Source organism: Patagioenas fasciata, chromosome Z (genome assembly GCF_037038585.1).
Source record: "Patagioenas fasciata isolate bPatFas1 chromosome Z, bPatFas1.hap1, whole genome shotgun sequence".
NCBI classification, from domain to species: Eukaryota; Metazoa; Chordata; class Aves; order Columbiformes; family Columbidae; genus Patagioenas; species Patagioenas fasciata.
This window is the reverse complement of record NC_092560.1, coordinates 56,315,737-56,387,825: the sequence shown is the minus strand read 5'-3', so window position 1 is coordinate 56,387,825 and position 72,089 is coordinate 56,315,737. Positions and strand designations below refer to the sequence as shown.

The window sequence follows — 72,089 nt, the reverse complement described above, 5'->3', positions numbered from 1 at the left end:
ATAGTTCACTGGGGACCACATTGCCCATGCTTGTGAATTACAAGCCACAGGTCAGGGACTGCGAAGCATCCACAAGGACTTCCAAGAATATTGTCTCTACAAGGAAAGTAAGCAAATAATCTTGTCTCAATGGAGAGCAGTGTGTTACTATGCCAACTACATTCTATAGGCACAGCCAGTCATGAACCAAAACCAGCCCATGGTCACATCTGTGTATCATAAAAAGCTAATACTGTGACAACTTAATGAAATAATTGGCACAAAATATGTAAGCTGCGGAGTGTCAGAAAGAAAGTTACTTTCAAAAAAGAGTAGTAAGAACTGAAAGTGTTATAGTACCACTTTATTTTCTCTTCTCTTCAGTTATAGTCACTTGGTAATGGGAAAGGACTACCAAAATGTTCAGAGGTGCTGAGAACCCGACACTCAAAAAGTTATGAAGAAAAATTATGACATAAGCTCTTTTTAGAAAAAGTAAACATTTTTGTCTCAAAAAATGATGGAGCCAGTGGACATGTACTGAAGTTAAAAGGCAACAAACTGACAAAAAGTTGTTTTGTGATTTGCTATTACATACTCATATTAAGTACTTAAAAATGCATAAATATCAATGAAGTTATCCTGTGTCTGAAGTTAAAGTTTGTATGGTTTTACATTTTTTGTATTAAAGAAAATGACCCTTCAAACTGTACCCAGATAAGGAAGATATTGCCTTTTCAGATACACCACGGTGTAATGAATAGGATTGTGAGTCTCCCTGGAAAAATCTTTAGTTTCTGTTACGTAGTACTAGTTTTGTTCACTGCCGTTACCTGTTTTCTCAAAAAAAAAAAAAAAAAAAAAAAGGCGAGATCAGCAGTGTTGAATATGCTTCTGAGTATTCCCATGAGATTAATACTGTAACCTTTTTAGGTCTCAAAATGGAACAGCATTAATTCTTTTCCTCATTTAAAAAAAACATTGTTCAAGTCACTTGACAACAAAAACGTTAGACAGTGTATTTCAACCAACTGACCTTTCAAATGTATTTGCTTGACTATCAAGCACTTTTTAATAAGTATGGATTTGGCACTAACCACATTCTTGCATAATTCCTGTTCTCATAATACGTTTGATGGAGTTCAGAAGCTATTAAAGGAAAAAACATCCCTTACAAAGTAGCCTTTGTCAATAGCTGAACCTTAGCTTTTCAGTTACTGAGTTTCATGTTTCCCACCTTGATGCCAGCAAATATCAGCACAAAGAAGTCCTTCATTCTCCCAAGCTAACAATGAACTGGAGAAGAGACCTCTTTTTTTGACCCTACTACCTTTTCCCTCAAAATTACTTAACAGCTCAAACTTGTCTTGCCCTGTTAAGCTAGTGTGAGCATGCATTGGCAACAGAGTTTGGGAGATCAATAACATCTAAGTCATTAATAGTATAGGTGTTTAAATCAATAAATAGGTAATAATTTATACTTATTTTTATCTATGAATTTAAAAATTAGAATTATCTAAAAACTTTGTAGACATTCAACTGCTTCTATCAAGTATATTTGTCAATATGTTGACTGCTGAAAAATCTATAAAGGTCCAATGTGAGAGACGTTTGATATTGAGTCCCACTAATGAGACGTGCAAGAGAAGGTAGGGAAACACTTATGTTTCATTAGAGTAAGGAGCCTAGGTAGTCCAACATAGAAAGCAACACCTAACCAGAGTAAAACAATTCTTGTTTTAATTAAGTAGCATGGCTGACTGCCTTCTGGACAGGAAAAAGTAAGATGACTTTCAGGAAGACTAAAACTTTACTGACTTTTCAAGTACTGCTCCATACTGTTATTAAGATTCTGATTGAAAATTCACTTCAATCCCTTTGTAAGCATTTACCATAGTTACTTTTTTCTACTAGTATAATAAATAAATGGCTCCTAATTTCTAATCCAAATTTGTCTGAATTCAGTTTCTAGTCATTTTAGTCTGTTATGTTTCATCTCACAGACAATGAGGCTTCTATTACTAAAATGTCTCTCTTCATAACAATGAAGTAATCTCTTAAAATACCCTGAATGTTATGCAGATCTTTTTGTTAGGGACGTCATTGCAAACTATAGCAGTAAATTAAAATGATGTGTCCTGTAGGAAGCCATGAAGGCATAGTTGATGAAAATTCTCAACTCTTACATAATACGGAAGACAAACTCTTTTTGAAACTCCAAAGAAAACACACTTAAACCTTTTGGATAAGCTATCCAGGTTGAAACCAAAGAATCTGTAACTGTGTAAACATGACAGCCTTTGCCTATGACAGTTTGTTGGGATTCCTAAGTCTGCTTGCCTAGAAAGGAGTTAAACAAGGCAGCAATTAGGAAACAGTTACAAAGTAATGCAGTCACTAAAGACAACAGTGTTCACAGGAAAACAAAAAGGGTGAAATAATTCAAGAGATTGCAGTCAAAGAAGCAGAGATGGTTTGGGCTTTTATGATGGGGGAGGCAAAGAATTTGTGAGGTGCCAGGGGAACAATAAACTTGTTGCAAGGAGAGAGCTGTGGCACACTAAGGTGGATGCCAAATAGCTGTTGCTGATACAAGTTTTGATGCCTGGATATTAGCCTGGAAGAAGTATGAATCTCACTGGTGTAAGGCTCTAGGGAAAAGCTTATCTATTAACTGAAAGAAATGCAGTTGGAAACAGAACCTGGGAACATGGTTTTGTGCATTTTGAGAGGTGTGGCACAAGCTTGGCATATACTGGCGGGTTGGCAGCCCTGCAAAGGCAATCGCAGCACGCTGCACAGTGCCAACTCAGTGAGATTTATGGGCAACCAGTCCAAGGAAAGGAAAACCAATGTCTCAGTGAAAACCCAAAGGACGATTAATTTTGAACATTACTAGCAGTGTGTGTGTGTAAGATGAAAGAAACCTTCATGCCTCTTTACCAATGCCTCCGGAGATCTTCCTGCAGCATCAGTACAACTGCAGTGCAGAAAAATTGTTTTCCAAGGCCTATATCCAAGTGCCAGGTCCCAAAAATACAGTGATCCTCTAGAAGGGGAACAGTATCTTCAAAGCTGCCTTAAAGAAAGAAGATACAGCAAAACAGAATTCCAAACATAACGTGTTTCAGCAGTATCAAACAGACTAGAACTGCACCAAATATCAGAAGCTTTCTAAGGCCCTCTAAAAGCACAGGCAATGAAATAAGCTCACTGACAGAAGCATCATCAAGTCTGAGGGGGGAAAGAAAGTGCAATAGGGTGTGTAAAAACAGAAAAAAAAAAAATCTAACAATGCTAACAGATGGCACTAACTTTAGTAATAATCAGTTATAAGTCTCCAAACTTTTAGAGCTTTTTAAACAAAGAAAAAAATGTCCTGGTCAAGATTCTAGGAACATGCCTTGGATTTTATACAATATAACATACTTATTGTCCTTACTATTTTTGAGACAACTGTGGAGTAACAGTAAAACATGCCCACATGCTCCCCACAGACAACAATAGACAACTATGAAAAATACAGAATCACAGAATGGTTGGGATTGGAAGGAACCTCTGAAGATCACCTAGTCCAACCCACCTGCTAGAGCAGGTTCACCTAAAGCAGATTGCATAGGAATATGTCCACTTTCAGCCTTCTCTTCTACAGGCTGAACAGATCCAGCTCTCTCAGTCTCTTCTCATCAGAAAGATGCTCCAGATCCCTAATCATCTTCATAGCTCTCTGCTGGACTTCTTAAACTGGGGACCCCAGAACTGGATGCAGTACTTCAGATGCAGCCATACCAGGGCAGAGTAGAGGGCAAGGATAACCTCCCTCAACCTGCTGGTCACACTTTTCCTAATGCACCCCAGGATACCATTGGCCTTCTTGGCCACAGGGGCACATTTCTGACTCATGGACAAGCTATTGTTGACCAGAATTCTGAAGTCCATCTCTGCAGTGCTGCTTTCCAGCGGGTCAATGCCGAACTTGCACTGGTGCCCAGGGTTGTACCTCCCCAGGTGCAGGACCCTACACTTGCTCTTGTTGAAGTTCATCAGATTCTTCTCTGCCCAGTCATCCAGCCTGTCCAGCTCTTGCTGAACAGCAGCACAGCCTTCTGGTGTCAGCCCTTCAGTTTAGTATCATCAGCAAACTTTCTGAGGGTGCATTCTGTCTCTTCATCCAGATCACTGATGAACAGTTTGAACAAGACTGGACCCAGTACTGAACCCTGAGGAACCCCACTAACTACATGCCTCCAACCAGACTCTGCACCATTGATCACAAACCTCTGAGTTCTGCCATCCACCCAGTTCTCCATCCGTCTCACCATGCATTCATCCAGTCTGCACTTTCTGAACTTATCTACGAGGATGTTGTAAGAGACACTGTCCAAAGCCTTGCTGAAGGTAGAAAATATCCACTGCTCTCCCCTCATCTATCCAGCCAGTGATACCATCATAGAAGGCTATCAGATTTGTCAAGCATGATCTCCCCTTGGTGAATCCATGCTGACTACTGATAATCTTCTTTTCCTCCACATGCTTCGAGATGACGTGCAGAATGAGTTGCTCCATCATCCTTCCAGGGATGGAGGTGGGGCTCACTGGCCTGTAGTTTCCTGGATCATCTTCATTGTCCTTTCTGGAGACTAGAGTGATGTTGGCTTTCTTCCAGTTCTCAGGCACATCTCCTGTTCTCCACAACTTTTCAAAGATGATGGAGAGTGGCTTAGCAATAATATCTGCCAGTTTCCTCAGCGCTCGCAGGTGCATCACGTTGGGGCCCATGGATTCGTGGGTGTCCAGTTTGCCTAAACAATCTCTAGTCTGATTGTCTTCAACCAAGGGAAAGTCTTCTTTTCTCCAGACTTTCTTTCCTACTTCCAGGGTCTGGGATTCCTGAGGGCTGGTCTCAGCAGCAATGACAAAAGCAAAGAAGGCGTCCAGTAATTCCAGCTTCTCTGTATCCTCCCTCACCAGGGAACCCACCTTATTCAGCGGAGGACCTACGTTTTCCCTAATCTTCCTTTTGCTGCTGACGTACTTGAAGAAGCTCTTCTTGTTGCCCTTGACATCCCTGGCCAGGCTTGGTTCCAAGTGGAGCTTGACCTTCCTCATCGCATCCGTGTGCACTCTAACAGCATTCTTGTGTTCCTCCCAGGTGGTCTGTCCCTTTTTCCACATTACATAAACAACCTTCTTCCACCTGAGTTTTGACAGGAGCTTCTTACTCACCCACACTGACCTCTTACTCCCTTGACTTGATCTCTTGCTCATAGCGATGCCTCGGTCTTGAGCTCGGAGTAAGTGATGCTTAAATATTAACCAGCTCTCTTGGACCCCTCAACCTTCTAGAGCCTTAGCCCATAGGATTCTTCCAAGCAGGACCCTGAAGAGGCCAAAGTTCTTCCTGCTAAAGCCCATGGTTTTAGCCCTACTTATTGCCCTGCTTCCTCCACACAGGATCCTGAACTCCATCATTTCATGGTTGGTCTAGCCAAAGCTGTTCCTAAACCTGGCATCTCCAACCAGTTCTCTTTGATTTGTTAGGACAAGGTCCAACGGCATACCTCTCCACATTGGCTACTCCACTATGTGTGTTAAATGGTGATGAAGTTCCTAATTAAACTTACCACTTTGTACTGCCCAAGAATATAAAAAAAAAAAAAAAAATCACACCCTACTTCCCAAAACCAAGATTGCAGTTAACACCTGTTAAGCTTTTAAGGCAATCTGAGGAAATATCAGTCCTACTACTCTGAAAAGTTCTAAAACAGGGTCCAAAAAAGAAGCGTATCTCTGCTCATGGAGACATTACAGATGCAGAAGCTTACCCATCAGTCTCTTTCTTGAAACCCGAGGGGGTTAACTGCAATTTAAGCTACAGCACAGTATTGCAAAGCAGGCCCCCTAACAGAAAATTTTGTCTGCAATTTAGAGGGAAATAATAAAAAGACTGTAAGCATTCTTGATGACATCTTTTTTATTTCTCTTGTGTTCTTTGGGTAAGGCAATGCATGTGATACTGGCAAGACCATAGCAAGGTTGCAAGAGTGGAGATGTACCTCTCATCCTAAAAGGTAATGCACAGCCATTCATAGTTTCAGCTTTGTTCCTGAAGATGCTTAGTGGTTTTTTTATTCCACTTTTCAAATAAACTTGCAAGAGGATTTCTGAAGACAGAGAACTGCGTAGTTCTCTGCGTATTGCAAATAACAGTCCTTCGAAAAGTTGCCTGAAGATGCTTTCCAGCTTCCTGAGCACATGTTAGCTTTCAGCATTTCTTCACAGAGAACTGTTGGACATCTTTTCCCTCCCACAGCACTATATTTCATTTTGGTAAAGATAGAAGCATGCCATAAGCAGAAAGAAACTCAGTCAACTGCAAGCCTTCAAAGTAACCTGTGGAAAGAACCTGTCCTGCTCCCTGGTAAACCCCTAGGTACCCACAGGTAGCCATCTCTACTTTCCAAGTCTTCTCCTAGTTTAGCTTTCATTAAGTAAACAGAATATAAGACTGAGCTAGTCTATTTATGGAATCTTTTTTATTACCTTCTTGTGCATTACTTTAATTTCTGTTGTTCATACAATCATGTATAAAGCTGAATGAAACTGTAGTAACTACTGGCAGGGCCGGATAATTGTCACATGGCTGTAACAGGGATCTTGACAGCCAGAAAAGGTTACATCTCCTTCCAGTAACATTATTCCATTGATTTTGTCCAAACAACATCTAATCTCATGGCTCACCTCTCTCTGCACACCCCTTTACTGCCCCATCCTCCTTTTGTATGACGTTCAACAATTTTTATTTAATCTGTGAAACTTGCGTAATGGTCTTGTGTGGTGTTTCAAGATAGCACTATGAAGGACTTGCTACTCTTGAGGTGGTCAAGTGCAATTATGACCACACTTGGAGAACAGGTTTCACAAGATTCAAGTTAGAAGCTGAACTTACAGAGGTCATAGAAAGAACCTGGTCCTTACTCTGGTAACAGAGAACACCTAAGTAGTCGACACCTCAGCATCAAAAAAGGTTGTGAGAGAAGATGAGTTTCAACATGTACTACATTTAGGCAACTTTCAACAAGGTAATAACTGTGTTAGGGCAAGGACTAAAGACACAGGAAACTGAAGACAGTAACATCATCTTACTTAATGCTTTCAATGGCATATGAAGTTTTTGACAGAAGTTTGTGTTAATAGTGGCTGTTCTTCCCTGAGCAAAGATAGTTACATGTATTGAAAAACCTTTTGTATCAGAAGCAAACACCTCAGAGGATAAGTGTATTAAAACACAAACACAAAAACAGAAACAAACAAACAAAAAAAAAAAAACAAACAAAACACAAACAAACAAAAAAGAAAATGAAAAAAGTGGGGTGATTCAGAGCTTGTGTATTTCTCAATCTGAAGCTTGTTGATAGCATTAGACCTTGCTTATTCAATGCCTGTCAAGACAGCTTCGACTCCATGCTAAGCCTTCAGCATGGTATCAGTAGTGTTACTTTTATCCAGTCATTGAGACAACCTACCTGTACCAATAGTGGTGACCGGTCTTCTCTGCTACACTCATTACACACTGAAGCATCATTATCAAGATACCTTACACCCACAAGCATTAGGGCAATTCCTTTATCCAGGCTGGATGACAGGAGACAGTACACTACTTTGTAAACAAAAATAAAAATTTAGCAAAAAATCAAGGAACTGTTTTGCTCAGCGTGTTAGTCTTGCCATTCAAAAATCTTGAGGCAAATATCCCTCCTGCCTCCTTGACTGCTTAATATCACCTATTTAAACTGGGCAAAAACAATTGACCTAAGGATAACAGTCTCTCATTCAAAAGTGTGTGTTAAGACAGCAGAGTCAAGTACTCAAAAGCTAGGAAACACCATAAAATGATAGTTACTCATGCAACATTAATTCACAATATTTTTTATTTTGCACATCCATCAGGTTATGACCTAATTACATAAGCACATACTGTTAAGTTCACAGGATGCTCAAAGCATTCAACACTATTTTCATTTCAGCAGAGTGAGTGGACAGGAGCAAGACCAATACACAGTGTTACTAATTAACATTAAATATGGTTCTCCATCTTAATATCTTGGCTTTCCTGTTCTCCAGCAAATAATAAACATTGTGTCTTCCATAACATATTCAAAAAGAACATGTTACAGCATTTTTGTCACTGCTCACTAATGAACACTTCAGTTTCAGGAAAGGTTTCCTTTTGACAAAGTTCTTATTTTCTCCTTCTAATTGGAGAACATTCTTATAAGATCATGCTCTCTGGCAGATTTTGTGTGGTTTGTAATTGTTTTTTTGCAAAAGATAAAAAAAAAATAACAACCTGTAGTAGCTGCTGTTGCTCCAACCTGATATTGCCTCATTGAAGGCAAATTTTAGAAAGAAAAAAGAAAAAAGAAAAAAAAGGGATTTAAAAGCAAAGCGTTAAAAAAACCCAGTCTCTATTCCTGAGGCTGATTCTGACTTGCAGCCTTGCTGCTGTGAGTGACACAATGTTTTTATTAGCTACTCCAAAACCTCAGAATATTGTTCTCATCACAGTGGGTTTTTAATTTCTGAAGAACAGCTTCAGAGTACACGAAAAATGCAGTAACAATAAAGGAGTAACCAGCTTTGCAAAGTTCAGAAAATAAATTGGCTGAATGAAAAAGGCAACATGTTTTCCCATTTCTCAGTGTTGTGCTCAAGCCATTTAAACAGGTTCTGTTGCAGAAGATTCAACTGAAGCCTTGGCAATGCTGCTATTACATACTCAGTTCTACTGTCTAACTGGATAAAACTGCTTCAGAGGTAGCTTAATGTACACCTAAGTTCATGTTTAAGCAGAGCAGAGTAATTATGTCAGCTGCTGTTGAGTTTGCCAATTGAAACTGACCTTACAGACCTGGTAGCCAGCCAATTTGTGACAGGACTGCCACTATTCTTAATGAGGATTATAATCTGCATCATCAACTTCATATACAACCCGAGTGCTACCCTTATTAGCATCAAAGTAACCACCACTGATCATGTTAGCATGGTGATACAACATAGGAATAGCGGTTTATGTTGTGAACAAATCATTCGTGCTTCTGAGCTGGTGCAGGAGACAAATATTTATTTCCCTCCATTCTCTATCTTTAATTTTTTTAAGCATCACAAAACAAAAAAATGCTCTTTTATGGAAAGATAGGAACAATTTTAATTATCATAGACTCTTAGAAAATAGTTATTAAATACTAGCCTACTCTTCCCACCTTCCTCCCCACTTTTTCTTGCCCTGCCCCAGTCATTAGTGTTACACAGGCACACCATACTACTTAAGGATTTCACCGTGAACTTGAAGGATGTAGCATTCAAATGACAGTTCTGTGTGTTCCCTCTGGATGTTTCACTGAACTACATAACAGTGTTGCACTTCCAGAGTTGGTTATCCAGTTGAATCAATAAGTAGGTATTTTAGTGCACCAATGAGGCTAACATTTGAGACAATTTGTAACAATTATATGAAACAATTTCTATAACACAAAGTTACACTGAGATATTTAAGCCGCACATCTAACTACAGCACAGTAATATCACACTGACTTGAATTTGCAGGAATATATTTTATAAAAGATATTCCAAAGGCTTTTATAAAAATAGCTTTGTCTCTACTTCTTTTGAGTATATTTTGAAAAATGTCACAAGGCTGACCTCTGCTGGGTCATAAATTACCAAGCATCTGGACTGTTACACAAAACATTAATTATCAAGGAGAAGAAAATGAAGCAATTTTTCATAGGATCCCAAAACATTTTGCATAGATTCCAACAGAAAATGTATGTATTATTATTATTATTTACACAGTCTCTCACAACAAGAAAGTTAATATACTCCAAGTCATTATAACGAACAAGGAACTAACAACCCCACCTCCCATCCTCTCACCAGTATTCAAATACGAAATCAGCTATAGGTTTCAGAACTACTGCTTTTTATAAAATTAAATTTAAAAGCTAGCACTGCATATAAGCTTTAAAAACACATAGCAAATCTTAGTCATGCACAAGGCCAGATCCTCTCATGAATAAGTACTGAGGTTAACCAGTGAAACAAAATATTTGCAAACATGTAAATACATTACATGCTGCCTTTTATTCACCTTTGGAGTCTGTCAAGTGCCAAGGTCAGTCAATCCTCTCTGTAGCAGGCAAGCTCAGGAATTGTGGCCAGAAGCTTCTCTCTCAGTCACCGCTACAGTTTCAGAGAGCCTTGGAGTGATTTCAAACCACAATTATAGAGAAAGTGTAAAAATTCCACAGGAAGAAGTAGCTATAGACAACCTTAAGTTAGTACTAAGAAAAGAGATACTTCAGGCTGCTTTCATGGCTAAAGAGTTGTCTTTCCTAGAGATTATTATTATTATTATCATTATTTCACTACCACAGTTAAAACAAACAAACAAAAAATCCCACAAGATTAAGGCACACATTTTAAAATAATTGCTTAGGTCCTAAAGCAGCAATTACTGTATTACTATAATTCATACCAGCCACCAGATCACATTTCTATGTATCTTATTCTCTCTCAATTCCAGGCAAAGTATCTACAGCACACCAGAGACATATCGCACTCTCCTTAACCATAGCACTGGGCAGAACAGAGCTGCACTGTCCCTAGAAGCAGCTGTGCCCTGGCAACTCAAAAGGTGACCTCTCTTTGCTTATATTCACCGGGGTTTGGCTGAAGAAGTAGCAAATGTTGTTTTCTTCAGTTGCCTCAAACATCAAGAGAGGAGTGACAAATCAACTGTTTCACATCATCTCCTGAATATCAAGTCACTGAGTGAAGATAATGAATTTGAACCGATTTGACTTACATGTGAAAATCCATAGCATGCAAAGACTGAGGAGTCCTGAGATTTTGTCCAGTCTTCCACACATCACAAGTTATTATTCTTCCCCTCTGCTCACCCTGCCCTGAGCTCAATGACTTGGGTTTCATCAAATATCCACCAGAGAGATCTTACTCTGAAGACAAAAGTTAAAATTCCTCACATTCCCATCATTCAGTACCTCCAACACAGAAAAAAAAAAAAAATCCAGCTCTATCTTCTATCCACTGAGCATTACTCTCTTCTCAAGTATTTTCTGCTCACTATTATACATACTTCTTTAAGTGAATATACTCCACAAGATAATCAAGTGATCTCCTGTTCATAAATGGGAAAGACTGAAGTAATGCAAGCTTAAAGGAAATAATTCCAAATACTCACCTTGCATCACCTACAGTTTCACAAAAGCTGCAAAATCTGCAATGTTTCAGTGTCAGTCAGTCAGTACTGAGTGTAGAGGTCACACAAGATGAGTCAGCTGATTTTATGTAATAACATCCAATTTAGACCTTCAAGAACTACACCAGCCGTTTGCCTCAGCTTAATGTTGGGAAGTGTTTTTCATCGTGGGAGTAATATTTTACAGAGCTATAGTTTTCCAGAACAGAGCCTTTCCTACTTTTTTTTTTTTTTTCCCCTCCTTTTTAAAGTTACCTACATATCTTGTTTTCATACATATAACTTTGAAGTAAACACCTTTGAATTCATTTTCAACCTGCACTGTTCCATATTGATGCCTCTGTTATTAACTGGACAATTTGAAAACATGGATGGGATTAGTTAATGATGCTATGTCATGGAGGCACCCCGAGGTTAGTTTAAGGGACAACAACTTTTATTAAACCAGTGATAAACGGGTTTTAGCACTCCAAAAGTGACTTAAATACAGGTTCGGATATCAGTTGAGGAAAATTTTTAAGGGGCAGCAACTAATACAACAGGCGGTCCACAGAGTGCATGCACATGGCTTCACCCAAAATAATGTCGGAGCCGTCTCTGAGTCTGGGAGGAGTACACACTTGCCTGAACACGGGGTGGGATTATATAAAGAGATACACATACTCGTAGTGAGTACGGAAAGTGTACACTCACAATTCTGCGAGTGTAAATTTATAATACACTCACAATCCTGCGAGGGTTAATACATGTGCAATTGTGCACGGAATATTACACGTGCTTATGTGGAAGCACGGGAGGAAAATACACTCGCGATTCTGCGAGGAAAGAATTTATACACGTGCTCATATTGAGCATGGAAAGTTACATGTGCAAATGTGGACGGAAAGTACACGTGCTTGTATTAAGCATGGAAAGTAAGCATGCAAATGTGCATGGAAAGTTACACGTGCTTATGTGGAAGCACAGGAGGAAAATACACCCGCGATTGTGTGAGGATTAATTTTACACGTGCTCATAATGAGTATGAAAAGTTACACGTGCATATGTGCACGGAAAGTATAAATACACTCGCAATCCTGCAAGGGTTAATTTTACTCACACCCGTGGTGGCGAGGCAAGCGGAGCCTCCATCTCGGGGGAGCTCTCGGCGGTAGCATCTCGCTCGTGCTCCGAGAGACCCACAACAATGGGCGGAGTCTTGATGAGAATCCCATTTTTTATTGGCTGATCAGGCCTGACTGTAGGCATTCCAGAAGCTTCTCTGCACCCCCACACTGGCTGTGGGGCGCCCCTGAAGCTTCCAAACATCCCCCACACTGGCCGTGGGTGCCCAGCGGCTCCCTGACGCTCCCTTCTCCTAATGGCCCTGGCCAGGGTGCTCTGGGGCCAAAAAAAAGAAGCTGTTAGCCTCAAGTAGCAGAGAGAGAGGGAGATGTGCCTACTTCCATGATGAAGGAAGGAGGGGGAGAAAGGCGGGGTTTGCATCCTGCCACATGCTAGCAGTGATCTTTGTATTTATTTTTCACATCTTCAAGGAAAACACTGATAGGAAAATCTAGTATTGATTTCCTGTAAAAACCCGTAAAGAGTATCTCCATCATGATTCACTTGTGGCTATAATTAGGCAGTTCCTGATCATTTAAACGCTCATTGACATTATCTGTGAGTAAAATTATCAGATGCTACTAAATGAAGTAATGAAATGTCATTAAAAGCCTGTTATATCCACAATTTTCATGGCTTCATCAGTACTTGCAATAAATCTGTAGGGAAAAAGAAAAAAAAAAAAAACAAGAAAAAGGAAAAAAAAAGAAAAAAAAAGAAAAAAATTAAAGCATCTGAATCTGTCATCAGTTTACTTACATTTGCTGTATAAATATCTCACCTTCATGGAAAAATTTTCAGGAGCCAAAAACTGACACACATTATAAAATAAACTCGTAATCTTCATCATTAACAAAAGCAAGTTTGCCATGCAAGATAGTGTACTATCTAAAGAAATAAAACAACGTATTGACTAAGCTTTAGCTGTATTACTGTGGTCTAGGTTTTTCCCACTAAAATTCTGTATCAGTTTTTCCACTGTTTTGCTCAGGTTTGCCATCAGACCCATTTGCTATTGGCTATTTGGATTATTCTCAATTATCCTCTTGAGTACAGGTGTATTCTGTTATTTTTCTTATTTTGCTAGGAAAAGCACGAGGTTTTTTTCAGGCAGCTTCTTTCAATTACCTTCCAAAAGGACTTCACAAACGTGTATCAGCTTCCTTCTTTTTAAACACAGACTTGAGCATCTCCTTTTGGTTATTCAATTATCTTGGTAAAATTAAATGTGAGCTAGGCACCCAAATAGAAACTCATGACGAGGGACTGACTTAGCCTAATTTTATACTTCATAAAGTTGTCAACTCCTTTCACAGACAATAGAATGCTACTCTCACTTCTCAAATATAATTCATATAGAAATAGGAGATAAATACTGTCCTGGAAGAATAACTATTCTATAATCCGGCCTTCTGGAAAAACAAAACAAACACAACAGTACTGACATTTAACACAGGAAAACACAGAAAGAGATGTTGATGAACAAATACCATACAGCAGATACTTGAAAACAAAGCTAAAAACTTGTAAAAATTCTAATCCCATTTTACAGGCTTTGTTTTCCTGAAAAGCTAGTCACCTCACACTTCTGCTTCAAGTCTAATGAACTTATGAAAACAGTAATGTCAATATGTTATAGCTAGTATAAAGTATACCAGCTGTGCCAAACTAATAAAATTAATTCCAGTGCACTTGAACACCTACAAAATGGTATCTATGAGAAATTAGTTTGTGGACTTAAAATCTAAAAAGTAGGAGCTTACTTAGAGCCAAAATAGATCAAAAGTTCTGATGCAGTAGGAGGCTTAAAAAAATGTGATCAAGAGATATAGCAACTAATTTGAGTTAGAATAGTCTCTGTGAAAGAAAGATCCTCTTATAATGTAAAACATCTTTTTAGAAAAGACGGGGGAAAAGTTCTAGCATATCACATCAATAACATAAAAAGCACGGTATGTTAACATATTTCTTTTTTCACTTTAGTTCTTGTTTCCACTTAGTAAAATGAGATGACATCACATCACCCAGACAATTGCCTAAGCTCCTCTGATATGAAGTGAAGCAACAATCTGAAAACAGTTTCAGAAAGTAACTTCGACTATTGTCTGTAGTCAAAAGTATAAAGAGTTGATATCACAAGCCTGGTAAATTAGGTGAGTTAAATGTAGTTCATACAAAATATGAAGAATTAAATAAACTTTATGTATTAGCAGCAATGGAAGTTGTTAGTCAAAAAACATCAGGAGTAGAGCGGAAACAGAGACATGTGAACCAAGATGGCTGACTGTGAATTTAGGAGCTGGAGGAAGCTGTGTTTGTTTATGGAAAGCAGGCAATGCAACTATCAGCAACAAAGAGTAATATTAAGCAAAGAGACAGATCCCTTCCCATGAAAGGAAGTTAAATACTTTTCTTCCCTCTTTCAGGAAATGCTGAAGCAAAGCCATCACAGATGTGTGAGTAAGTATCAATAGACAGGTTATGCTCAAGGCAGGGCAAGAGGTGAGGGAAAAGAGATTTCTTTGCTGGGGGCAAAAAAAAAAAACTTAGCAAAGGAAAAAATAAACAACAAAAACCTGCCACAAAGCCAAACAAAATACTCAGCAACATGGGTAGAAGTTCATACTCAAAGATTTTGTCCAAAACCCCTAGCAGTTCTATGACAGCTAATGGCATTACACTAGAAGTTTCAATACTAAGGAGTTAAAGAGCATTGTCCAAATTTAGCAACGTGGGTATTTCTGATGATTCTCTTAGATGACAAACATTGGTCTAAGTAGAAAAAGCAGAAGAAACGACATCTTATACCTTTATTGAGTTTTCCACCTAATGTGCTTTAAAAGAATGTCAACTAGTACTCCATTGAGTCAGTCTCTTCAGAAAACAGCCACTAGGCTAAACAAAAGTATGATTTATGGTCTTTGGGGCTCAGTGGAAACAAACCCAAAAGAACTCAGGTTATCCAGTTTTAGCCAGGTTTTAACACAGAAGTAAAGGTTAATTTCCTGAGAAAGTTAATATAAAAACTGAGGTTTCTATTGGCTATAGCTTGGGGATACAGAAACTGACACTTAGTCACCTATTTACAGTTTAAAGCTCAGGAAGTCTACAAAGTTTTAAAAAGTTACAATGCAGGAAAATCATCAACATGACAGTAGAATGCTTATTGGCAGGCAGTGAGATTCTTTGCCATTGGAAATAGATTGGTTTCTATTCCCCTCTGCAAGTTAGGAATTGATGTCAGAGACCAGGAAATAGTTGGTGACTTACTGAGCCATCTGGATCCTCACAAGTCTATGGGACCAGACGGGATCCATCCTAGGGTGATGAGGGAGCTACCAGAAGAGCTCGCCAAGCCACTCTCCATCATCTTCCAACAGTCCTGGCTCACTGGGGAGGTCCAATACGATTGGAAATCGGCAAATGTTACCCCAATCCACAAAAAGGGCTGCAAAGCTGATCCTGCCAACTACAGGCCTGTCAGCCTGACCTCGGTGCCTGGCAGGGTTATGGAGCAGATCATCCTGAATGCAATCACACAGCACCTCCAGGATGGACAAGGGATCAGACGCAGCCAATATGGGTTTAGGAGGGGCAGGTCCTGTCTGACCAACCTGATCTCCTTTTATGATCAAGTGACCCACCTGGAGGATGAGGGGAAAGCTGTAGATGTGGTCTATCTAGACTTCAGCAAAGCCTTTGACACTGTCTCCTATAATATACTCCTGCAAAAGCTGGTAGCCCATGGTTTGGACAACTGTGCTCTCTGATGTGTTAAGAACTGGCTGGAGGGCCGGGCTCAGAGCAGCTGCATCTAGCTGGCGGCCAGTCACTAGTGATGTCCCACAGGGGTCAGTGTCGGGTCCAGTCCTGTTTAACATCTTTATTGATGATTTAGATGAGGGGATTGAGACCATCATCAGTAAATTTGCTGATGACACCAAGTTAGGAGGGAGTATCAGTCTGCTGGAAGGCAGGAGGGCTCTGCAGAGGGATCTGGATATACTGGAAAAATGGGCTGATTCCAATGGGGTGAAGTTCAACAAGGTCAAGTGCCAGGTCCCACACTTTGGCCACAACAACCCTCTGCAGTGCTACAGGCTGGGCACAGAGTGGCTGGAGAGCAGTCAGGCAGAAAGGGACCTGGGGGTACTAATTGACAGGAAGCTCAACATGAGCCAACAGTGTGCCCAGGTGGCCAAGAAAGCCAATGGTATCCTGGCCTGTATCAAAAATAGCGTGGTCAGCAGGACAAGGGAAGTGATCCTTCCCCTGTACTCTGCATTGGTGAGGCCACACCTGGAGTATCGTGTTCAGTTTTGGGCCCCTCAGTTCAGGAAAGTTACTGAACTGCTGGAGTGGGTCCAGAGAAGAGCAGCAAGACTAGTGAACGGACTTGAACACAAGACCTATGGGGAGAGGCTGAGGGAGCTGGGATTGTTTAGTCTGGAGAAGAGGAGGCTTAGACATGACCTCATCACTCTCTGTAACTACCTTAAGGGAAGTTATAGCCAGGTGGGGATTGGTTTCTTCTCCCAGGCAGTTAGCAATAGGACAAGGGGGCATGGGCTTAAACTCTGCCAGGGGAAATTTAGGCTGGATATTAGAAAGAAATTCTTTACAGAGAGTGGTCACCATCCCTGGAGGTTTCTAAACTGAGATTGGACATGGCACTTAGTGCCATCATCTAGTAAATGGACTGGAGTTGGACCAAGGGTTGGACTTGATGATCTCTGAGGTCTTTTCCAACCCAGTTGATTCTGTGATCACTTACAGTGGGTTTCCACTTTCAGGCAAGACTTGTTTTCCAATTAGCCTTACTTCTAGATTAGTGTTGTAACCAAATTATTATATATGAGTAGTCTAGTCATAGTCAAAGTTTGACTGCTCATAAGCATGCACAGAATACTAAGATACATCTAAAAGGTTGAGTCGTCCTTGAAGACCTAGTACAAAAGGTAAGAAGTGGGCTCATCTACTTTTAATATTAACTTAAATATTCCCTTATTATTTTGCTTAAGAAATAAAGAGTATTGACATAAAGTCCAAGTATAACCAATGTGTGAAAACAGATCATGGAAACATGTACTGTTCAAAATAACATTGCCCAAGAAATATCCTAACCTATTAAACCAACAACCTTGTAACATACACCTTAAAACTATTGATTAGTTAGGAGGTTAGCAAAGGGGAAAATACTGTCAATGTTACATTACAGGATAGTCACTGTGTTGCTTACTAAAATGTCAGATAGACATTTGTTGATATATCAGCTGTCTTCTGCATAGACTACTCTGACATTCAAAAAGGTATGAAATGCTGCTTTTTAAATCTCTAGTGGTTAACATGAAATCACTACTCTGAGTAAATGTCAGAGAACGCTAGTGCTCTAATAGCTCAAAAGATCTGTTAAAATCAAGTATGTTTATGCACAGTCAAGTTATAGGTACAGTGGATTTCATAATGCAAAACAAAGTATTAAAGATATGCATGCTTCAATGTTGCTTTATTATTTGAATTTCATTTCCAGAGGAAATGCAAGGCTTCATTTTTTTCCTGATAAAATACATTCTATTGTCAAGCATCCAGTTTTGTACCACAATATGTAGTAAGAACATACACGAAAATATTTTGAATATCAAGTTCCTTAAAAGAATGGGTCTGCACTATAAGAAGTTCACAGAATTTCAACACTTGACTCAGCTTTAATGCATCATATGAATAAGAAAATTAAGAATAAGTTTGTACAGTTTTCCAAAATAAATCTTGCATATCAAGAACACTAAGGTGTACAACAGTAAATCCAGTGTTTCGTACTTATTCAAGCATGTACAGCAAATTAATTCATCAAGCTACGTGTGAACAAACACAGCCCAGTTTATACAGTAGACACTCATTTTCAGGGAAAAAAAAAAATGCTATTGATTATTTACCAACAGTACATCACACACAAATACATTTAGACCTTGAAATTATGATCAACTCACACTACCGTAAGTGTACTTTATCCCCCAGGTAGATTAATCCCCTTGAGTTTGCTGTTTGTTTTTTGTTTTGTTTTTTTCTGATTTTTTTTAATTGTTTCTGGTTTTATTTTTAAATAACAGACACAAAAAAGAATTATTTACAAAAAAATACTGCTAGAGGTTCACACTTCTACCACATCAATACTTTCCTCTTCTTTTGACCTTTTCTCTCATCTCAGCAGCATCTCCAGTAGTTTTTTGAGTAACTATGCGCTGCTCAGGCTCCTTTTGCATAAAATCCATTGATAATATACTTTGATTCAGTTCATTGATATCTTTCAAACAACTTACATCCGAAAGCTTCTGGTTCTGTGAAATGGTTGAAAAGGCTTTTTTAAGGCCCACATCAGTATAGGTGGTTTCTGTTTAGTTTTTTCCGGAAATAGTACTGCTTCAGTTTCAGGGGTAGGAAATCGTACTCTATACACTTCAGGGTAAGACTTCTGAAACTAGAAAAATACATCCATTTAAATAAAGAATTAATTCAAACTTGTAATATAAAAAAACAATTAAAGTGCAACCTCCTCCCATGAAATAGGAAAATTATTATTTCTCTAACGGACTTTCTCTACTTTTATATATAAAATTAAGTTATACGGGTCTCAATTCATCACAGTACCCCTATATTAAATGTTTAAAAAGTTAGAAATCCCCAAGAGTACCTACTATTTTAAATCTCAGTATTTGACTAGAAGACTACATGTTTAAGACTTTGTAAAGTTTTTTCAGTTAATATTTAAGAATGTGGAGGAACTTTTATTTACTTGCTTGAGCTGCTTCTTCTTGTCTTTCACAGATATTTCTTTGTTCATTGCAATTTCTTCCAATAAAGTTGCCAGTGGTTCTTGAGATCCAGTTGCCCTTTGGTATTCAAATTCATCTGTACTGATTTGGTGACAAAATGATGGAGGAGGAAAAGTCCCATCACTATCAGCTCCAGCATATTTTATCTGAAGAGAGTAAAAAAATGTTTTCTGGAATAAATTTGTAAAAACTGGCTTAATCAAATCGATCACCTAAAGTCATTGAGTAGAGAAGATATGGAGTAAATATCCAAAATTCTGCCTCTGATCTCCTGTACTGAGTGAGTTCCAGTAAGTCAAAAAATATGACACAAAGAAAGCCTGTTTAACTCTTTGAAGAAGCTAAAAGTTATATTCTCAGCGCAAATTAAAGGAACAAGAAGTAAAAAACAGATTTGAACAAAACAAAATATGGTCTAAGGAAACCAAAAGTTATTTAAAAGCTGAGCAAGTAAGGATCACTCAGAAAGAAAATCAGAACATTAATGGAAGTGCTTCTTTACCATTCACAGTTTTCCTCACTAGCACATAGTTCTCCGTTCTATGGAGAAGATAGTGCTGATCAAGAGAAAAACACATTATAGAGTTCTTGGCTCTAAACCATTCAAGGTCTGTTTAGTTTCATTTAAATACATAGATGTAGTTGAATATCAGCAGTTAAAATTAATTAGCTCTTCATAAGCTAGCAGAGACAAAGCCTTTAAGAAATGTCAAACTTTGGAGCAGAAAGGATAAACTTGTTCTAGAAGCACAGAGGCATAGGAGGCTTTTTTCACTAAATACCTACTTGGACTCTCTGGAGATGTACAACATGTTCTTCTATAGAAGATTTTAAGGTGGAAGGAACACTTAAGATCTCTTGATAATTGTCCATGAGAAAAGATACTAGTTTAGCAGCAAGCAGTTCATCCAAGTCCATTTCATCCTTTGAGCAGAGAATACAACGGGAAAATGCCTGAACCATCTGAGACGAAAAAAAAAAAAAAAAAAAGACATCACTATTGTATATTTTCTGTCTGGAGGTGGGGAATCAGACTGTATTTAAAAAGTGACATTTTAGAAAGTTATTTTAACAGCATAATACTTACCTTACTTCCAACACATCAATATTAATTAAAAAAGTGTACAGTGACGTTATTCAAGTGCACTGAATACGGTTCTTGCCTTACATACGTAATCTAATCCTTACTTTAGATTTAGAATGGCTCAACTCCACTTTGTTATCAAGATTTCACATGATTTTTCCAGTTGAAAACAGTACAACTATTTCAGAAATTTAAAAAATAAACAGGAATTTAATAGAAGTTAACCACCAGAGGGAAAACTTAATACCAATATTTTGAAATCAAACTGAATTTCAAATCCAGCTCGCTTCATATAGCCCCATTCTCAAAAATTCAGTCTGTTCACCAGTCACTTTTAACATTGGAAGTACAGCTGGTAATCAAGGTTTACTGACATGTACCACAGACTACACTACTGAATTTAACTTAACATAAAGTATTTGGACCGTAAAGGATTCACTTCTAAAAATAACACTTAGATTAGAACATAATTATTTTAATCAAAGAGCATTTACTGTTAATTGAATTATAACCTTAGTCATCAAGAATTTAATTATTTTAATAAAATACTATTCAGAGTTAATTTAAAACTTAATTGCTGTGGAACAAATTTAGATTATTGAATGCTACTACAGCATTTTTATGGAATGCCTGTACAGCAAAATTTTCTGTTGCCTTTCTTGCAAGAGTTAAAACTTATCCAAAAGAAATACATGGTTTTAGCCAGTGGGAACTGCTGAGTAGCTGCATAATAACATGCTGTTTTGAACATCAGTGATAATGCAACAAGTATCCCTACAGAAAGAGCATTAGCAAAAAATAGAGGTTTGTCAAAATCTGATTAAAATTGAGATTTCTGTAGCTTAGTGATGAAAAAAATATTAGTACTGAAAAAAATTGGTAGGATTTTTTTAAGTAGAGGTAAAGAAGTAAATCACAACACTTAACTGCATATTTCAACTGCTGTCACACTGTCTGCAGTGATAAAGAACACCAGAGACCTCATCTACTTTATTTTGTTTTGTTTTCTCTACTCAATAGTGAAATCAGTGGTGATTAACTTCAAAACATAAGGAAACATAAAAATTCTAAGCAAATTCTTCATTTGCTTACAACTTGCCAAGAAATCCAAATTTATTCAAATTCAGAATAGCTTTCTGCATAGCTAGAATAGACGAACTGTTCTTCAAACAAGCAAAATGTGTTTTCATTCTCCACTAAGAATCTTTTAGCTGCGCTACTTCAAAAGCCTTGTCTACACCTCTTGCCTTACACCATACATACCAAGGTTCTGGTCCTCACTGATTCAGAAAGAGGTGGCAAATCCTTGTTAAAGCTAATTCTTGCCATCATCCTCACCAACAGTTGTAGTCTCTTCCGATTTTCGGGTGGCAGTAGGAGACAAGATATCTGAAGAGCTTCTATGGCCTTGCTGTGCTTTTGCAGCAGACCTGGTTTATACAAGATCAAGAGATTGGGCAACATTTCTCAATTACATACTCCCATAACATTTAACATGTCTTAAATCTGTCTTCATAAATTCCTTTCCTATCTATTCAAGACTGCCTTAGAATTCCACTCTCCCAAAAGTCCAGGAAGATATCCCTAGAACTGGACTCACTTCACATAGGGCATTGTGTTTAAGTAGTTACTTCCTTCTGATGCATTGGGAGATATTAATAGCTGTAACCAACAACTCTAGATATTAGTAGACATGAAAAACTACCATAAAATTTCAGTTCATCCTTTGATTTTTTTATAACCCTCAGCTCTAAATACAACCAAGATGTATGCACAGATGTAGCAACCACATAAAAAAGTTAAGTCTGGGGAAACAATCAGAGAATCTAAATAAAACAGGTGCTTATGCATCAACGACAGTGTATGGGAATGTAGCGGGAGAATGAGGAGGTTGGTTAAATGTAAATATGCTCAAGTGAGTTGCAGCTATCTGTAGAAAAAGCACATATATCACACTAACTGTTTTACTGACCTTGTATGCTTGATGAGTAGAACCTCTGTATTAGATAACATAGGCCTGTGAGGAACTCTGGGCACCTTATCATTGTGCCTAAGATTCTTGCTTTGTTGGGAGAAAGAGCAAGAGGCTGCACCTGCTTGAAGCCTTGAAATACAGGCAAGCGCAGGCTGCCCAGTGACCTTCTTACCAGGGCTGAACTGCTCCAGTGCCTGTGTCCCTGCTTGTGTTACCTCTGCCTGGGAGCTTAGGTGCTACTTCGGAAATCCCCTGGTAGAGAGGTAACTAAAATAAAACCTACTCTTTGCAAATGCATTTGTGGCCTCTGGTTCTTCTTGCCACATGCTTGTGTTTGTTTACACAGACAGCTATGACAACACTGACATGTCTCTCACACACGTTTGCCTAAATAGCACTAGAATCAGAACAGAAGAATATCTGTTGTCCAAGAAAAAGAAGTTAAAAAAGGAACAATATTCAGTTTGAAGCAAGACTGTCAACTAACAAAGTATAAAAATACTAAATTCCAGAGGTAAAAATGTTATTCTGGATTCCTTTTTCACCTCAATAGTTTATTAAAAGCAATGTTGCTCCCACTTAAGGAATCTCAGAAAAAAAAGTGACAGGCTACAAAGCATGCTTACTTTTCAACTCAGTTGTTCTTTTCTGAAATGTAACCATCAAATGCAATAAAATATTTTCACATTTACTGTCTTTCAATGGGCCATCTGTAGCTACAGGATAGGTAAATGTGATATAGTGTGAATCCTTAAAAAGAATACAGTTTACAATTAAACTTGTTTCTTTAAAGCATTAGATTAGTTAATGTCTGTTCTGAATTTAAGCAATGAAGGATTTCATTTTCCTTTAGATGTCATATTGTCAAACAGTCCTTACAGCTCTAATCCTTTTTAATCTAGACATCAGTCAATCAATTTCTAAAAGCTTACATTAGTTTTTAAGACATTTATGCATTCGTAAAAAAAAAAAAGTCTGTTAAAATCCATCTGTTACGCGTGGCAGTGCTAAGCAAAGAGCAGAGGCCTTTAAAAATTAAAGACAAGCAATGGAAGATCTTTGGACTAATGTGATCAAAAAGACACAAGAATAAAACTGTCTTGTGATACAAAATAAATTTAAATATTGAACTGTTGTCTATGTAAAATGGACAGGACTGATCCTAAAGAAATTAGTGGTGATACTATTTGGGTATGGTAAATTCATTCAAAATAATAATTTTTTCATTACATCCCAAATTACTTACCTAACACACTAACAAAAACATCAAAAAAATGAAATGTGAGAAGAGGTTCTTTCATCTGGCCAAAATAGTCCACTATGGTTTTGAAGACATCTCTTTCAAATCCTGAGTATGTAGGGTGCTTCAAATCTGAGCAGCTGGGCCCTACAAAAAAAAAAAAAAAAAAAAAAAAAAAAAAAAAATTGAAATTAATTTGCAGTCACTAACCAGATTGGCACCTATTTTCTACTCCAGCCAAGACAAATGCAACTTCAAGCAGAAAAAACCAAACTTCGATTCATTCTTCAAAATCTAAATGAGTTGTATTGATCTATTGAATTGATTTATTTCCAGCAGGTCTAGTGAAAACACGTAGATGACAAAAAATGTTAATAGAATAGTTAAACATATATATATTTCATTCAAAAAAACTGCACTAACAGGAGAACATACACTGGGCTCATCATTTTGAACTTTGTTTAAAGCAGTGATGAGAAAAAATTTTGACTGTGAATATACACGGGATTTGATGAAGGAATAAAGGCACTGTCAGTTCAATCGATTTTTATGAGGGTGGTTGCCTGTTTTTCCCCCCTTCCTGAATTTACTTACAATTTGCTAGACATTTCATCGCTGATAATATCCAGTGAGGTAGTTCTTCTGCATGGGGAAGAAACATAAAAATTTAAAGTAGAAAAAACTGAGAAAAATGTTAAATGTAACATAAATGCAAAGCTGGAAATTCAAGAAGTTCCTCCTGTATAGCATATCAACTGAATGCAAAGGCAGACTATACCTTTATGTGGGATCAAGCTTAAGTTACACCCACACTTTAGTACCTTGAGTACTCAATATCAACCAAATATGCTTACTGCTCTTAAAACTCAAGCAGCAAAATGGATTACATCACAAATACTTAACCTGCCCTGCAAAACTCAGCTGAACTAATTCAAGCTACACCTTCGCTAGTGCATTACAGCTAAGTGTTTACTTTGTGCTGAAGGTGCTCAAAAGCACTCATACATCAGTTCTGTCATTTCTGCAAGGAGGAAGTTAATATCTTGAGGTGCTCCAATAGTCTTTAAAATAAACATGTATATGCTCTGGAGTAGGTTTCACTCATAAATGAAACAAGGTTCCAATTTCATATTTCACTTCTCTACGAACTTTGTAAAAAACATTGTGGCAATAGTTTTGTAAGTCATATATTATAGCAGCAAAGATGCTTTACTTTCTTCCTGATATGCAACAGTTTTAAACTTTGTACTTGTCAAACACATTGTCTGAAAATGCAAAATTGAGAGATTTTAAGTATCTGCCAGTGTACAATTTGAATATTTCCCAATTTTTAATAGATATTTCCCTTATGTAAACACTCCTGTTCAGGCAGTTAAGTGCTGGGCTGACAAAACCAGGTTTAAGTAAATAATATCTCTATCTCTTTATATGAAAAGTTGCTGCCCTTTCACCTTCTTCTTTCAACCCTGCTAAAGTAGAAACATGTCTAAGAGATTAAATATGGAATAAACACTGATTCTTAGTATTGGGATGTCAGAGGACACCAATGGCCTGCTTTATAAAGGCTTTAGTATAGACGTGGTCATACAAGTATGAAGATGCTGCATGTTGGTATAAATTAGAACAAATGTTTTTTAATACTAGTAGTCTACAATATAAAGTAGTAAAACGAAAATTTCTAAAATACTCACTCGATTTGTCTTCTAAAGTGACAATCCCTTGCTTATTTACATTGTATGCATTTTGGACTATATGCTTTGAATTCACTAGTTTTGTGTCTAACACTTCATCCAGAGAATCCAAACCCAAGACCTTTTGTAACCTGCAAAAATACATAAACACATAGTTCATACACCATCTAATCTGAAAAAGGCAAACATGTAGTCTTAGGATAGCTAAGATTCTGAAAAAGAGGTGTCTCAATTTCACAGAATCATAAAATATCTTAAGCTAGAAGGGACTCCTAAGGATCAAGTCCAACTTCCTGCTCCTCACAGGACTACCCAGAACTAAACCATATGACCAAGAGCATTATCCAGACAACTCTTGAACTCTGACAGGCTTGGTGCCATGACCACTTCCCTGGGAGGCTGTTCTAGTGACTGACCACCCTCTCAGTGAAGAACATTTTCCTACTGCACAATCTGAACTTCCTCTGACACAGCTTCATCCCATCTCCTTGTGTCCTGTTCCTGGTCATAAGAGAGATTACCACCCCCTACTCTACCACCCCAACATGAGGAAGCTGTAGGCTATGATGAGGTCACCCCTCAGCCTTCTCTTCTCCAAAGTGAGCAAATCAAGTGACTTCAGCCGCTCCTCCTAAGTCTTGCCCTCCAGACATTTCCCTATCCTAGCCTTCCTCTGAACACACTCCAATAGTTTGATGTCCATCTTGAGGTGCCCAAAACTGCATGCAGCACTCAAGGTCAATATGCCTGTATCATTCAGGTTGGCAATGCTGTGCTTGATGCACCCCAGGACACAGGTGGCCCTTTTGGTTATCAGGGCACACTGTTGGCTCATGTTCAACTTGCCATCAACCCAAATCCCCAGACCTCTTTCCATGGGGTTGCTCTCCAGCCTTTCTTCCCCCAGTTTGTACATATAACCTGGATTACTCCACCCCAGGTGCAGAATCCAACACTTTCGTTTAATTTCATATGTTTGGTGATTACCCATCTCTCTAGTCTATCCAGATCTCTCCGTAAGGCCTCCTTACACACAAAGGAATCCATACGTACCTCCTAATTTAGTATCACCAGCATACTTAATGTACATTCAATTCCTGCATCCAGATAATTTATAAAAACGTTAAAGAGCACTGGCCCTAAAATTGAGCCTTAGGGAACTCCACTGGTGACTGGCCACCAGCCTGGTGTAAACCCATTTACTATAACCCTTTCAACCCAATCTGTCAGCCAATTGCTCACTCAGCATATTAATGGACTTCTCTAGCTCTCTTCTGGGCATTCTGTTCAGAAGGATGCTGTGAGAAACAGTATCAAAAGCTTTGCTAAAATCCAAAAGCACCATATATACTGGTTTTCCTTGGTCAACTAGATGGGTGTCCTTGTAATAAAAGAAAATTAAACTGATTAAGCAGGACTTTCTCCTTATCCCATTGGGCCCATAGATTTATGTGCATGCAGCTGGAGCAGCAAGTCTTGAACAAGTTCAGGGTCAGCTGGCAGCTTATCATCCTCCAGTCATGGTCTTCCAGGACAGGTTTCTACGGGTCCCAGTGCCCACTATCAATGTGGAAGACAGAGGTGAAGAAGGCGTTAAACCTCCATTTTGTCTGTGTCCCTGGTTTTGAGGTGACTGACTTCTTCACACAGTTGACCAATGTTATTTTTGATTCTCCTTTTGCTATTAACAATTTTAAAAGGTCTTTTTGTTTCCTTTACAGTGGTGGCCAGCTTGAACTCTAATTGGGCTTTGGTCACACTAATTTTCTCCCTACAGTGGTGAAGAGAATCTCTGAGGTCCTCCCACGTTGCCCGTCCTTGCTTCCAAAGTCCATACACTATCCTTTTCCACCAAAGTTCTAGAAGATTCCTACTCAGCTTACTAGCCCTCTGCACTGGTTGCTTGACTTCCCATGCTTTGGAATTGCCTGCTTTTGCACTCTCGAGAGATGGCTCTTAAAAAGTGACCAGCATTCATGGACTCCAAAACCTTCAAAAGCAGATTCCCGGGGGGCCTTTACTAACTAGCTCGTTTTGCAGACCAGAATCTGCTCTTACCATTTCCAGGGTCAGATGTTTTGCTGGTAATTTTTCTTCTATTGCCAATTATTTGAAACTCAACTACTCTGCAGTTACTGTAACCAAGAAAGGCACCAATCACCACTTTTCCCAAAAGTCCCTCTCTATTTATTATACAAACAACAAATCTCTGAGAGTACTTTTTCTAGTCAGTTCCCTTGGTACCTGCACCAAAAAATTATCTTCAACATGCTTCAGAAATGTTCTGTACCTGTATCCACTGTATGATATTCCCAGTTGATGTCTAGGAAGTTAAAAATTACACATAAGGACAAGAGTGGTTGATCTAGAGACAGGCATTGATCCCTTGTAGAATAATTCGTTGGTGTCGTCACTCTGGCTAGGTGGTCAATAATAGACTGCCACAACAACATCCATTTTATTTGCTTTCACCTTCATCCTTACCCAGAGGCTCTCAACCATGTCATTGCCAAATGTAAGCACCACACAATACAGTCCCTCAGCTACATACAGCATCATCCCCCTGTCTTGACTGTCCAGCCTAGCCCTCCTGAAGAGTCTATAACCATTCATAAAAGCACCCCATCGCAGTACTCACCCCACCATGTTTTGCTTATGCCAATGATGTCATAGCTCTGGGACTGGGCCAAAGCTTCTGTTTCCTCTTGTTTATTCCTCATGCAGTGCACATTAGTATAAAAGCATTACAAAGTGCTCCAGTGCAGTCAGAACATTGTGCAGCAGCCTGAAGGACCTTGCTAGCACACTGTCCCTCAAACATTGATGTGCCACCCTCAGAGTTTATCTCTAGTCATGCTGGTTTTATCCCTTTCCCTTTTCAAATCTAGTTTAAATTTCTTTCTATGAGCCCTGCTAACTCGTGCAAAAAGATTATTTTCTCCCTTTGAGACAGACGTACTCCATCTGCTGCCAGCAGGCCTGGTGTCATGTAGACCAACCCACGACCAAACCCCATGAACTCTGCCAGTGATACCAGGCTCAGAGCCAGGCATTAATTGGCTAGATCTTCCTATTTCTTTCCTCATCTTTCCTTGCAAGGACAGAGGAGAACACTACTTGTCCTCCTGATCCCTTAACTAGTCAACCCAAGTACCTGAACTGTCTCTTGATTGCCCTTTGACTTTTTATTACAACTTCATCTCTGCCTACATCCTTAGCTAAGGATCATGCCAGCACTGGAGCTGCTCACCTCAGCATCAAGTTTTTTACATAGAGATAACGTGTCAGTTTTAGATAGAAGTGATCATTAGTAAGGCACCAATTGTGCAATAAAAATGGCTAATGTATATATTTCTTTTCCTTCTGCCTAAATAGTTTAAAGCAGTGCCTTTAACTTTGTGTAGTATATTCCTTTTGGAAGTAGTAAAGAATATCTGAATATCAAAGCCTTCTGCACTGAATTAGCTATTCCATTTCTTATCTCAGATGAAGTATTGTACTTGTCATCCAAAGGTTTCATGGTATCATGCTTCTTCAGAAGTGCTTCTATTTCATAGCAACAAGAAAGAGAGAGACTCAGGAAAAAAGTGAATAACAAGGGAAAGCCCACAAAAAAAAAAAAAAGGGACTTACGTAACACAACAGCTAAAAGAAAAGTCAAAAGGTATTAAGCACAATAAAGGTTCTTTGCAAACCTTATTTGCTGAATTTGTTAGCCAAATAGCAAGTGCTGTAGTTAGCTAAGCCACTATGGCTTTGATGGCAGTGATGAAAGGTGAGTGGGTTAAATTACAAGCAATACCAGAGAAGACTATTACATACTACACAGTTTTGCTCTAACAGCAAATGGCTCACAATCATACTCACCGTGACAAAGTCATGGATTTCCATATCTCTTCTATATTTGTTTGTGTTAGCTCTCTGCGGAACACAAGTTTGCATGCTGGTGTTTCCCCTATAGCTATACTGTGTCGCTTGTACCACATCTCAGAGTTCTGAAATCAGAAAAAACACTCATTAACTGGTGACTTTTCAAGTGTTAAACAGTATAATAGCTTTATAGTAAAACATGGTCCCTATCACAAGTATTTAAAATATTCCTAAATTCTAGTAAAGTGTCCAGGAATCAAGTGAGTGTTTAGGTTTCACAGCTGTGCAGCATCTTTTCTCAGTTACGTGACTTGTCCGAAGTTGAAAAATTATGTGTCATCAGAATAGCCATTTAAATTCAGGAGTCAATGGCCTCTAGTCCTGTGTTGAGATCCTCACCATGATTAAAATCAATTCAGCTCACTTGTCTTCAACTACCACTCTAAGATTAAACAACTTTTGTGGAAAAATTACTGAAGAATTATTAGATGAGATATCAAAGACTTATATTCATCCTTATTGAGCATATATTGACCATAACTAAACTTTGCTCATTAGCTGTTTCTATACATGAAGAAAGTAAAAGCAAAGAGCTACAGCTGAAGACACCCATCATACCTAGTCTACCATCATAACAGAAAAAAGTAAAACAGAGAATGCAAGAGACTACTATCTTTTACTCAGCCTTCATCTCCAAGCTTGATGCTTGAACATTGTCATCAACGTAGTGACAGTTGGACATAGAATACAGTTTGTGTCAGCAATATATTTTCAAGGCAAAACACCTAATCATTCCCAGTTCTTTGATATACGTCACAGAGTAGTCCTAAAGCACATTAACGGTATACCTTGCGATCACAATCAAACCACAAAATACATACCAGGAATGCCTTTAGTTATTCCAAGCACTAATCATCTTGTCATTCCATAACACTAGACTACAGCTAGTTTGAAACAAATAGCACCCTCTGAAATTACTATCTGGTCAGTATACATCAGTATTTTGCTACCCAGACGCATGTCCATCAACCCACACACAGCCAATAAGGACTCTGATCAATGATGGAGCTATTTAAGGTGTCAGCACTTTCCACTGTATGTCTACTTCACCCTTTTAGTGGGACCTATACCTTTCTATAAAAGCACCAGCAGAAAGAAGCTTATGCATTTGCCTCAGTTACTTCAACTTATAGTCCACTGTATTAACCCAAACTGGCAATCAAAGAGATTTTGAGCTATGCCAGACTGTATGCAGTCACATCTGAGTCAGATATATAAAGGCAGTCTTTTGCTAATTCTTATCAGGCCAGTATACTTGGATGGATATTTAAAGCAGACAGTTGGAGGTTGAGACATGTTAAAACTGCAGCAGATACTTGCTCGGTAACTAAAATACTCTATTCTCTTTACTTGTCTTTGGCACTATCTTTTCTTTATTCCTTCTTAATCTTCTACTTGCTATTGAAGTTCTATGGACTACGCTTTTTTCTTTTCAGAAGCTTGTTGTAGCTGAAAGGTGAACTCAATCTGCACATGAGTAGTTGAATTACAAATAGACAATAAGCATTCATTCGGGATTTCAAGATGTCCAGCAAAATGGTAGCAGCTACTTTTCCAAAAAGACTTGATCACAAAGAAATCCAGGGCTAATGTCCCAGACTGAAGAGCATTAATAAAAAGGCCAAAATTACCAGAAGAGTCCCAAGAGTCCACAAAATAGGAGAACACTCACATACAAGATACACTGAATGAAGGATGTAGAACACACAGAACTCCAGAAGCCTAGGCTTTAAGATGTCTAGGTGCCAAGAGCTGACACAACTTTGGTTTATAATAAAAGCAACAGTTTTTTCAACAATTTTACAAGGGCTGGATCAATCCAGTTAACTATGGGGCAGGATAATTCTTCAAGTTCACAAAGGATAACAATGAAACCAGGATCACTTCTCCTTAGCTACAATATATTCCTTCTGGAAAAAAGAAAGGAAATCACCAACAAACTCAACGCAGCTAGGAAGGGAGTAGTACTATATGTATTCTGCTAAATGAAGTGTCCGAGTAAAAGTTACAGTGTAAATGACAGTAAAGTAACTAATTTGTCTTCTAGTATAATAAATGCTTTACTAGTATTTGAGCAAACTGGAATACAAGCATATTGACAAATACAGCCATACTGAACTTAAGAATGCTCAGGATATAGTGATCTATAGCAGAAAGAATACTTAGAGCCAAAAGCCCCAGCAAATCATTAAGAAAAAACTTTTCTTCACATACTTTTAAATTAAAGTATTTTGCATTTAATTTTGTAACTATTTTGTGCCACAAAGTGATTGTTAGTCCAGTCTTGCTTTCCAAATACACTTACGTCCAGGGAAAAGAAAACTGAATGCCTTACCATTGTGACTGATTTCACTGGGATGTGTTCTTGGGAAGTGCCAGCCTTAGGTTCATTCCAGTCCGGAAATTTAATTACTTCCCTTCCACATGAAGGTTTCTTTGGATATGGCTTCAGCGGTGAAGAAGGAGGAAATCTACAATTAGAGAAGATTTTTAAAGCCTCTGAACTCCACCCAACTCCATATTTACCAATGCAAAACTGTAGTAAACCTTCACATGCAAAAATACGACAAATACCTTGGACATTCACAGTGCAACTTAGTTGCCTGAGAATCAGTGTTAAGTGATGCATAAAACATCCTAAGGCGTCTTGCTTGGCATTCATCTGTTGCTTCAGAGCAGTTCAGGTCCATTGTACCTCTCATGACACAGCTGAGTTTTGGGTGAACACCTCCAAGAGCACCAGATGCCTATGCACAGACAACTGATTCAGGTCTTCACTAGAAGACATTGATTCTGCTGAAAAAGCTGTAGATAGATTTTGCCCATAACAAATACACTGCTAGTATCCATGTCCTAAAGCAAAGCTACATAACTAAGTCAAAGGACTAACTCTTGGATTTAATTAGTGTGCATTGCAGGCGTCCACACAAAATTTTGTCCACATTACAATGTTGTCCTGTGTTTACAAGCTTTCTATGTGAAGATCCTACCCTGTAGCTCTTTTCTGGAGTCTTTTTCCAGTTGGTTGTGCAGGAAATTCATTCATTTTTCAGGGCATTTCAAGAAGCACCTTGAAGAAATTAGCAGAAATAAACCCTAAGCTAGCCCTTGCAGAATGATTCTAAGAAAACAAGAAAAACAAACTATCCTAGATCACATTCAGCTTAGTGACATCTCCAGCTTGACCCAAATTAAATTACTGCCAAACCTAGGTCAGAGCCTGTACAAAGGAATTAATGGCAGCACATCAGAAAAACAAATCAGTTTAAAGGCAACATATCATCAGACAGACCCAGATCAGATCTTATCTACTTTCACTCCTTGGTTTTAGATGCTGAGATTCCTTATGCTTCAAGAAATTGCTTCAGCCTCCCTCAGTGTTTTAATCAGAACGTAAAAGACTGTAATGTCTTTCACCTTGCAACAAGAGCTTGTACACTGCTGGACAGCATGCATTTATATAATACCAGAAAGATTCTCGTGCTCAAGCAGTCCTCAAGTTTTCTGTAAAATGTAACCCCATCCACTCAAGGCAGTTCCGACAATTAATTATTTTTTAAATTAGTTTTGGAGCACAGTTTTGCTAGTTCAGTAGTGTTACACTGCACGTTATGGTTTTGACCATGCACCCTGAGCCCATTTGGTATATTCCACAACACTCTTCAACAGAATCTCTGTGATACAAGGAGATACCACTTCCTTTGGACAAACCCTGGGGAGAAGCAATAAGCACCTTGCACCAATCCTGAAAAATTTACTCTGCATTTTAAAAGTAACCCAGATGACATTGTAGATTTTCAGCTGTTGAGTCTTCTCAGCTATTTTTCAGCTATTTGTTATTTATTAGATTTTAATATTATAACATCTGCAGCCTTTTTTCCCTTTGCTTTACAGTGTTCTCAACAGTTCACTGTTTCCCCTCCAGTTCTTCACAATTCTCAGCTTTATGTCATTTGCTGCCCTGATTCTCAACCAACCAGTAAATGAATGAGTTCTCACAAGCAGAAAAAGGAGGTACATTCCTTTTTTAGAACCACAGTAAGATTTAGACAGAAACAAGTTTTTGGATGAACAAGAAAAAGCCTCTAATTTTATTACTAACAAAATGTTACCTAAAGCTAGCAGCTCAGGAATGTTTCAAGGCTGACATGTCAATATTAGCATGGTTTACAGCCAGCAAAACACTAGTTTTAGGAGTTTATACAAGGAGGAAATAGAGATATCTGTCTGTATGCCAGTCAATGGACAGCGAAACAGATCAACTCACACTGGTGTCAATGGTATAACAAGTACCACAGCTAAATTATTGGAAGTTTATTAGCAATGCAAGCACATTAATGCTTTTGCTTTCAATGCAATTCCTCAGATTCCAAAAAATGTGAAGCCTGACAGCTTCCAAAAACATAACTTCTCGTTTATTATTGTAGATTACACTGAGCTAGTAGGTCAGGCCATAAAGACAAATAGTTTTTGCTGTTTTCAGAAACCACACTAGTTCTCACCTTCACATTTAATACTTCCCCAGTACTCACAGGCAAAACAACATTTGGCAGCACCTCTTTTGCATACTCTGTGGAATGAATAAGAGCAGGCAACTACACTTGCATGCAAAGTTAAAGAATGACACAACTGTGCAACACACTGTATGGTTACAGTAAATAAACACAGGAATTTACAGAAAGGTATGATGCACACTAAGGTTTCCAGAGTAAGCACTGTCAGTAGAATTAAAAGTGACTTGTATTTGCCACCTGTTTCAACTCATTGAGGAACGTATTAGGGAAGTCCACCAGAGGGAGCTGCCAGGACATCAAATAAGTGCATAAAGGCAGGCTGGAAAACTATGTTTAGCTCCATGAACAGGTGAAAAGCTTGATTTAATACTTAAGGCCAAACACAAAACCATGAGTAGTACAGGCAGTTTATTTATGTGCCAAGCCCAGTGAGAAAAAGCTGGCTCCAATTCAAGATGTGTGAAAGTTATATGCAGTTTTAGTAAAAAAACTGTTCAATTAGTAACTTAGTTATCTTTTGAATAGAAGGTGGAAGAAGAAGAATGTCACTAGGACAGCTATAACAAAAGACCTCTCCTGTTCAGTGGCAGAGCATTAGACAGAGCATGTAGAAAATGAAAATCACAGAAATATTTCACCCAACCAACTTCCAGAGTCTGCAGCTCAGGAAAAGTCAGAGCTGAAAATACAAAGGAGAAAAGGATAAAATAATTTTAATGTGTCATCATGCCAATTCAAAACAAACACAACAAGCCCAAAGCAATTAAATATAGCATAATACCAGTGGTTACCAAAATTTTGACAAAGAGGCAATGTCCAGAAAGGAGACAAAGTACTTAATACCTATGACACCAGTGAAAAAAAAAAAAAAAAAACACAAAATGAACAACTGTTCAGGTAGTGCTGTCCCAAGAACAGACAAAGCAGGACTGTGCTAGGAACATATTAAACCAGTAACACACCTATCATTGTGTGTTGTACCAACAACTAACTGCTTTTCCAGCTCAGTTTAAACAAGTTAAAAGCCCACGCCATGCTATTCCTTCACATTTAACATTTTCCAGGCCAAAGTCAAGACGCAAGATCCTCTGTAGTTCTTCTTGTCTTCCATGCCTGTTTTCTAACACGAACTACTGGATGATTAGGTAAACTACCACAATATCTGCTGTTCTATAGCAGTCATAAGCAGATGGCCAGAGAAGAATTTAAGAACAGGACAAACATGCGTGATACTTCTTCAGCACCCTTTCCCAGTCCCCAGTCATGTTCAGCTCAAAGACAGTATATATTGCTTTGAGATACTTAGCAACAGACCGTCTTGGGTGAGCTTCTCAAAAGATCTTCAGATACAAGTCCTTTGATACACTGGGTCCTTCGAATTTGAGTCCCAAATTCTAAAATTTAACATTTTCCTTGATTGTTATATGGAATTTCCCTTTATGGAGCAAAATTTGGAGAGAACATTGATTTTTTTTATCCCCCCCCAAATTATTTAAAATTTCTTTCATTAAAGCTGATTGAAACTGGTTTGAATTGTATATATACAAAACATATTATGTAATTATATATAAAAATATATGTTTAACTAATTTGGCTGGGAAGCTGTAGCATTCAGTGTTGTTTCCTTCAGAAGGTAGGCTAAAAATCAGCTACCACTTTTATGGAAAGTTGAATCAGTTAATATGTTATTGAAATTAAACACAAACCTGATCTGATTGTAAACCAATTGAACTTCAGTGGAATAAGTTTAACATAAACCACGGTTCTTTCATAAGAACCTATCTTAACTCAAGTATGTTTACAACAATGTAAAAGGATTACATCATACATACCTCTTTTAAATTATTCCAAGCCAATAAATGAACAATGGCACTTACAGTATGGGTGTACAGACTAGACAGCAAAAACACTAAGGCACACTCTACAACCAAACTAGTTAAGATCATAGAGCAAAATGAAAAATTGACTTTATCCACATCAAGGGCAAATTCACTATTGAACACATTTTCCCAAGACAATATTAAGAAATCATTAGGAAAACAAAACACCAAATAAAGTATATAACCATAGATACAGTAAGTAGATACACAGCACTGTTGACCTATTTTCTCCATCACTTTGCATTATTTTCCTCTGTTAACAAGCCACCAGTTGAGAGGCTAAACAGGGATAAGTAAGCAAGCCTCCTTGAGGAAGAGTGAATAACATTTTGTCTCTTCTAAGAGAATTTCAATCTCCAAACCAAAGAGTGTAGAAAATATCATTAATGACTTTCAATCTCAGAAGGTCTTCTTCTTCTCTAAGAAGGATTAGAAACAGCATCCAAAATAGTCAGGGGGTTGGGGCAGAGGGAAGATAACTGGAGATGGATGCTCACTTCCATCAATATCTTCTTGATATCCACTCTGCCAACACTTTCAAACCTGATGTCTATCAACAGTAAACAGAATTCACTACCTTGTAAAAGCTGCAAAAGCTTTTACTATTATTCATAGAACATAATAAAGTAAAAGTGCCCTTCAAAAAACATTTAAATATGAACATGAAAAACAAAGAATCCCAACACACACACAAAGACCGAGACAAATATTAAATCGTAACAATTGTCTATCACTAAAGAATATGCAGTCTTTAAAAGGAAATGAAGGAAGACATATTAACACCTTTTTAAAGGCATTCTACAAAACATTTGTAAGAACAACATAGAAGCTATCACTCCCTGTTTACAAAAAAATAAAATTTTTCAGTCACTGTATAGAGGTTTACCTATATAAATGGCCATCATCTTGAAAGTCTTCTTTGCCCCATCGTCCTTTAATATCTTCAATAACATGATTTTTCAGGAATTTTTTAAGCAGCTTAACCGTTTGATTGCGAGTTACTTCTGGGCCAAAGTTTTGATTAGAGCCAAGCAATTCATGTAAACAGTCCACTGCCTCTGATGCTTTGAAGCACCGCTCATAGCTTTTGAAGCGACAACGATGCTTCCGTAAAGGCATCTCAGCACGAAAAAGTTCTATTATCTCGTTCCACTGAGGAAGAAGAACAAAACAAACCGTTATGGAAGCTCTCCTCCTAGAAGCATTGTAGTTGTACAAAGCGAGATCAAAATGCATCCAGATCTGAATGCAGACAGACCTTTTTTTTTTAATCACTGAAACCTAAAGTTACCATTTAAACACTTGAGATCCGAGACCAAACACCAGATTTAGGAAGCTGAAAGATCTAGAGTCCCATACCGACTACGGCTCTGCGGACATAGCTTTAACTTCGCCCTGGCTTTTAACTTGACAAAACGCTGGACTCAAGCTCCACGGTACCGGGTCCTGCCGTCGCTCCAGTCACGGGGGACTCAAGGGTCCAACCGCCACGCACAGACTCAACGTGGGGAGCACCAACACTCGGGCGGCGGCTGGGGACCGCCCCACCGGGTCCCGACGGGAGACCGGCTGCGCGGAACAGGCCCAGGGCCCGCCTGGGCTGCCGGTCCTTGGCCCTCAAGTCGCAGTGACCCAGACAGTGGGGGAGGCCTAGGCGGCCAGACTGCCCCGAGGCAGCCGGTCCGTACCCTGGAGACCCTCCAAGTCGCCGTCGGGCACAAAGGCCGCAGCCGGACGACGTAAGGCTACACAAGCGACAAAAGCAGAGACGGGGCACCCCAGCCCCATGGAGCACTCACCAGCCGGGTGGCGCGGTAGGGCCCGGGGCCGACGAGCCGCGGCTCCATGGACGCGGCCGGGCCTTCCCGTCTCCACGGAAACCAGCAGCCGCACGCACCGCGCCCGCCGACCGTTTGAATCCAAGCCCGAGAGGTGCCTCCTTCGCCTATTGGGTGGCAGCGGTGGCACGTGACGGGCCTGCACCGCTCTTGATTGGCAGCTAAACCGCGATGGCCCGCCCCTTCCCTCCCCCCCGCGGCAGGTCGCGCGAAGGGGAGGGGCCGTATCGCCGCCATCGCCCGTGGCCGGCCCGGCCCGGCCAAGGGCGGCGGGGGCTGTGCGGCCCCTCTGCCTTGCTACAGGCCCCGGGGCTGCTGCCGCTGACAGGCTTCCACGCGTGCTCACGCTCGTCAGCCGGAGGGCTGGCCGTGAGACGAAGGGCCGGGGCGGGAAACAAAGCCGCGGGCTGGCGGGCGGGGCACTGGAGGAGAAACTCGACTGCCCCCGGGCAGGCGGAGCGGGAACGGCTCCTTCGGGGCAGCCTACGCGGAAAAGAGCTTTGAAAAAACACCCGCTGGGTGGTGCGCACAGAGCCTGAAGCAGGAGGCGCCGGAAGGAGCGGGAAAGGGCAGTTACGAGGCCCCCAGCCTCCCCGACCGCCCCTACAGCTCCCTGTCACGTTTGGGGCTGCCAGGACGTACACGACTTAACTTGTAAAACGAACCTCAACTACGTATTGTTGTTTGTGCTTCCTCAATCAGTAAGTGTGTCCAGGCTAAGGTATGGAAAACAATCAAACCATGTCAATGAAATATTGTTTGGTGAAATGCCACCTTGAATACAGCCTTTTCATTAATTTACCAAGAAAAAAAAGAAAGCAAACAAAGCAAACCACAGTTTTCAAGGTGAAATTTCTTAGGAGGAGTAGCTGATACTACTGGTGTTTCTTCTCCATTAACTCTAAGGAACACAAAATTTTCAGCCCAATTCCCCTTGGTATCAGTAGACGTTCACTATAATATTAATGATTTTGCTGACTGTTGTGCTCCTCTTTTCTGTTACAGCTCAAACATGTAACACACATCAGCATGTAAGAAGCACAATTTTTAGGTAGTAAAAAAATGTAACTGTGCAGATCACATTGTTATTCTCACAGGCTGCAACACAGCAGGGTTTAATAACATTTTGCACTGTTGTCATTAGCACAGCTACACTGTATGCAACCTCTTCGGATACATCCATAAAACACACTGAAACTATGCATTCTTTCTCCAAATGCTTCATAACTTAGAGAAACTAAACCAGTGTGCAAGAAATCATGTGGCAGGAATCTGAAATGATGCTTGCTGACACCCACTGAATGATTAGCATCTCATTTCTGCTCCTACTTGTTAGTCTCAATAAACTGACTCTGGAGGTAGCTGGCTACTGTACAACTGCTGGACTTAAAAGGCTTTCCTGTATCCTTTCTGTTCAGCACCTGTCCCTGTGCAGAGCTGCTTATTTTTGACAACATATGCTCTCAGCTTCTACTGAAGCTCAAGGGAGTTTGAAGAATCAGTTGCAGATCTAGGTCCCAAACCAACAAACAAGTGCCTGGCCCCTCACACCTAGCTGCATTCTTCCATGCATTTTGGAGGGGGTGGAATAACTGCAAAATCAGAGAGCAGAACTAGGACCTCCCCACCCCAGCACAGGAGTCACTTGCAAGATTAGAGAGAAATGCCTGCTTCCCTCCAGAAGAAGCAGAGGGTAGTATCCTATAGCTTATAGCTATAGCTATAGCAGATGAGCTGTCACAGCCTTCCGCCAAAGCCCTGCATTTCTCAAACATGTTTGAACCTTCAGGCTCAACAAGGCCTAACTGTAGCAAATTGTCCCACTTTTCTTATTCAGTTCTTAGTTAAGAAGTTATTATATAAAAATAGGTACCATTCAGGCTTTAAAAATAAATCAGTGGTAAATCATTTCTAGCTGTTTGTAGAAACAGCAACAGGCCTCTCTCCTTAGGAGATGATCCCCTACTTTGGAAGCCAAGGGCATACATATGGGCTGGAGGCTGGCAGGATTTGAGACTTAAGAGTCAGTGATTTCATTTCCTACTGAAAATGTGTGTGGCTCCTGATCAGCACCCTGTCTGTACTGGATTCTGTGCTAAAGCACCTCTCTGCACGCACTGCAAAAACTCAGCAAGGAGGATTCCAGGATCAAGCACCTAAAACTTATCGGTCGCAATATACATCTCAAGACATCCAAGTCCTTTCGGGGATCTAATTTCTATCTGCAATGACAGCTGGTAGGCTACAGAGACTCAATAGTGGAAAGATATTTTAATATGTTTCATAAAGAAGATTTGTATGTAAACTCATAAGAAATCATTCACAACTCATGTCCATGAAAAATTTTAAATTCTTTCAGCATTAACAATGCACCATAAATGTCAGTATTCCCATAAAACTATTCAGGTAATCAAACCTACTTTCTTGGAATTGTACAACAGGGAGGCAAATAAAAACCAGCCCTAAAGTTTTGGGTATTTGAAAAATCTCACAGAACAAGTACAAACCAGGTATTGCAAGCTTCTTTTCTGTTAGTAGTGAATATAATAAAAACCAGTACTTTTAAAAGTACCATTAAGTTAAACACCTTTAACTCCTTATTTACACATTTGTTGCATGCACCGATTCCTTAATAAACTCATACAGTACAAATGCAACTTGCATACAAATAGCTAGGTCCTTTGACTTTGATACATGTGACCCTAACAATCTGCCGAACCATGGAAAACAACATACTGGTTAATTCTACATGAACTGGAGCCATGCCCAGTCACCACTGCCTGGCCAACCCTTGGCAGGTCAGAGAATGGCACATATCTTTTTGCCTAGTTCTGGACAAGGTAACTGGTGCTGTTAATGGATGAACTTTAACCTTGAGTTCTTAAAAAGAAGCAACAATAATCATGAAAAACAAAACAAAACAAAACCAGACAACAACAAAAACAACAGAAAAATCTTTCTAGGCATGTATTTCAATAGATAATAGAAATGGAAGAAAACAGAGCACAGTACAATCATGCTAGGTAACATTTAGGCTTCAATCAAAAAAATTTTTTTTTAACTTATTTGAGGATTACAATTTTGGCTACTGATTTACAACATTTTTTCCCCACTAAACAGCCTAGGTTCCCAATATCAAAACATATCCATAGATTCATTGAATAATAAGTAATTAGGGTACTTTGGTGAACAAATCAGTGTTTTGATCATTACACTACAAGACAGTTTGTATAATCCCCAAATTAGAATAATGTTCAAGTGAGTAGAGTATGAAATTAATTATCTTAGTAAAAGACAGTATATCCAAAAAACTATGATCTTCAAATGAAACACCATACCTTGGCAGGTTAACATACATTCCTTTAAGTAATATAGTTTGTAAACACATGTAATAATATTTATGTATTAACTATATTAATAATAAGCTTTAGATTCTATAAACAGTACTTACTGAAATTCACTCTCTTAATAAAATGCAGCTGACAGTCTCAACACCTAAAACATTTAAGGTGAAGTAATTATATCCCCTCAGTGTTCGAAGTACTCAGTACTTGTCATACACATTTTGATTTTCACAATGAATATCTTAGTTTTCACACATCTTCTAGATAGACATCATCTATCTGTTCATTTCTTATAGGATAACGATGAACAAGTTGTTGAAATAAAAACATCTTTTTTTTGTTTGTTTTGTTTTGTTTTGTTTTTTAAAGTCAGAGATCCATGCTCCTCCTCTCAGCCCCCAAATTCTGAATCCCAAATAACTTACAGCAAAAATACAATTTCTGTTTTGGGAGAAAACATACAAAATATACATTGTGTATTGTGTGCACCTAAATAGCTTGATTGTCAAGTAGTGCAAGTTTCAACTTTGACTTATACACTTTTTTGTGTTTAGAGACAAGAGTTTGTTTCACTGATCTTTCTTGACCCCATTTCTTGCCACCTTTGGTAGTCTTTTCCCCTTTGTGTAAGCATGGTACCAGAAGTGAAGAAACAAGACTAAAAACATAGCACCATATAGCCAAATAATAAACATGAAAATTGGATACTGGTATGGACAGTCATCCATTATGTAGATTTGTCCTATATGGGCTGTAATCATAATAAACTGGACCTGGAGGAAAAAGGTGAAGAAAAGAAATAGTTTTAGAATAAATTACAAACTTACTACAGAAGTTTAAAAAGATTCAGCATAACTTGCATACAGAAAAACAGAAAGCATGTTTGGGGGCAGGCTTTTTCAAATTACGAAGATGGACCTTTAGAGCCCCTTTCCCAAAATGTTACTCCACAGCAAAAAGATTCACAGAGTAAAGGAAGAGGAAGTCCTGGGACAAACTGCATTACAAGCAGCACTGAGAAACCCATTCTTGGAGAATGGGAGTCTACCTTGGCCAGTTCACAGAAGAAAGAACAGTGTTTGACCTGTGACAAATGGGAGTCTTCTTCAGAAAAAATACAGAAAGAAACAAAAACATGACTGGTGAACGTGAATTCCCACTTTCCTTGCACACTAGCATGTGACACAAAAAGGTCTGCATGTACCAAAAAAATCTATTTAATGGAGGATTTAAAAAAAAAATTTCCACATGAACTACAAGTTAATAATCCACTGGTATGGCCACCAAGACAAAAAGACATTAAGTTATAAATATTCAAGCTAAATTATTCAGAGTTACATGTGGCTACATGGACTACTCCATAAACACATGCAAATGTGTTAGCCACAGTCATCTTTCTGAGAGGTATTTACATCAAACAGAAAACTACTCACAAGTTGTATAGTTGTCATGTATTTTTTCCACCACAAATATTTATGATATGCTGGTCCCAAAGAACATAATCCATAATAAGTGTACATGATGACATGGACAATACAGTTCAGCAAAGCATGAAATGTTCCTAAACCACCTGTATAAAAAAACAAAATGTAGATTTATTTCATCAGGTATTTTAAAAAGTCACCTCAGGTCCTACTAGTTTCCTTTGAGTTGGGGTAGAAAAAAGGTACCACAAAACCTACAGACTTTGATTAGCCCCTCAAGGTACTTAACCTGAATTGACAGCAGTTCTGAGGGACTGTATTAGTTTTCTTTCTCAGAAAAGGCTGATCTAAACATTTCCAAAACAGCAATAAAACATAGCTGATCTAATTATTTAAAAGATTTCACTTGAATTTTTTGTTCCTTGGGTTCCTTTTGTTATTATTTTTTATTAGAACACATACGTGATGGAGACACAGAAAGTTCAGTAGAAACAGTGTTCCTCCTGTTTTACTCCTAATTTCTAGACATCATGACGAACTTTGCAAAGCTCTGGAGGATTAGTAATAATTCCCTTCCCAGCACAGATTTCCAGATTCCCAGAGAAAGAATCATGGTTTCCAACAGTAAGTTTTTGGAATCATGACCTAAGTGAGGGTCTCCCAAATTCATTGTCCATCTCAAAACCAGACTTACAGTAAAAAGGAAATTTAAGGCCAAGTAGCCCCATTTGGGACAAACTCATGACTGAAACTGGTAGGATATGAGAATTTCACAAAGCAAGTAAGAAAATACTTTTTCATTGGATCAACTACAGAGTTAGATGATCCTTGTGAAGTAATTTTATTTTAACAAACACAAGAAATTATAGGTTAAAATTATGCAAGAAGTGTCAGCAAAGTCTTTTTAAGAGAAATATGAACATGAAAATACTGATCATCAGGAAGAACATAAGATGACATATAAGCAGATCTTTAATGAGAAAAAAAAAGCCAATTTTCCATTAAAAATCATTCAATTTAGAAATAAAACTTATTTTGTGATTTTAGTAGCTCACGGTAATCTTCCAGCTTCATAGATGATAACTCCAGCTGTGATTGCAAACTTTCTTTGAAACTTAGCTATTTGTACTTCTAAAAATATTTTTTGTGTTCTTACAGTTCAAATGTACATACTTTATTTGGCTTGCAGAGTGCATATTCAAAAGAAAAAATAAATAGTTAAAGCAGAGAAAAAAGAAAAACAACCTAAACAATGTATAAAAGTATGCTCCAAAAAGCGACACCATACATAAGCACAATTTTACCACCACCTGTCTATATCAGATCAGAGAAAAATCAGAATGTTTATCCAATCCCATCGTTTTTTTACAAACAGGTTGAAAACTTGATTAATACTACTATTTAGAAGGACAAACAGTGATGAAACTGAACACAAGATAATCAACAGCAGGACTGATATTCTTGGAAAAAAATTAAGTTATCAAACAGAACAAATTTGGAAATATTAGTATAAAAATAAGCAATAGAGTTGTAGAAACAAACATTGCTCTGCATGAATATGAGTGTCTATTATTAGCAGAGGACAAAACAGTTCTTGCACGCTGCTGAAAGTATTTGTCAAATTATCATATGGGAAATTCGACTGACGCAAAATCAGAAGCCTGTAGCTGGTACACTGATCCGATGTCCAGATAAAATGCAGGAAGTTAATCATCTATAAATGGAAACTTTTCAAGGTTGAAAAGGAGGGACTGTTACTTGCTGTTGTTTTTGTTTGTTTGTTTTTCAAATCTATAAGCACACTGAATTGTATGCTGAGAAAACTATTCACAATTCCATCATTAACTTAAAATACCAGTTACGCAGCAACATTTCAGAAAGACTTGAGCAAGACAGCAGCTTCCTAATAAGAGAAACAAATACAACAGAGGTATATCCTTTTATACACTAGGAAAATCTGCACACTGGACATGTTCAAAAGATCCCATCTACAAATCTTCTGGACTGCTTCTAGGTCTTGTTTTTGTATTCACAAACCAGACACTAACAGGTCAGATCTAATAAGCAATGGTTCTCTTCATCAATTTGTGACCAATTTTCTGGGAGAAAGAAACACGTCAGAGAACATGAATGAAGAAACATGTACAAAACAAATCTATATCTTAGTAGAAACACTTAAAAAAGTCCTACACCGTCCTAGAGGTGGACTACTAAATGACTGTGCGTTTTTTCCACTCTGTGCTTATCAGGCTGTTCTCACAGGAAGCTATATTTGTTAGTGTTACACACTAATAATGTAGTATAGGAAGATGCATGCATAGACATGGAGAGCAGGAAAGGAGAAAGTGAAGGTAAGCTAGAAGTGGACAAAAACTTCCAATTCAGTACAATGCAAGTAAGTTTCGGTAATAAGTAATGTCCAGAAAATATTTCTGTAGTTTTGGAAAGCCAAAATATTAGATGTAAATAACCCCCCCTTATGCTACCTAAAGCCCGTAAAAATAACTGCAACAAAGCCTGAATAATTTCTTAAACAGGCAAAAAACAAATGAGAACACAGTCCTCCCCTCCAACTCAGTTCTTACACTTCGGGAGTCAAATAGCTTTGAAGTAGTTTCAACAGTTATCTGCCTTGTACCTCTCCCCTTAGCACTTCTGACTTTGCAGTCACCTCTCTTTTTTATGTAATAATGCTCTTTGCTTATCTACAGTGTTCTCCTCTGCACCTTTCCCGCCGCATGCCCCAAGAAACCAACACTATGCAAAATGCTATCAAATAGGAAAAACGAATACTCCCCACCCATATAAATATTTACGGTGATCTCATGTGTTACATGAAATACTGCAGACATCTAAATTTAAAAACACTCATGTTTGCAAGATTTTTAATTCTGTTCTTTAAATATTTTTGTCTAGTATAGTTAACTTTTACTACCAGAAGATATGTACAACTTAAACTCTCTCTCCACTACCTGGAGCAAATTTGACTCCAAACCACCAGGTCCATGGCATGATGGAATGATGAAAGACATGCAGGAATGTAACTTGGTTGTTTTTCTTACGCAGCACAAAAAATATCTGAAACAGATGTTTAATGAACAGAATGTTACAGGTGATAATAAAGCCCAATGTACTTATAGAAAACTGTATGCATCAGTGCTGGTTGCTCACTACTATACATTTAAAAATTCTTCACAGTTGCAGTCTTAGAAGAAAGGAAACTGTGGTTCTGGATATGCAAATCAGTTTAAAAAAAATTAAACGAGTATGTAAAATCCACCTGTGGAGTCTGAAAAGCCAGGGCAAGCTGTGAAAGCGAATGTCCAGTGTTTAGCCATCACCTGTGTGTGCAACAGAGAGTGTAAGAGGGACTTGCTTGGACTGAGAAGTAACAAGAAACATAAAATTTTAAGTCCTTTACACTACCAAAGCAAGATAATTCGAAAAAATTAACTGAAGGACTAGCAACAGGTAGAGACAGTAGAAAATATTAAGTTATAGAAATAGCACATTATTATGAGCTACCTTTGAAAAAAGGAAAAATTTGACAGCATATATGTAGGTATTTTTAATTGATATTGACAGGCCTCATTTTAAAGGACAGGCATTGAGAGAAGTGTTAAGGGAAGACAGAGCAAGAAAACTGTGTAAGGAGAAGTCAGATCATGCAAAGGGTAGTATCAGATGGCAAGCAAAGGAACACAGAATAAAAGAAGCCTGGTGTGCCCAGGAAAACATTTGGAAACAGCTGACTTAAGTGCAGCTAAGAAATTACTTATGCAATAAAGCCAAAAACCTGTTGGGAAACAGGTACCTGACTAGGTATTTTCAAACAAAACAAATTAAAAAAAAAATAATTTTTCAGGCCCAGGACTAATTAAAAAGGAGCAGTCTAACCAGTGCATAGTAAAGCTAAATAGAGGACTAAACTTGTCAGGCTTTTCCAGCTTTAGCATTCCCGGCCCTTCCATTACCATTCCATTTGTCTCAATGATTAAGATATTCCAGTGTTGAATCATGAGTATTTGCAAATCAAAGTTAGACGGCTAATTTTGCTGGCAGGTTATAGAACATCCTAACTGCTCATGAGCGAGCTCCTGCATCACCACTGTTATGTCCTACACAACAGGGCAAACAAAATCACAGATGATTCCAACATGCAGAAGCTGGTTTGAGAATAGCTAAACCAACCCTGCGAGATGTCAATCTCAGGAAGAGGGAAATCATAGAATGCCATGTTGGAAGGGACCACAATGATCACCTGGTCCAACTTTTCTTGGCAAAAGCACAGTCTAGACAAGTTGGTGTGTCCAATGTTGGGGAATCCACTGCTTCCGTGGGGAGATTATTCTAATGGCTGATTGTACTCATTGTGAAAAATTTCCCTCTTGTGTACAACTGGAATCTCCCCAGGAGGAACCTATATTCATTGCCCCTCAGGGAGATCCCAGCCTGTGCTGCAGTCCTGCAATATATTTTCCCAGTGCAAGACCTTACACTTCTCCTTGTTGAACTTCATAAGGTTCTTTTTAGCCCACTCTTCCAGCCTATTGAGGTCATCCTGCAGTGTGACTCTGCCTTCTGAAGTGTCCACTTCCCCACTCAGTTTAGTGTCATCGGCAAACTTCATCAAGGTATACTTGATCCCATCATCCCAATCCCTTATGAAGATGTTGAACAGTGTTGGGCCCAATATTGATCCCTGGGGACCCCACTCATGACAGGTTGCCAGTTTGAAGGAAGGTGGCTGTTGGTGGTAAGCAAGGTCTACATTCTGATTCAATGCAGTGCTGCTCAGACTTCCTTTGAAAAAGGTTAGAGTGCCATAATGATATCAAACACATCTATAGTCACGACCACCAAGGCATACACAGGAAATTAGAGTAGGTAGGTATGACAATTAATACTGTATTCAGGGCTGCTGAAGAAAATATTCTGAATATGGAAGAGAAAATCTGAAGATGAAGTAGAAAAAAAATTGAGCATGATCAACATTTTTTATCTGCAGTGTTGTGACAAGCATTGCCATAGCACAACAGGTTGGTGTATTCAGCTGTTAAACAGACAAGTTATCAGGGCTTCCTAAATTTTTAAAGGTGTGCTCCCTCATTAACATTTTTTCTGATAATCAAGGAATGACAGAGTAATGGGATAATACGATGAGAAGAGATAATAAGGGTAAACACCTTGATGGTATCCCGATAATTGAATATTGAAGGGCTAAATAAAAAGCAATTTATGCCCCTAGCAGCTCTTGTTCTTCTACTATGAAAAAGAAATACTACTACTTCATTTAGACTACAAATACTCACAGTGTCCAATAATTCAATGAACTTGGAAAAGTAGTAAAGCCAACAAGTTCGCACCATCTGTAAGAGTGAAAACCAGAAACTGTTAAATCCTAATAGTCATACATAAAACTAAGCAGCTGCAGGAAAAATAAGTAACTATATAAAGGAAGTAAGTGACATCATAGGGCTGACAGAAATATTTAAATGTGTGGTTTGTTTGTTTTTTCTTTAAAAACACAAAACACTTTTTAATCCTGAAGGAATTTTAAAACCAAGAAGAGCAAGCGAACAAATACGTTGCTTCTTTCTTTCTCCCAATCAGCCAACCCCTCCAGTTAACTCACATGCTCTACATTATGCAAGAGAGAATTTCCATTTAGTGCATTCCACTCTACAGTAGTGCATTTGGTTGTTCAAAAAGCACTTCTAAAAATAAAGTCAGTATAGTAGAACAATTCAGCTTTGTGTCTGTCAACTTACTCTTAGAGCTGTAGGTGACCTCGAGTAGTCAACGATATCACACCGGAATGAGTACCCTGTGGCCCAACCTGACATAAGAAACTGGAGCAAAGAAAAAGGAAAGGGCAAAGATTTACTTTATACCTTTTGAAAAATTCATTATTTTGGATTGTTTTCACAATTACTAAGCAGGAGAAGAAAACAATATTAAAAACTTGTTGAATCAGCAACCTTGTCATTCATTACCTCTGTGTGGGCCAGCTACCATAAAATCCTTTGCCATTGCAGACTACTGATTTTTTAATTCCATGACCACACCTTTAAACAAGAGATCTCTTCCTACACCCATTATTTCACCACTAATAACCAAAGAGCTGCATCTCAAAACCAGTGTTAAAAAAAACCCAACTTACTTTGTAAATCAGACCACAAAAAACAACTAAACATTTTGAAATTTTTTGAAAATTGCTACCACAGCCAACCATCTTAATACTGAAAAGAAACCAGCACAGCATCTTAATACTGAAAGAAAACCAGCACAAGAGAAAAATATGGCTTAATGTCATTAAAAACAAGGAATGCATCAATATACACTGTAGTTTTAGTATCATCGTTTCTGAAATTTTACTTAGTTAAACTGCATGATTCAATTAGTCTTTTACTGATAAGAGTGACAAGACGCTAGGGTTTTACAACTGAGAGTGTACGCATGACCAAAGGACTGTATGTAACACATATAATTTAATCTTTTCTCTTGGAATAAATTAAAGCTCAGACAAGAGCAACATTGTTAACATTAACAGTTGGCTCATTCCCCTGCTAGCCACTGGGACTACTGTATCTTATATCTGTTTATAAAGTCCTTCTCATCCATTGATCATCATCATCCACTCATGCACAACAGGAGGTTCAGCTCTCTTAACAGATGGAGAGTTTTAGTCCGTTTAACTTCCTATAAAAATCAGTTGCTTAAATAAAATAAGATTTGAAACTCCACCAAGACAACACAATGCCAAAGCACCCACCAAATGGCTCGGCTCCAAAGAGGGAAAGAACCAGCTCTTCACTGAGCATCAGACAATAGCAGAAATTCAATCTGTTGCACTCTTTCTGTGCATTCTTTCATGAAAGGGAGACATGGAAGGCTTGACAGCACATTTCTTGAATTCTGTGTTAGTGTAAGATACCAACTGAAGTTTAATTTTTTGTTTGTTTCTGAGGGTTATAACCAAAACCAAACTTGTCCCAAAATCACAAAGGCAAGTTTGGTGATTTTTTCAAAACAAAGTCTAAACAGCAATTGCATGTGTCTTGCCCACTGCTTTCCACATAACAGTCATGACACAAAGTAGCTGCTGCTGCACTGCCACTGGAACGCTCTTACAAGAGATGTCAAGCAGTTCAATTAAGTCATGATGAAATTTACGCAGTTAAGCTAAAAGAAAGGTAGCCTGCCTGTTTGGCACAGTTATTTGGTAACTTTTCATTACTAGTTTGCCAAACCTGAAATAGCCACATTGCCATATTTAACACAGAATCAGTACTAGCATAGTGATGCCTCACCAAGCAAATGTATAAGGCTATTGTGCACACTGTACTGTTGTCAAACAGCTACACTTTAAAAAACAATCAATCAAAACCAACAAGCCAACAAAGAAACAACCAACCAAGAAATAAACTAAAAAATTCAACACACACATTAAGGTTTAAGGTTGTAACTGAAGCTTCTACATAGCCTATAACATTCATGGCTAAGGATTTTTGGGTCATTTAACTGTAACACTAAACAGCTCATCAGGTTTTCCAGTCTTTAAGTCTAGCTTTTGCTTGAGCTATGAAGTACAGCAAAATCTCAACATTCTATTTGAGAGAAAGGGAGGACGGGGGTGGGGGAGGAAAAATCAATGCTGAAGACTTTAATGTTTGGTGGTTTTTTGGTGTTTTTTTGTTGTTGTTTTGGTTTTTTTTTTCCTTTGGTTGGTTGGGTTCCCCTTGCTGCCACTCTTAGTTTTTTGGTTTGGTTTGGTTTGGTTTTTTAGAAAAAAAAAAGAAAAAAAAAAAAAAGAAATCCTCAAATTAGATTTTGTTAACTTCTATCATTTAAAAGGCAGATCTAACTAAAGATTATTCCATAGTAAACATACTTTATACAGAGTTTGAAACATCAGTGTTAACTATCATGTAGTAGGGCAGAAACAATTACAACAGGCTAAGAAAAATATGTAGTCTGCTTTAGCTGCTACAACCCAGCGAAACTGAAAAAGTTATGAGAATTTTTAATTTTGTAAATTATAGATAATGACACATAAAATATTTTACAATCTTTCTAAGTATGACTTATTCCTTTTTTTCAAGTATCAGTGCAATTAGTTTAGCATACTGCTTGGAGGAATATAATTACAACAATCAGAATAATCATTTTTTGAGAATTGCAAACTGGGAATTATACTAATAAGTTTATTAAAAGTTAGTATGAGGATAGTTAGAGACACTAAATGTTTAAATACATTACAAATAAAAGTAGTACTTACTTCGTAAGTCATATATAAAGAGAGGGCTACCACACTAAAATTATAAAATGCCATTATCTGCCTGAGTTCAAAAGGTTTTTTATTTTCCATGAGTTTGGGTCCCAAGGAAGTGACAAAATAAATGTAGGTTCCAATGATAAAGGTTGTTGGGAAAGGAGAAGACATGAGTGGCCAGCCTTCCAGTCTTGGATCTAGAGGAGGGGAGAGAAAAAAAATAATCAGATAATTTCAGTACTTACTAAATCTTAAAACAGTTACAGAAAGGTACTTCATTCTTAATGGTTTAGGTTTTGCTGTCACTGATCACCTCAAATCCATACCAACTAGATAACAAGATTTAGCACCTGTAGGATTCAATGCTTCTTTCTGCATCAATTCTTCATACGCAATGAAGAGGAGACACAGAATCATAAGTGAAGAAATTTTCAGTCCAGAGCTCTCATTCATAGAAAGTCTGCGTTCTCACACATGAACAGGGCTCAGAGGGAAGTAGCGGAAGGCAGTGCACAAGCAGATCAGTGAGGCTGCATTTCCAGCTCCGACTTCATTTTTTCTGGAAAAGCATGAACCTTATTTCACAAGTTCAAGTCACTAACAGGGAATAGCCCCACTTTTCAAGACCCTTGAGCTTTATAAGCAGTACAACATTAGACATAATAAACGTGTGCATTTTAAGGTTTGAAGACCTTCTATCCCATCAGTTGGTATTCATAGCTTAGTACTTGAGGTTTGTGCCTATTCAGTCCAGGCATGTCACCACTTTCACAGCATGATAAAAAATACACCTTCATATTACAAGCTTCCAAACAGCAAAAGTGTTGCAAGTTCCTCTTCAGTTATCCCAAATGGAAGTATTGCAGAGTCCTTCCCCTACGCAGGCCATGCTCCTTCTCCCTGCAGCTGAGGCTGGCAGGCACTCCATCTGAGCTTCACCCTGATTCCACTGCACCCCTCCATGGTTCCCTGCCAAGTCACAGCTCAACAAAGACTCCCATATTTCTCCATAAGCAGGAAAACTGATAAGAACTTCATGTATGCTTTTAATATATTTTTTTTAATTTTTATAAACTGACTTTGAAAATTCATTTCTGAATGATCCCAAACTTAACTACTGACTCAGCAAATTGCTGCTTTCATGATTCGCTCCTATATTTTCAGGGTGAAATTATACTACTGCAATTTTTGGTAAGTGTTTAATTCATGACTGTATGTCTTAAGTCAGTGATTTTCAACCCACAGCATTCAAGCAACCCATGAGACCTTCTGATGTTGTTAACAGCCACTGGGGGTTTTAAAACAGATTGAGGAGGAAATACATTATAATACGGCTCACAGACTATAAGATGAGCAAGGACTGTGAACCACAGCACTAGGCATCTGTATGTGTTGCACTCCAAGAAAACCACCAGCTCTTCACAGCTGAATGCTTTTTCTGTATCCACCTCTTGCACTGCTACTACCAAAACTTTCACATTAGTGTTGCCAGCTTGATCCGAGGAAACCATGTCCAGCCACTAAGAGCATGCTACGAGGTGCCAAATACAAGCTTTGGTAGGCAGGGAGACGAGGAACTCAGATTCTGAAGTCATGGACACTGCAGCAGAAATACCCAATCACCCATCTCCGTTCTCAATCCACTTCACCCCATAGGTCACACTGATAAAACTCCCTGCTCACTTGCAAGATGTAGTTCTACAGAACAACAAAAATAATTCTCAGCTGTACTGGAAAAGATAAATTAGTAATTTTATTGATCAAATCTTAACTGCTTCTCAGGTTTTCCCCAGGAATCAGCTAATGCCCATCACTATGTGCCTAGCACAGTGAGGAACACACAGGGATGCCACTAGGACAGATGGGTCTTAACCCCAAACTTGAGATCTTGTCTATCATTTTTTTGTAAGCATGCAAAACTAGGGAACAGAAACATTGAAGCAAAATCTTTTTAATATCCTCATACCAACTGCAACAAGAGACTAACATTCCTTTTCAAAACAGAACAATGAGAGAGTTCATCATTGAGGATTGATTTCAAGATAATACAACTTATCAGGATTTTTATTTCTTTTACTTCACAAAAGCAAAATTCAGTAACATCATGCATCTAGCTCAGTTAAGTGAGAAAATACGTTTGGTAATAAAAAACATAATAATAATTTAAAAAATAGTTAAAGCCTTATGCTCAGCAGTACAGGAAAAGTGGAAACTATATATACAGGCAAGTCAGAAACACTTACAGAAGAATCACTGTCTGAACTTTATTAGTCTGAGGTTATACCCATAAGCTAGTTGAGTTTTGTTTTTTTCTTTTTTAAAACACAAGAAACTACTCTGTTCTTTATAGTTAAAAACATCAGTAGGTAATCTGGCAAGTCTTAGAAACGTTTACAGAAAAACAAAGGTACTCTTAGAATAGCTACATATTGCTATTAAAATTATTGAAAGTTAACAAGTTTTCAATTTAAATGACTCACCAGCATCTTTAATCCATTCATCATACAGTAGTACAGCCTTTGATGTCAGATTGCTAAAGGCCATTTTCACTTGATTAAGATTTTATGATGCTGCCTGCAGGAAAACAAAGCAAAACAGAAAAATGGATTTTGGTAATTAATAAAATAAATGTCAGTGAAGTGTTCTAGAAAAGATGTTCAGGAAACAGAGTGGAAAAAAATATAAAAACAACTAACAGAGCCCCATATGTGAAATACAGATCAGGAAGCGTTAGCTGACCACACTGTACTATGCTTGGGGCTAACTTATAGCTGAGCTGTTATGCACAACAATATTATTTTGTAATCTCTACATACGAAACAAGGTGCTTCCATGCCATAAAGTGTTATCTCAAGAAACCATGCTGTGGTTAACTGTTACAGTTAAGGGCAAGATATAAATAAAGAGCAGCTGCCTAAATTCATTTTTATTACCATCTCCATTTAAAGTTCAAGCCACTGATATGTGAAGAAGTTCAGCTTTGCAACACTTACTATTGAAAATTGTAATTTTTTGAAGTCGGTAGGAAAGAGAAAAGGTGCCAATATGTCTTCATGTTCCTTTTAAATACAATCATTAGTTATGTTATAATTAGCATGCAAATCACACTCATGAGTCAACTGTTTCAACACCGGGATCATGAAGTGTCATAGTACCACCAGTGATACCATCAATTCGCAAAAATTATCCAGCACATCCAGTTTGTATGCAGCACCACCTACATATGTAAAACCTTTCAAAGAAGTATGCTTATATGAATACTGATTTTTACCCCAAAATCAAGCATTCATCAGCCCTTCCCTTGCCTCATTCTCCCTAGAAAATGCTTTTTAAAAACTCCAAGCATTTGAAGGGCGTCTCTCCTATGCCCACTCACTTTGCCATAAAATTTCTCTCCAACCCCCTGTGCAATCTTCACTCTGTATTCACCTTTGTTTGTCCAGCCTGCAGCACACCTTGAAAATCAGCTCCTCTCCTCTGGCTGCCCTTCTGCATCTCCTCGAGGCTTAGCTGGCTGCAGTTTTGAGAGCCAGTTCTGCCCTCATGATGGTAATGCACGTCCCTCCCCAGATCTCCTCACTATCATCTTCTTACTTATCCTCACCTAAACATTCCTGTAAAATAACTTCACCCTTACCCCTGCTTCTACAATTATGTACTGTTCACTGTCATTTCACAGGAGCTTTTAGGCACCTCAAATACAGCACACCCACCTTTCATCACAAGATGCAACACATACAAGTCTGCCTTCATTAGAGTTCACCTGATCTACCTCTTCCCAGTTCTCATTTTGCACTTCTGTCCTGTGTGTGTGAACATCTGAAAGCACCATGAATTTAGTGTTTAGGAAATATTCCATCTGCAAGTCACTTTAAAGTTCATATTTTCGAGAAATACTATCCTCCAACATCAGCATTTCCCAACTCAATGTCACTGCCTTTATGCTGACCATTTTCATATGCCCTGTGCTCATACTACAATGTTAGCTACAGAGCTCTATATTTATAAAGGTACTGGCAAAATCAGGACAAGCATCATCTTCCTTTTCTAATGGAAACTTGAGTGGGCCTCTTCCTTTTGGCACTAGCAATCACATGAGAAAAAACATTTTATGGTTACAGACAAATTATAAGTATCTCTGCCGTCTTGCTCCATAAGCCAAACTATGGATGATATCAAACATACATAAACCCAATCTTGTCTTGAACACCAGCTACTTCAGACTGCCTGACTGTGACAGCCAGGCAACTCAGCTGTAAGTAACTCATGCTGGGTAGAAGTGTTAAAAATCTGTATTTTTAAAATAATTATTTTATTAAAATAGATTTACTACAATAAGTTAACCTTAAAATCCAGTATTCTTCCTATTTCAGTTTCATGAGAACAGAGACAAGGCAATGCAAACAGAAGGTACCTGGTCCAGTAGTTATAATGATATTCTACCAAAGCATACAGACACTTTATGCAGTGTATGGATCAATATTTCAGTAAATATATTCACTGAATACAACTAATCACATTATGTTTAATCAGTTGTTCAGTAAGATTACCAATATCACTGCCAGTTAGTTTTCCTGTTCTCATCTGACAAGGATATTACTGGAACTCGGACTGGCTAGCTCAACATGCTGATCAAAACTTCAGATAAATAAGTAACCTGCTGCTTCAAAACATGCTCTCAAAAATCCAGAAAATTCTGTGTGGATGTGGGCTCAAAATGAATTACCATTTATTATGGACTTACGGGTCTTGACTGACTTTTTTTCCCTCTTACAGTGCAAACTTCTCAACCTGACAACTGCAACCTCACAAATCGTTCATTCATTACATTTACCGATTTGATTTGTTTACATCACTTCAATTTTGCATTAGACAAACATGCTGTCAATGTTTAAACAGCAAGTCTTATGCCTCCTAGGCACTGGGACCAAAAGCAAGCTTTTTCTCTGGAACCAAGCTATTCGCAGTAGATTGCTTCTGCTCGTAAGTAGAAATGCAGAAGATGAAAACAGTGGATCCTCATGCTTCCCAGCCCCTGCTGTACTGATGGAGAGGCATTTGTCCCACCTCTCCTGACCTCAACACTCGCAGTCCTTCTCCCTGTAAAACACTTCACAAGAGCTAAGACAGCGGAGGTTCTTATCCTTCAAAGTTACTTTTCTGTTTATAACCACGGTAGTTGTTAAACTTATTCTGAAAACTTCTGTAGTTTAGTTATTATCCCTGAGAGAAGGATGCATTAGCCATGGAGCAGCCACAGCCTCACCACACAAACATACTGACCGGTCAATTACTCTAAATCTGAAAGTAAGTAAAGTACAATAAGTTAAAATTAATTATTTTGATAGTAAGAGTAATGTCTGCAAGAAGGACAATGCTTTTCAGAACTTTTCTACTCTTAAAATTTATTTTAAAATAAACTTTCATATATAACACTACTTTCAATGTGCTTTACAATTCTACTGATTTTCTTAAATAGATACTTGGTTTTGTCAGTCCATTTCTACGAACAATTTTTTGTATTAAATATGTTTACAGGATTTTTTGTTTGTTAACTAGCTACAAGTAGGGTTAATGGCAGCGTGGAAGGTACTTTGTGTTAGCCTTCCTTCACACACTAATTCATGTTCAAGGCTTGTTTCTTTTTTTTTTTTTTTTTTAAAATGGAAGAGTAAAAAAATCCCACATACATGAAAACAATTTGTATTCCAGAAAAACAAACAAACAAACAAACACACACATACCACCAACCAACAAACACACATTTTTGAAAGACTGCTTTTTTACAGTACAACCATATTGTTAAGAAGTAATCTGGTAATACTTCAACCATAATACAATCTTCCAAAACATTTGGCAGTTCTGAAGTCTACAGAGTTTATCCTCTAAATATGAGACTGGAAATATTTGGCCTGAAAGGATGAAGACTTGGGGGTAGAGAAGGCCATTTGTTACCTACATAGCTTTAGTTCTTCATGATGTAAACTCGTGCACATTATGCATTTGTATAGCCACAATTCAGTCAGAAAAATACACATTTAGTTTACATACCTGCTAATGTACTTACAGAATGAGCACATAAGCACTTATATTTCCAATGTTAAACTTTCTGCTTGTATCAAAATTAAAATATGCAACTAAAATGCAGTAGTGATATGGAGTTAGGTTGTCTAGATTGCAGTAAACTCTCTCAAAATTAGGGAACTTACACTAGCAGACTGGTTTTCAAAATTAGATTATTTTAAATAACATATTGGAAGCAATTTACATAACTTACAAATGCAGTCATATACGTTCAGTCTACCCAGCTTGATGAATTCCTAAGGAATGCAGAGGCAGCCCTCTCAAGCACATGCATTCAGAACACAAGCACTGAAATAATCTCAAAAACATATGGAAGGTACTCAGTTCTCAGAAAGAAATAAGTGTTGTGGTTTTTTTATTTAAAAATGTCAGTGGAAGTAATACTGTGCACGTAGGTTCAACCCAGCTGTATTAATATAATTTCTGAAGGTATCTTTAAACAGATGTGTCTTCATTATAAAAATGGGGTGTAGGCGAGGCAACAGAGGGGAAGGGCTGTGTTAAAAGAGCAAAGTAATTTGCTGGCCTCTGGTCCCTGTCAGCTTGGCAAAGACCTGAAGAAGCCCAGTAGCTGCAGCTGAGTTAAGGCATACAGCTTGGCAGAATCATTTTCAAGTTGGACCATTACCTTTACTGGAGAGGCAAGGGTAGATGATAAGACATTTACATTAGCCAAAAATGCCACAAATACCACAGCAAGCCATATGAGAATGCCTCATTATGACAAGTATAGGTAATAAGTTGTTGCAAGTGCTCAAGTTCGGCTAGCACACAAAACTGCTAGTGATTCTTGAAATGGGAATTACTGGTATGCCTCAAACATTCCTTATTTTTAAATGAGAACAAGAAGTTTCTCACAGTCCTTTGCTTAACCCACATGAAAGATACTTGCCATTCTTGATGCTTATTTATTCCCCCTACATAGTTTTAAAATATTTAAACAGATAAAGATTTACTTTTAAATTGTAATTTTTACAAGTGTTTTATGTTGATGGCTACTGAACAAAAGAAGCAAACAAAAGGACTTAACAGAAAACCAAGCAAAATGAAACAATCTAATGTTAAGCTCTGTCACTGCAGAAAACAAATTCTAAAGCTCAGGGGGAACTTAAAACACTTAAAATTAAGAATTTGCATTGGAGAGCAAAGCTAATTATTACACAGACAAACAAGCTACTTTTACAGGAACCTGTTAGCAAAAGACTGGAAAATTTGGCAATACAATACAAACTTCAATGGGATAACTTCCAGCCAAGGCAGATCCCAAAAGTGAAAGATCTGGAGCATAACCCCCCGGCCCAGCAAGCAGGTAATGACAAGAGGACTCTCCATCCTGCAGAGCCCACTGGAAGATGGAGAGAGCCTGCAGAAAGCATTGGCCCATATAAGTCTGATTTCAAAATTGCAGTTTAAGAAATTACTGTAATACTGGTTTACATATTCAGGTACAATTATGAAACTTCGATGTTTCAGAATCACTTGGTATACTGTTGTTAATCCTGTTCTTGAAGTAGAGAAGGTAATCAACTCAAGGTGTTTCACAGATGGTATCTTAAGCTTTAGCTGGGAAACACCAGCTCTGCCCTTCCTATTTCCCAAGGCTGTGTGCTTACATAATTTGCAGTTATTTTAACTACATTACTCCCTAATGTCACATTGCAAACAAATACAAATTGCCCATTACATTACATGGATTACTCATCTACATTCAGCAATAAAGTTTTAAACTTTAGCCAGGTGTCAACTGTTGTTACAGATTTCCCTGTGAGGCGTTTCCATCACTTGCCCATTCTTTATGCTCTCAACTACCCAAGACCAATTTTTATTTTGTTCCATAACTGCCTGTAAATCGTTAGAAGAACTGATACTGCAGACTTCACAGCAAGGAACTGTTTCAGGGGTACAGCCCTGTTTTGTGCTCAGCTCCCAGCTAGAATCACATGGGCATTCTTCTGGTCCATGTACAGCGATCCAGCCACTGGCGACAGCCGAACAGGGAAGCACCAGTGTGCAGTCCCATAGCATCATTGCCGACTGTTCTGGTCCTCAGGAAGCTGCAGAGTAAGTCACAGGAGCTCACTGATCCAACTGAAAGTCTAATGTTTTGAGAAAAAAGTTCTTTTTCAGTCAACTCAGACCTGAAAAGCTGAATGGGCTCGTGCAAAGGAAACATTGAGACACACGATGCCACAGGCACGGACAAAAGTGGGAGTAGCAGCCCTGTCATAGATCCCCTTAAGCTGATAGTGAAATCACATAGGGAGGACACATGATCATCATGTCCAGTCCTGGATAATCACAGATGATCATGTACTAGACCTGTAGTCAAGAAGTTTGCACACTGCTTCTCAGCAAGTCATCACTTAGTCCATCACAAGCTACAAAGGGCACTCTACAAAATGAGAACTGAAGCCACAAAAATTACATCATGCTACAGAAAGGCAGGAAAAGATCTGGCATTGCGACTATTTTAAATGAATCATCTGCGGTTGCAGTGATAAATGTGAAAGTGATCCTAGGGACTAACGTCCAGCATCACATAGAAAGACACATCAAGTCCAAACAGTCCCTGCAATCACAGCCTGGAAGGAAGTTTCTGTACTAGGTTGAACCTGATTATCAGTTTAACTCATGTATAAGAAAGATTTCTGGGCAGGCCCCTGAAAAGATTCCCATTTTCATTTGGTAAGTGAACACCATGGTCATTGGTGTATCTTCCCATATTGAGTTTTCTCTCCCCATGTTGCCAATGTTTCAGAGAAAGTAAAAAACATAAGCAGGGGGAAAAGCTCCTAGAATTTTAACTTATCAGTGCCTTCATCAAAAACTCTTTACTTGAGAATTTGCATGACAGACATCTTGCAGCCAGCTAGTCTCACCTGCCTACTCCTCTGCTATGATAAGTGGCTCTTGCATTCAGCTTAAAAACAGAAGCTCTTCTCATTTGTCCCTCAGTGCATGACTTGCACTTGGCTCCTTTAAGTTTCATTCCAGTTCAGCCAGCTCACAAGTCACCTAGCCCTGCCTACATGGTGAGTCCTGTGGCATGTATCGCATGGCAACTTTCACCTCGAAGTCAAAATAAGGTTAACTTATGATGTAATTATTTTTACTGATGCAACCTCATTTCCGTTAGATAATGATATGTCATCAGCCTTATCAAAAACCTTGACAAAGTATTAATTAATATTTGAGCTATATCTGACTCAGGATAATCTCTTTACCCAAAGGCCTTAAGAGATTCTCCGTTTTCCTCCTTGCTTATTATGTAACTAGAAAATTTCCTGCAGCATTTCAATTTTTCTTTCAAGACCAGATCAGCTAAGCTTAGGGTCACTTTAAACAGGCTTTCACAAAACATGAACCAGGGGCTAGACAGCAGAAACACAATCCAGTATTTTCAGCCACACTACACAATTCATGCTAATTTATACACCCCGTGCTCCCCACTCATTCCTCTACATGTTGACATGCTGAGCTTTTACCTATTCTGGTCTTTTTTTTTCCTCTACAGCAGGGACAGTTCTGATAAATACATGTAAGAATTATTTAGAACTATGGTGTTTCTAAAGTGCATACATATTCTAGTAACCAAGCAAACCAGGATATAAAGCCGTGTGCTGAACTAGAGGGGTAAGGAGTGGTATTTACCTGCACTGAAGAGATAGCACAGTCTGGGTTTTTTATCCTCCATAGGAAGCATATTATTTTTAAGACACAATTACAGGTAAGGTCTAAAAGGGCAGAGGGAGTGCAACTGCTAACTAAATGCTTTGAATGAAAGAGATCAAAGATGTCTGACGGCATCAAAAGCTTGTATTTTGTAGGACTAAAAATGAATGGGCTTTGTGGACACATCCACAAAATGGGACTAATGACATTTAATTTCTTCTTATCGTGGTGATGAAGATTCCTTGAGTGCACACTATAGTTATTTGGATGCTTTGGTAAGACTCTTCGTCTTTCTACTAGACATCTCTTTTAAGGTGAAGCACATTGAATACAGATAAGAGCATCCTCCTATCAGTTATCAACACCTTGCCAGTACACTTGACAAAGGGCAGGCCAGAGAAGCAGACTCAGTGAAGCAGACTCAGCTAACATTTCCAAGATTGGTGATGAGTCTAAAGTTCTCCCTCCTTGTCTTCTGTGATACCATTACCTCAAGTCTGTATCATTCTTGAACCTCCAAGTAGGATGGCTTACAACTGACTCCAGTTAGGAGTACTATTTCTTATATTTACCTGCCTGATTAAAGTTACTCATGTCAAAATATAAGAAGGTGCGTGAGTGAGACTGTCCCTTCCCTTCAGCAGCAAGTTGAGTCACTGAGTTGTGTCCATCCTATCATCTATCCTCATTAACAGCTAAGTGTAAATGCATATGAGTTAATTGCATATGAGAATCTCATACATCCAATTAATTACAATAAAAGCAGCTTGCTACCAAGGAGTGCTAAACAACTTAGTCTGTGTCTACCCATCACTTAAACAGTCACAGTGGGGGACACTGCATGGAAGCTAAACAAAAAGAGAAACGCAGAGCTAGACTTCAGCTTCCAGATAAGGGTCCTTAAAACAAATGGGAGTACGATTTGTTACACAGTTAACATCTTGTTAATCTAGCCAATACTAATTGGGGGGGGGGAAGGCAGAAAAAGGCAGACAAACCTCCTTATTTCCAAAGATATCTTGTAACTAAGTAATCAATGGCAATGTACCAGTAGCTATTCAGCACTAGAGAAAAATCAGTATAGAAGAACTAGACCATAAATTTCCACCTGTGGTAGACAAAGATGGGGAGATGGTGGTGTCTTTCGTAACACAGAAATACAGCAGAAAGAAATTTCATAGGAAGGGGAGCCAAAAAGTATAAATAATTACCTTAAGAAGACAATATTCACCTTAAGAAAGAAGAGGTGAGCAAATAAAGTGAAAAATATTCCTCATAACCAAAGGAAGAAGTGTTTTTCTACAGTCACATCTAGCCTATAGCATATACTCTGCTACTGCCACTGCAGTTGCTGTGGCAAAATGACATTGCGAAGTCAATGTCATTTTATGGAATTTTTATTGCACCAGCTGTAATCTTGCTGGGTTCAGAATATTAGTAAGTAGTAACACTGATAACACCCATGCAGAGTTATAACATATTATTTTGTTCAGTCTTTAATGGAGCAATTTACAAAAACTGAACTGCTCCCACACCACTTTCTCATGCTGACGAGGGCTTATTTCCTTTACCATTGTTTCCCACCACCTTGTACTTGCTCAACCTACCCACCCTCTGGGTTCTAGCAGCAAAATAATGCATTCCTTCTGCTCCGATTCTGCTGGCATTGCATTAGGCAGGCATAAATTTCAAAGGCAGCTGACCTAGAACTGACACCCTCCCTCCCTCCCTCCCCTCCCCTCCCCTCCCCTCCTTAAGCTACCATGCAGCATAGTGGGCATGCTGTTGAGCACTGTAAATATTAGCAATTGTGTTGACCCTAGGAGGTTCTTTCAAAAGCAAGCTAGAACCAGTTGTGTCTGGCACCGTCTGCAAGGACCCATGCAGTGCAACCGTCAGCATTGGGAAGTGCGACACAGGCAGTGGCTGCACAGCGAAAGGCAATGGCAGAGCTTCATTTAGGGTGACAAAAGCCATTTTAAAGGAAATCTGTGCTAAGCCTGTTTCTAAACTGAAGTCTCAGAACACTTCCCCTACCCAAGAAAGTGTGTTTATGGTATCATAACAATTGCAGCTGCTCCCAAGTTCACCCTTGCCACATCAAGTGCTGTTGTGAATGTGCTTTTTGGAATGCTCCAGGAAGCTACTACACTGCCCCATTCTAAATATTTCCAGCCCAGACCTGATAATTTGTACAGTTGCATCTGGAGGTTCCAAATCACTGAGGGATATGCAATGAGATATAAAGGTCTTGTGTTTTTGGTTGTTTTGGTGGTGTTTAAATCAGCATTCTTCAGCATGATGGAAGGTCTAGTTAATCACTACAAAATATACTCATGATTATTAGTGTCAGGCAACCTACGAAGGTACATAATACTGTTGTTTGGAGACTCAGGACTCTCAGCCAGAACAGCTAAACAGAGCAGTAGGAATATGAATGAATTTCTAATTTTTCTGGACACTCCTGTTTTTTCCCTTGCATCACAAAGAGAATCTCCGCTAAAAAAAAAAAAAAAAATGTTTATACTCAACCAGAGTTACTGCAGACGTGAAATACAGTTTCAGAAATGGAGGTGAGGTGGAAAAGCCAGATGTTTTCCAGTAAGTGCCTATTATACTCTGTACTCAAGGGAGGAATCACAGAGGGATGGAGAACAGATGGCAAAGAAATATCTGAATGTTAGGGACAGTTGGAGGAAATGATCCTGCAGACTCACCCTGTAGTCAAAGTCACTGTCAGGGTTGCATTGTGCCTGTACCTTGAGTTCAGGGATGGCTATATGGAAATTAGTATATTGCGAAACCCTGTTTAATTCTGTTTGAAATTTGAGTACACTGTTTGCGCTACTTCTTCCATCAATAACCTTCCATAGCACCTTTCCCTTTTGAGGTGACTGTACCCCTTGGAGGGCAATCCAGTTCAACAGAAGTTGGGCACACAGTGTGAACACCAAAAAGGGAGCAACTTTGCTTTGTCTCCGTTCTAACGGCTGTTCCAGAAATGCTCTTTTCCACTTACTGTGCAGATATCCTTCTAAAGACTAAAGAAGTGTTGGACTTCCAAAGGGTTCCTGTGAAAGTCCTGGGGGTCAGGACTCAAACAGTACGGAACAGGGACATTCATAGCTGCCTACAAGCATTAGAGAGAGGAAACATCCAGTCAAGGTGTCTCAGAATAGTCAAAGTCCTATGAAGGCAAAAGAAAAAGTTGGCTCCGAGGGCAAAGCAATGCTGTGTGGGACAGTATTCAGCTAACAACCCAATCTAAAGGGCTTACATGAAAACAAAACTCTCCATCACCTAAAAACATTAACTGGCTTGATTAGCAAAAGTGTCTTACAACTTTTTTTTTAAACAAGATCTTGTTATAAAAATCCAGCTTTAAAAATACATCAGTTATTTGTTCAATTTCCAAGCAATCAACATGAAGGAATTCACATAACACAAAATGCAAAGTAGAGGCTGATATTAAGGGCAACATATATTAATAGCATTACACAGCTGTGAAGGTTGATTTCTGCTCCAGATCTAGTTAGCTAGACTTCAGTTCCTCTGTTAAGAGGAATTTTTTAAAATCTTCATTATTCTGCACTTTTCAGGAAGCTCAAGAACAGTGTACAAAGCAGCATTAAGCAGGCTGTGAGTCTGTAACAGCAGAGCTTTTTAAAATCAGCTTAAAACACCAGATAATAACTTCACAGAAGAACAGAATGAAACATCATATTAATGCACAGGTTTAATCACAGGTATGTTGTAAGGATTTTCTGTCAGTATTTTCCACTACTACAGTAGAATGCAGTTTTTACCATCCTTCCAAGCATTCAGAGACCACCCAGGATGACAAGACACTGTTGGAGTTTAAAATAGATCAGCTCAGCCAGACAGTGTGTAGAGATGCACAGTTATACGTGGCCAAGTCAACTGCACTTTTTTTTTTCCTCTTTCTAATCCTGAAAGACTGCCAAATACAAATAGCTCAAAACAAAATGTATCCCATCAACAAAGTGCATTAGGCAGTGGATGTGTCACATCAGAATAACACAGGATACAATAATACTTCCAGCACAGATGCTTGGCAGGCAGCAGAATACTCAGCCTAATAGTAATGTTCCTGTAAAACAGCAGTGTACAAGAAACAGACAAGTGTCTAATAGTCTGCTCAGTATGTAACGGCAGTAAAAGAGAAGAAAACTGGATTGTTGCCAGTACAAAGAAAGATTAGGTTTATATATAACTATGCATTTAAGTTACCTAAAAAAGTCTCAGATAGTATTTTAGCATACAGGTTTCAGCGCTTTGCAGAAGAGGTCAGTGTGTATGGTTCCTTTTCTGTATGGGGCACTCAAAGAAAACAAAACATCTTTTCCATCAGTCAGCACAGCAAAGCTGTGAACAAAACTGAAGTGCTGGGCGCCAGTTGCCATGCAAAACTACCAGGCCACACACCACTGTCCAAACCTAAAGCAAATCCACAGCCCTCATCACCCGAGCAGGCTTCCAAGCACAGTCAATGGTTTCTCTCCACTCTTTCTCTTCTACCTCACATAAATATTATTTTATGGTTCACACTCAAACCAAGGAGTTTGCTTTCACCTACACTGATTATCATATAGCTGCAGGTTCATCCAGCTGATGATATCCAAAAGCACGATGCTTTCCCACTGACTGGAATGGAGGACCGGACCTCTTCCCACTGCTGTTGTCTCAACAAGTGAGTCAAGGTCATAAAATTTCACCATCTGTAAAAGCAGCTCCCTTCCTTATCACAAAAGCCTGTCTAAATTCAATTAAGTTTTGCCCGATGCTCCAGCAGCTTGGATGAAAGTAACCAATGGCATGCAATCACACTTCCACAAAGATACGTGTAAAGTCTCTACAAGATAAAAGTGAGAACACCAAATTGCACAACTTCCACAGTTCCAGAGACGATTTTCTGTCCCATGCTTTTAAACGTAGTCCAAATGTAGTATCTAAGCTGTTCAATTTTGAAATACAGTAGCAGCCTCATTTCAACCGATTGGGAAAATCCTCAGATCAAACCAGAACTCTGCATAGTCCAGTCCCTGCTCAGCAACATTATTTCTGCAATTTCCGGATAAGCTTTCCTAAGTGATCAACTTCAGTTTATGATAAATAGTTTCAGGATAAACTGAAATTCATCTGGGGGCTTTTTCACCCAATAACATTTCAAATACTCATTAAAGGACTTGCTGAAGGGACACACAAAGAGCTCTAATAGCTCCTATGTTTTGCACTCCCTCCACCCAACATTCTCCTTTCTCCAAAATGTAAGTGTCATATTCATGGTTAGAAGTTAAAATAAGTGGACTTCCTGAACACCAGAGCTACATGTAAACCTATTTACGGCCCTGCCCTCCAGTTTATCACTTCTTAGTGTAAACATTAACTCAAGCAGACTCCGCTTTAACAACCTAACTTGGTACAGAACAAAAGGTGCTACAGAAACAATGTTGTCAGCACACAAGTAATAATGCAAGCAATCAAAGGAATTAGTATCTGTAACAAGCTTTCTGAGGAATACAGCTCACAAATAGTTTTTGTGAAAGGTTTAGTTTGAAAGTTGACAGTGAACACTGACCTTACTCCATTAGCCTCTTGGCTTTTGTACACAGTGTCTTCTACAGATCTTCATCAAAATGCATTACCATAATTTCATTAAGCTTGTCAGATCCATTCTGTACAGTTAAAGTTTCAAAAGCAAATATTTTATTTCAGTACTGAAAAGAAAAGTCACAGAACTCTAACCACAAAAGTTATTAAAGAACGTATTTAATCCAGATATTTCCAACCGTACTTCTAAACAAACAAAAAAGGGATTGTACTGGATTCTGTAAATGCAAATACTGTAAAATACATCGAAATATTCACTTGCAATGTAACTGAATCAAAGTAATTTTCACCTCTACAGGAGAAGGCAACATTACCAGCTATTACTTCTCTGAACAGACTACAGACATTTCCATGCCGCCTATCTCCATATATTTGTAATGCCACATGGTAAACAAATACTGAGTATTTACTTAATCGAATGAGCATAGCATAAATGAGCACATCTGGCCAATAACCCTGATAATCTTGATGCTTTAGCCCAGACCTTTTCACTAAAAACAATACAAAAAACATTTTACCAAAATGAAAAAAAAATTGCTCTAAAGTCTATTAAAAAAATCAGATTCATTTGACAAATACCGTATTTCAAAATTCAACTAAAAGAGAAACAATTTCCCGCCCCCCCCTCAAAAAGATCTTTTCTCCTTCACCACCACCACCATTTCTAAACCAAGGAGTTTCTCCTTCCCAGTCACCTTGCACTCTGCTAAGGTACACATGAAAAAAAATAAGCTTCAGCCATTGTTAACGATTTCCACACACTTTACTTTTGAACTGAACAGGTAAAACACAATTTAAAAAAGTAATAATAATAATAATAATCTACTTATCACTTCAAATAACTTTCCTGAAAAAAAGGGCATGGTACCAATGCAAATTATTTCCAAATCAACAAACTGATCTTTGTGTTTCAGACTCCAGCAAGATTTGTCCCCCTTTTTTTGTTAGAAAACAGAGAATAAAAGGAATAGAGTTATTCTTAGTAAGCTATGTTTTTATCTCAGACATATCCATAAAGCCAGTGTGCCATCACTGTGATAGGGGCAGTGATGCCTGGAGAAACTTAACAACTTTTGCACTGTACATACTTACTGTTCATTTGTACAGGTTTTTACAGTGCACCATACAAAGTTACCATTGTATTAACACACATTGAGTGAGGTACTGCTTTTTTTTAAAAAAAAAAAAAAAAAAGACTTTGAATAGAGGTTCCAGGCATGGAGCCCAGTGTGCAAGGCACCATATCAACATAAAAGATAATCCAAACTACAAAGAATTCACAAAACAATTAAACACACGCAGGCAGTATGTAGGAATTCATAAAGCTGATACAAGCAGCTTCTCAAGCAGAACAAGTCTGACTGTTTACAGGGTAAGTCTGCAATTCTAAGAGCACTTTTAATGGTAGCAATGTCAATTTATTCAAGCTCTCCCCTCATTACTCATACCTGCTCCCATGTCACCTGGAACAACTGTTTTTTTTCCTGGCTGCATAATAAAATGTAGTGGGAAACAGATCCAGGGTGGGGGAGCCGGCCTCACAGAAAAGAAAAGGGTATTTTTAACCCAGACCAGTTCCTCCGTGCTTCACCAAGGGTTATACCAGCACAACAGAAAGGTGACACAAGGACAAAAGCATTCAAGATGAAAGAAATGCTGGTGAAACTACATCACCAGCCTAAGTCGGTGTCAGGAGTGGAGATAAAAGTCAGTGTTCACTGCTTTTAATGTGACAAGTAATAGAGCCCTGACACAGTTTAGAGGGGCAATCTGAATACCATTGCTCCTGGCAAATAAGATGATTCATAGAGTTTATTGACACCTATATTTGTTCTCCTCATGACATCTGTGCTACTCTGCAGCGGGAAGCCAGAGCTTGCTTTAGGCTGCATAGGCTTTGTAAGTAGTTCTTAAGAGATGAGTTTTGTGTGCCAGCCCAGGATTTCAAAGTTATAAATGCTACTGAAATTCAATTCCTTAGATTCTCATCCAGAACCAAGAAAACAACCAAGATACATTTACACCTGTGGTGCTCTAAACTGTGCATTCTTACACTACTCAATTTATGAACTACTTATAGATCTTCTGTAGTTAACAACTTCAGTAATAAAATGTTTTGTGTAACCGTCATAAGCAGAGAAAACATAAATAGCAAAATACATGGAGGAAAAAAAAAATTAAAAGTCAGGATATAAATCAGACATATGTAAAGCATTTTATTACGTGAATTAAAAAAAAAACAAACAAACAAACAAAAAAACAAAACAAAACACAAACCAGAACCACACCAAAAAACTCCAAAATACCACCTATTCAACACCTCCAGTTCAATGGTCAGCATTAAACACTGAAACAAAAGACAGATAGACACCGGAGTTGCTGTAGTGTCTCCTGTCAGTGTAAGCTTATGTATTTCATTTCAGCTGAAATATTTTTTTTACTTTTTGTATTTCAAGTAAGTATCAGAAGGACAGAAAAAAATCTTAACTGCTACATCACTTGCAACTTTGCAAAACCTCTTGTAAATTGAGTATATGGCAACAAGCTACAGAAAATAAAACTATTGCATGACTTTCTGGCTTTCATTTTCGTCCCCTTTAAAGGAACTGTGTTAGAAAAAGTACAATCAAGCTTGCAAAGTGAATAATTTATTTTGTTAATGCTATGTTTTTGTTCTAATAATTTGATATTTTCAAGGAGTAAAAGGTTTACTTTTCACCATTTAGGCTGTGTTTACCCTCTATCCACTGGGCCTGGATAGTGCATGGAGGCCCCTGGACAAGCACATGGGACCTGATCCCAAGCACTGCCCAACAATGCAGAGTAACTACCCAGCCTCTAAATAATATGTAAAGCAAGTTTAAGTGAGAAGAAATATCCTAAAATTAAACCTAAACCAACTGTGAAACTGTTGTGAAATGCTTTAAATCTATCTTACGGCAACAGAAACTCCTAATGTTGAAAGAGCTTCTGTTTGAGTTTTCAAGTACTTAGCTCCTTCTCTTTCCATCTCAGGGGCAGCTTGCAAGCACAGACCAGCTTCCTCCTAAATACTCTGTCTGAAGCATCCATAAATTGCAACAGAGAAAAACATAATCAAATTTGTGAGTTCTCAAACTTAGTATGTACGTGAGCAGTGGAGAAACTGATAAAAACACTGCACCTGTGTGTGTCACCTGCTGTGACCTTGGGAAAGAAAACCAGAACAGTGAAGAGCTGAAGTGAGGGGCAGAAGAGGAGTGATAGGAATGGAGTATTTCTTCCTTTTCAGCTACGCAGGCTTTGGGAAGTAGCTTAAAGCTTCAGAAAACCACTAGCCTGAAGTCAATGAGTATTGGGCTATACAATTATTTTTATAAAGTGATGCTGTGCCACTGAAGATGACACCACCTCATCTATTCATCCTTGCCTATGTGCCACAGCTCTACTACCCATATCTTACACATGGTCATTAATCCACTGCAGGCAAAGCAAATCAGATTAGTTTAACACATAGTTGGGAACTAAACTCTCATTTTGACTGAGGCAGATCAGGGAGCTCACACCAGCCTTCACCAGGAGAATTACAGGGCAGTGGCCTCTGACAGCCATGCTGAGGCAGAGAGGCATTGGGGTGGAAGAAGTGCCACCTGAAGTCTGCAAAGTTAGATCCAGCATATGACAAACATGATTTTACAGGCAGCTAACAAAGATCCAGGAAGGGATCCTGGCTCCAATCTCCTGCACCTGAACACATCACAGAGCCGATGTCCTCCCACTTCCCTCTCAGCACACACAACTCCAGCGCTCATCGCACCGCTCACCCCTTCGCTTCGCTCTGCATCTGCCCACGCCTCCAGAAATTTGTGTGTTAAGCCACCGGACAAGGGCAGGACAGAGGAAGAGATAAGATAAGCATTAAACCAGAAGCACTGGGAAGTAGGTTCAAGAGGAAGAGCAGGAGTCCAAGGTAGGGGGAAAAAAAAGTGTTTCCCGATTTATTGCACTGAAGTGAAACAAAGCCAGGAAGGGCACAGCACAGCAAGGAGAGCACACACAGCAAACGTCGTCTAGTCATGTCACGATACAAAAATGTACCTGATTAGCTCTTTTACTGGTATGTAATTAGTTGATAGGTATTTCACAGTACTCGGTGAGCTCCATAACTAGGTAAATCCTATTTGGTGTGTATTACTTGACTAATGCCGTGGCAGTTTTCCCAACGCATTCCATGAATACTGTTCCCTGTACCATAACCTGCCTTACTCTACCAGTAAATAAATACTATTTAATGGAAAGTTGATTGACAAATTATAATGAAATACCATAAAGTTGAGTTATTCCCCACACTTGAAACAGAGGTGCTGCCTGGGAAGAGCTTAAGCCCATGTTTGGCTAAGTTTTCATATCCTCAGTCTCTGTATTTTTTCTTCGAATGTAGAAGTTCAATTGAAGCATTTTCAGAGTACATCCACACTGCCTAATGCTATGTCGATACACAACGATAACACCTCCACTATCCAAGGCAGCTCCAAGGCAGCCTGCATGCTTCCTGGGCAGCACCCCAGATGCTAAGCAGCAGAGTAAGTCAGGCAGCATGCTGTTCCCAGGCTGCTCCTGATAACCAGAAAAACTTGTTCAAACTTCTCCTACATGGCAATGTTCAGTACAGACGGGTCTGGGAAGGACCGAGTTACAATGGAGTATGGAAAAGGGTATCTATACACAGCTGCAAGGTTTCTGGTTTGTCTGAACAGCTTTTGTTAACTCATCTTGATTTCCTACACAAGTAAGCAAAGGAGTCAGTGGTCTGCAGCCTCACTATACTTTTTCAAGTATCACACAATTCTGTCCTAGTGGCAGCGACACCCAGAACCCAACCAAAATATAAATGTACTTAAAACATATTTAGAAATTGTCAACATATTTACAGTGCTCAAACAACATACGCAACGCAAAAGGCAAGTCCAAGAGGCTGGCACAATGTGGCCTCCTCAGTCACACACACAGGCACCCACCTGCTTCCTCAGCTCAAGGTCTTGCTGCTGCTGTCAGTCCTAAGGGATGGACCCAACTTGCACAGCAGCAGAAGAGACCTGTCTCTGAGGAGGAGGAAGACAGCAAGCCAGACAGCCACTCTACTTCTAACTTGCAAGACAGCCCCTGACTAGACATCATCGCTTCAGCCCTACATTTTAATATCATCTTAAGCACATGGGCCATGTGCTGGCTCCCTCCAACCTTTGCCCCTGCAGAGAAAGAAGCCTCCATTTCATTTCTTGATGCCTGGGACCACGCTTCTCTCTGGTGTGAGCTGGGGGGGAAAGGCATTTTTCAAAAATGAAATCCGTGTTGCAGCCTCCTGTGCAAGGTGGAGGTCATCCCCATGCCTCATCCTTGGTGCGAATTGTTCTTCAAGACAGGAAGATGAGGTCAGCATGTGCAGGGCATAGCCAGAAGGTCGTGGGGGGACAGGCACTGCAGGGTGCTTGGGGGAACACGTGGTGTGGGGTATAGCCTGAAAGCTTGCAAGCCAGGCAGTGTAGGCTGTGAGGTGCAGAAGGGGTACCTTGGTCACAGCCTGAGGGTTTGGTGATAAGGCACAGCAGAGTGCAGACAGCGACCAGGGATGCGGGTGCAGCCAGAGAACGGAGTGGGAACAGGCACAGCGGGGCACAGTAGGGCACAGCCGCGGGTTTGCAGGAGAGGAATTGGGGGTGCAAGCGCAACCAGGGAGCTCTGGGGGAATGCGGGCAGGAAGCGCCCCGGGGCCCACCCCCATCCCGCACAGCCCTTCCCTCTCCAGCGCGGGAGCGACTCCGTGCAAGGATGACGGGCGCACCCCTTCCCAACACCACCCGGACCCCGCGGCCGCGGAGGCCAGCGGGCAGCAGGCGGGGACCCGTCGAGTCCCCAGTACCTCCCCCGCCCCGCACTCCGAAGTTTCCCACTCCCGCCGGGACCACTCACACTGCAACGCCGCGACTCCACCTGTGCTCACGGCTGCCGAGCAGAAACTGTGCGGCCGGCGGGAGAGCGCGCAGGCGGGGGAAGCCCGTCCCGCCCGCTCCGCTCCCGCGGCCCCACCTCCCGCCGCGCTCACACCCGCGCCCAACCCGGAGGCCCTGAGTCACCGGCCCAGCCCGGCCGCTCTCACCGCCTCCCGAGGGGCGGAGACGGGGTCCGGGCGCCCTCCGATCAGCGGCGCCCAGGGGCGGGCGAGCGGCCCGCGGCTGGAGGCCGTCCTGGCGCCCCGCTGGCTGCCCCGACTACCGCGGCCGGGCTCTCCGGGGTGCCGAGGCGAGGAACAGGGGAAAGATAACCAGTGTTCGAC

At 39.1% G+C, this 72,089-nt stretch overlaps 2 protein-coding genes and 1 long non-coding RNA gene across 7 annotated transcripts in view; all 3 read right to left on the bottom strand.

Annotated features, from left to right (window-relative positions):
- Positions 1 to 10,907, bottom strand: part of LOC139826390 (uncharacterized) — a 14,805-nt gene extending 3,898 nt beyond the window's left edge. Inside the window, exons 1-2 of the long non-coding RNA XR_011736405.1 lie at positions 10,847 to 10,907; positions 10,130 to 10,238 (exon numbers count right to left, since the gene is read on the bottom strand). This is a non-coding gene — a long non-coding RNA (uncharacterized lncRNA). The remainder of the gene's footprint in view (positions 1 to 10,129; positions 10,239 to 10,846) is intronic.
- Positions 10,908 to 17,842: 6,935 nt separating this feature from the next.
- On the bottom strand, positions 17,843 to 37,463 carry DEPDC1B (DEP domain containing 1B). 3 transcript variants are annotated; one of them, XM_065861710.2, is made up of 11 exons: positions 37,308 to 37,463; positions 36,395 to 36,660; positions 31,450 to 31,585; positions 29,052 to 29,179; positions 25,185 to 25,315; positions 24,088 to 24,135; positions 23,500 to 23,640; positions 21,542 to 21,708; positions 19,981 to 20,157; positions 19,155 to 19,340; positions 17,843 to 18,839 (listed from the first exon to the last, which is right to left on the bottom strand). In XM_065861710.2, the coding sequence occupies exons 1-11, from the start codon at positions 37,353 to 37,355 to the stop codon at positions 18,678 to 18,680; spliced, it is 1,590 nt and encodes a 529-aa protein (XP_065717782.1). In that variant the 5' UTR covers positions 37,356 to 37,463; the 3' UTR covers positions 17,843 to 18,677. The 3 variants fall into 3 exon arrangements, with proteins under 3 accessions (XP_065717782.1, XP_071658192.1, XP_071658193.1); XM_071802091.1 differs by lacking the exon at positions 37,308 to 37,463 and adding an exon at positions 31,689 to 34,307 and having other exon boundaries at positions 36,395 to 36,519; XM_071802092.1 differs by lacking the exon at positions 37,308 to 37,463 and adding an exon at positions 32,105 to 34,307 and having other exon boundaries at positions 36,395 to 36,519.
- Positions 37,464 to 39,678: 2,215 nt separating this feature from the next.
- On the bottom strand, positions 39,679 to 71,868 carry ELOVL7 (ELOVL fatty acid elongase 7). Of its 3 annotated transcripts, none has more exons than XM_065861577.2 (8): positions 71,726 to 71,868; positions 52,870 to 52,963; positions 50,396 to 50,586; positions 47,886 to 47,966; positions 47,427 to 47,483; positions 45,087 to 45,192; positions 42,124 to 42,260; positions 39,679 to 41,463 (listed from the first exon to the last, which is right to left on the bottom strand). In XM_065861577.2, the coding sequence occupies exons 2-8, from the start codon at positions 52,931 to 52,933 to the stop codon at positions 41,260 to 41,262; spliced, it is 840 nt and encodes a 279-aa protein (XP_065717649.1). In that variant the 5' UTR covers positions 52,934 to 52,963; positions 71,726 to 71,868; the 3' UTR covers positions 39,679 to 41,259. The 3 variants fall into 3 exon arrangements, with proteins under 3 accessions (XP_065717649.1, XP_071658266.1, XP_071658265.1); XM_071802165.1 differs by lacking the exon at positions 71,726 to 71,868 and adding an exon at positions 65,745 to 65,763; XM_071802164.1 differs by lacking the exons at positions 52,870 to 52,963; positions 71,726 to 71,868 and adding an exon at positions 50,740 to 51,361.
- Positions 71,869 to 72,089: the final 221 nt, after the last annotated feature.

Excerpts from the sequence above, each read along its gene's own strand:
- DEPDC1B (XM_065861710.2), bottom strand. The coding sequence starts at position 37,355 with ATGGAGCCGCGGCTCGTCGGCCCCGGGCCCTACCGCGCCACCCGGCTG. Across the intron at positions 31,586-36,394 it reads GATGATGGCCATTTATATAG|ATTTCCTCCTTCTTCACCGC; the intron begins GTAAACCTCTAT and ends CTCTAATTGTAG. Across the intron at positions 21,709-23,499 it reads TGTTTTTGTTAGTGTGTTAG|GTCTGCTGCAAAAGCACAGC; the intron begins GTAAGTAATTTG and ends TGTATAAACCAG.
- ELOVL7 (XM_071802164.1), bottom strand. The coding sequence starts at position 50,842 with ATGAATGAGAGCTCTGGACTGAAAATTTCTTCACTTATGATTCTGTGT. Across the intron at positions 50,587-50,739 it reads AGAAGCATTGAATCCTACAG|ATCCAAGACTGGAAGGCTGG; the intron begins GTGCTAAATCTT and ends CCCCTCCTCTAG. Across the intron at positions 41,464-42,123 it reads ACATGACAACTATACAACTT|GTCCAGTTTATTATGATTAC; the intron begins GTGAGTAGTTTT and ends TTTTTCCTCCAG.